Genomic DNA, 72,089 nt, shown 5'->3' with positions numbered 1-72,089 from the left:
ATCTTTAACTAGCGAAAAAAAACATTACCCGCATTCAAAATCCATTTCTGCAGCTGGATGCAATTTAAACTCCCATGATTTACGGCACCATATAAAGTATCTTAGTGTTGGTTCAGGGAATGTATAGTTGTATGCAAGTTCTGTGAAGTACCATTCGCTTTTTTAATTGCCTTCCTGTCACCTGAAGACGTTCCCTAAATCCCATTATGATAGGAAGTCGTGTACAAGCAGTGGTGAAGTCCTAACCATAAATATTTGGCATCTGGGTCATAGAATTTTAACGCATCTGCAATAGATAACAATTTAAACACAAAGTTTATTTTAAGCATGATTATGACACATTTGAAACAATTTTGTAAGCTTTTATTAATTTATGAGACTACTGTTCAGACCATATAATGCAGGTTCATGTTTGACATGTTTCACTGATGCCTGGATAATACGGTATTGTATACATTCATTGATTGTTGTTTGCATAATACAGTGGCAAATATTTCATGCATTTTCAGGACGACATTTTAGAAACAAATGCAAAAAAATTGTGCAAAGTCTTCAGATAAATTGAATGCTAGTTAGTACCTTTTCATTCTTCTTTGACCACTTTTTTTATGATTCATCATCTGAATTAAGATTGATTGTTGTTCCTGGATGATCTGCTTCTAAAAATAGATGCATAGTTCACTGTGTGTTCTAGCTCACAAATCTGATTTTTATTGTTTGTCTTTTGTTTGCCCATAATTTACGATGAATAAGGAAGTACCCAACATTATTTCTTATTGGATAAATCCATGTATAAATGCAAAAATATGTTAATTTGTATTTGCATACATATATAACACTCATGACGTCACATCTTAATATCTTTAACTTTGCAAAGTTTGTCTGTATTAATGTTTGTATTTAATCTATACACACTTTTGTAGTCTAGACTTGGGACCATTTAAGCTTTACATATTAAATGAATACCTTGTTCAAGACTGTTTCTTGCCCACTACGTGTCTTTTGGTTGTTTTTGTAGGTGGGTTACTGTCTGATTGAAGTATACCATCCTATATTCATTTAAAAATAATTTTAGTCCTGTTTTAGGGTTGTTTAAGAGAGAAAATGGTTGAGGATTCATATTTTTTTGTTATTAAAGGGGAGGTAATTTATTCAACGTCTCGATTAAAAATGCACAGCTTAAAAGTAAATAGTGAGTTACCTGTACTCGGAGGTTTCTCTTGGTGTCATAGATATGTCTGAAGTGTTTGACTCTGGTGTCAAAAATGTGCCTGAAATGCTTCCCTAGTGCTTGACGTGTATGACTCTGGTGTCAAAGATGTGCCTGAAGTTTTAGATTGTTGTGTCCGTGGTGTACCTGAAATAATTGGTTCTGCTGTCCACGATGGGACTGTAGAAATTGACACTGGTACCAAAGATGTGCCTGAAGTGCTGGAGGATAGACATTTTGGTAGTGGCTTTGAAAATTGACTACTAGTGTCTTATTGTTCCTTCCATTTACCATGTTTAACCTGGTGAATGATCTTGTTTAACAAGGTTGTGTCTGTTGAGAGAAAAAAAACTTGTATACATACCAAAGGTTGTAAGTGTTTAAATAAAATGTAAAATCACCCTTTTTAAAGTTTATTGTAGCACTTTTATGACCTAGCATATAAAAATATTAACGAAAGTTTATACTGCAAGTTGAAGAACTAATATTTCGTTTGACTGCAATAGTAGGTGAACATATAAATAATATATATATAAAAAAAAAACCAACAACAAATGATATTAGAATTTCTTTGGATGCAGTGGTTTTGTTTTATATTTGTGATTATGATATACATATTATACTGTGTAGCAAATTCTTTTAATTTTTTGGCGTTGTCAATTATATATCTTCATAAATGCTTAAAAACCTTTGGCATGGATCTTTTTGGCTATTTCATTGTCTGCAAAGACAGTGATTGTTTCTATATATATATATATCTTTATTTCTCAACAAACCAAATTACAATTGGTATAGAGATACACAACAATAAATATTACATAATGTATATGTACATATATACAAATGTTATATGGAAGCAAAGACGGTGATTGTTTCTCCATCAACAATTAATTCAACTTCTTCTTTTCCTTCTCAAAAAATAAAGAATCTTGTACTGTAAATTTATTTCTCTTTAATTTGAGCTATGAAAAAGCACCCTAATTAATCAATCAATTAATATTAATTGACTTGTACTGATGCTCAATGTCGTCAATCATGCGGAAGGAGATACCGGGAGTATTTTTAGCGTATTATGAGTAGAGAAAAGATGAAGAACTATTTGCTTTTACACCTTATCCCCATTTGTCCGCTATAACTAGACATCACAGACGTTCCCGTAAAAATTGTGACGTCACTAGATAAAACTTCTGTCGCCAAATAGGAAAATTGTTTTGGAACGACGTAACTACTTCGAGTATTGCACACAAATAACTATAAGAGATCTATCACAGCTTATTAAAAAATCCGGCATCACAGGCACACCGACGAAGGAAAATCAAGTACTAGCATACATAATTTGCTATTAATAATCCATGCTTGCTTAACTCTTTAAATTATTGATCGCTTCAAATTCATTTGATTTGGAGTCAAAATTTTAAATCATTACATTTCTTTTCGGTCCTATGTTTAACATAACGGTTTTCAATATTTAAATTAGATAAGGTAATACTCATTGAATCCCTTTCTGCACGGACGATCTCGGCGGTCAGTATATAAAGAAAATTTAAGGCGCGCTTGACTAATGGCAATGCAACGTTCGTTACAAGATAGTTACGACACAGAAGTTAGTTTTGGTACACTATTTCCCACCCATCAACCCCAAATAACCTTTAATATATTACCTTCTCAGTTCGTATCGAATTGTTATGGTGAATTTTGATGCATTTATGTATGTCTGATTGTAGATATGTTAAATATGTTATATTAAATGCGATCATGTAGCGAACGCACAACCCTATATACTGTGTTTGGTTTTTTCTACGATATTTAGTTAAGAAAAATTTTATTTTCGGTGGAGTGAAACGATTGAGAAAAATAACTATATTTGTTTAAAACTTTCAAATTGAAAATAACTTTTAACAATATTTTAATCAGAGTCGAAATAAAACTTTTAATTTATGTTAGAAATATTGAACTTGTAAAACTTTTTTTGCAAATGTCTATTGTCTGCCACACACATCAGAAGAACTAATAAAAAAAAGTATATCAGTAATGAGGAGAGTAATAGTTAAAGCGACATTGTGTTAATGTTAAACTTTTAAGAGATGCTACCCAAGGGGATACACAATGAGGATACCCAATGACGTCATCATTAAGTATTTATGAGACTAATCAATTAATTTCTTGGAGGATAACCTCATCATAAAGTGTTTTATTGATTACGGCTTATCAATTGGCGTTATTGATTAATGATGTACAGATGTTTATCATATTATTTTTTTTTTATGGGTTAAAGGTGTAGGTGAACGAATATAAAAGGAAAGAAAAGATATGGGGTATCCAAAAAATTAGTGCATGCACAGCTAAAACACAAAAGGCAAAGGAACAGCGCTTTTATTTCTATTCTTCATCTCAAAGTTACAGTGAGGCCTTCAACACGGATCAAAAACTCTCCCCTCATTGCAAGTTTCAGACGGCGCCTTGCACCGGTTTGAGCGAAAATCTTTGCAAACTGACGACCACACCACAACTACATAGTGTATCATTATGCAAATGTGACCACGGAGTTATCTAGTGTGATTTATTGATCACCATTCCAGTGGAGGAGACAACTTCAAATTTTCGAGAACATTAAATTGAAATATGTTACCCCCTCTTTTTGTATGCAATAACGTTCAAGTCACTTTCACTGAAGTACCCAGATTACAAGATTAGGCAGTTCTGCTTGTAACAATTGTGTAGAGTTGCGAGCATCCAGGACCACCGCCCTAATCTTCCACAACGGAGCTGATCTTACGGTGTCGGTGACTGAAACGTCTCAGGGAAGCTCTGGTTGACCTCCATATGAGAAATATTCCCCCTTTTAATCTCATATAGTCGAGCATGCGCACGCCGTCGATCCCAGAGCCGAAGCAAATAATTACCAAACATAACACTTATTATTTGATTATAACTCATATAATTAAGAAACATAATACTGTAAATTTTTCATGTCACATCTTATTATTGTAATGCGGCGTTCCATACATTTAAATCGCATACAATCTGGCGCGATTCACCTTAGGACTGACGAATCCCTATTACTACTAGTGCGTGTTTAACGACCTTGACTACATGTACCTTTAATTTTCGTCGCTTCTATATTTTCATAAAATATGGAAAATCCCTAATCAAATATCTGATTTTGGTAGTTTCGAATCCGGCAATTTTAACACTATCTTTTAATCACCCCCTGTTTTGGTGGGGTTCGTGTTGTTAAGTCTTTGGTTTTCTATGTTGTGTTTTGTATACTGTTGTTTGTATTTTCGTCGTTTTTCGTTTTTCTGCCATGCCATTGTCACTTTGTTTTCGACTTATGAGTTTGAATATCCCTTTGGTATTTTTAGCCTCTCTTTTACGATGAGTTTATCCTCCAAAGCAATTAGTTGATTGATTAAAATTAAGATTAATTAGTCACATAATATCTAATGATGACGTCACATGGTTGACGCGACCTAACGCAAGAAAAATTATGGTCAGGAATTTTGACAGGTTTATTATCTCCCGTTATGTCCCCCTAGCAGTAGTTGGCGTCTCTAGATCATTGTGAGAATTTGCTATACTATAAAAATAAAGAGATGTGGTATGATTGCCAATCAGACAACTATCCACCCAAGTTCAAATAAAGTGGATGTAAGCAAGGCAACCTTACAGCCTTCAACAATGAGCGGAAAAACCCATAACGTATAGTCGGCTATAAAAGGCCCCGGCATGATAAATATGAAACAATTCAATTGAGAAAACTAACGGCCTAATTTATAACAAAACAATCTAAGAAAAACAAATATGACAGACATGAACCAACGACAACCTCTGAACTACAGGCTCCTGACGTTGCCAGTCACATCAAAAAATGTGAGCGCTCAACCATCCCCTAACCTTGGACAGCGGTGTTATAGGACAACATAAGAACAAACTATAAAAATCAGTTGAAAAAGGCTTAACTCATCAGATCGATACAAAGCAGAAAAACATCAAACAAAAACACAGACCGGACGTGGCAGGGTATTTATCCCTCCCTCATCCCTAACATAGTATGGCATGAGACATTTTACTTGTACGACCATTTAACACTTCTTAAAATCCAATCATTTACGATGTGGTATATCGTATTACATAAAGCATGAAATGTTATAGACTTCTACAATGAAATATATTTTGTCTGTGCACAATAACAGTTATATAAAATTGATCGAGTGGGGGCACGCACAGTGGCAAATTAGATGCATGATGCCTAAGAGATACCTTCTTCTCTACTACACGGTACATTGAGTCGGCTTTTTATCGAGGCTAGTACGCTACCAAGCTTCATATACAATATGCATGCGTCTTATTTATATGTGCATGCATTCCTAGGCATTTGTCAGTACTCGCCAAGAAATTCGGTGGTTACCTGGTAAATCCAATATAGCTGGTTGCAATTGAATTGTCAAATATATTGAAATATCAACGTAGGTGACATTTATATTTTATGATTAGTAAATGTTTGTGTAAATTGAATTGTAATCAAGGTATTATGTTCGGAGCCATTAGTGCCACAGGCTATTTTGGACAAATTTTAGTGTCTGAAATTTAATGAGTAAGTAAAGTGTGTTAATTATTTAAAAATCATTATGTTGGACAAAATTCTACTAAAAATAATAATTTTACTATTTAAGTCTTGACATTAAGAAATATGTTTCCAAAAGGTGTACAGTGGTCACTGCCATTAAACTACTTATGCCTGTAATGTTCCATTTAAATTGGCCCTATAAAAATGTAAAGGACTAGCACTCAGTATTATTGATATATATATACCATATCTACACCATAAGGTGTCATCTTGTTTGATCTGGTATCAATCCAGCCTTTTTAAAACACAATTTTGTTTTATGTTTAAATGACATTTAAATTACTGAGTCCCCTTCCCGCATCGGCTGCATATTAATATATTTAAGACTTTTATGTAGTATAGTGACAGTGGTGTTCAGTTCGGAGTAAAATGTGAATGCCAGTGATATAGTACTTTTTTTTGTAATCTAGACAAATCATTTTGGATCCGATTTGACCAATCCGACAGTCAACATGATCTTGTAACAAAATGGCACATTTTTTTCCGAGAGCAATAAGAATGGAATTTGGATAAATGTTCCTTCGACAGTAACGTAACAATACAGTTTTTCATACGATAATGCATTTTCTAAGTTTTTATTCATTTTGTTACTTTTTCTCGCAAGAACCTATGGCAGTTATTTTCCTGATATACTTATGGAATTTCTTCTTTTTTGGGTGGGCTAAGTATATCTAAATCCTACTTTTCAGTCAAGGAATAACTATGGCTCACCATTCCACGTTAAATGTAAATCTTTTATAGGTGTTTTATCATCTTAACTATTATTATCAATTTTTTTTCGCAATAAAGCTCTATTGATTGGATGTTAGTCTGTAGACTTTTGCACAAGGAAATTTAACAGATTTAACTTGCGGATTTTATAATTTGTAATAAAATAACAACTCAGAGGAAACCAATTTTTAGATTTCTAAACTCAAACAAACGATCCTTAAATAAAACAATTTAATTTTTTATTACACTGCACATGCTTCATACTGACAAACTTTCGCAATACGGCAAATTATTATACCAGCTGATAAGTTTGATTTAAAATGAACTTCATGAGTTTAACAGCCGAACGGGATAAGTCGAGGTGACCATGTGTCAATACCTAAGCCAACCCTTGAACAAGTGAAAATGAATAAAAAATTCGTAAGGGTTCCGCGGAACCCAGTGTCTCGCCTTCTTTTGCTGTTAGTCGCAGGCTCAACAAAAATGGGGAAACAATTATTAAAAATTTTCCTCTAGATACTTTTTTTTTATTGTAAGAAGCTTCTATCCAAGTTTGGTAAAAATCCAGGATGGTTTATGAATCTAATAAATGTTTTAAAAACTTTAACTGCAGACTGTATATAATGTTAACTGGAAGAAAAACTAAGTCCATTTATAAGTAATATACGGAAAAACAGGAAATTTCCTTCTAGATACTAGCTTTTGATCATAAACAAGCTTCTGTCCAAGTTTGGTACAAATCCAGGATAGTTTAAGAAAGTTATAAAATTTTAAAAACTTTAACCACAGAGTGAATGTAATGTTAACTGGCAGAAAAACTAAGTTCATCATAAGTAAAATACGGATAAACAGGATTTATTTTTTACAAAATTTACTTCTGGATACTATCTTATGATCATAAACAAGCTTTTGTCCAAGTTTGGTAGAAATCCAGGATAGTTTAAGAAAGTTATCAAAATTTCAAAAACTTTAACCACAGAGTGAATATTTGTGGACGCCGCCGCCGCCGACGACGACGACGCCGACGATGGAATGTAGGATCGCTATATCTCGCTTTTGCGACAAAAGTCGCAGGCTCGACACAAATGAACCTGCCCTAGCAACTAAACTCTTTGCTGATTATTGACAGTAATTTAAAGGCACTTCTTTGCCTACTTTTATATTTGCCTCCATGTCTATTTTATCGACACATTGATCCATTGAAATTTTGTTAATTTTCCGTACTAATTTTCATTGTACATGTACTATAGGGCTCTCGGGTTGATACGGGTGTGATAATAAAAAGCCAGGGTAATAATTAAAGTTTAATTTTTTACATGCCTGAATTTTGTATATTTTTTTGGTGTTTTATGTGTTTCGGCCGTACAGTGTTTTTCAGTACAGCATGACAGGAAATGGCAGGGGATCAAAAGAGTTTCGCAGGGAAGTGGAGGAATAACAACAGAATTACATGGAAGGAAGTACTTACAGAATGAATCAAAAATGGAGGGAAACTTAGTTTGTCAGGACATGGGAGGGGGATACACCGAATGCAGGAAAGGAGAGGGATACTTACAGTATCACAAGGAAGGGATAGTAACAATATGACAAAAAAGGGGATACTAAACATATGATAGAAAGGGGGATACTTACAATATGACAGGAAAGGGGAGAGGTTCTTTCAGAATGACAGAAAAGGAATACTTACAATATGACTGGAAAGGGGGTTCATACAGTATGACAGGAAACGGTAAACATAAATCATGAAGGACAGGAAAGGAGAGGGGTACTTACAACATTAACTTCGAATGTGGTATAAACAGTATGACAGCAATGGAGTGCTTACAGTATCACAGGGAAGGAATTTCAGTACATTTTAAAACAGGAAAAAGGGTAATTATAGTATGAAAAGAAAGACGGTATTAACAGATTAACAGGAAAGGGGATACACGCAGCATACCAGGAAAGGGGGTACACGCAGGATGATAGGAAAGGAGGTACACGCAGGATGATAGGAAAGGAGAGGGGTACTTAAAGAAAAACAGTATGACAGAAAAGGGGATATTTACAGAATGAATAGAGGTACTTGCAGTAGGACAGGGAATGAAAGAGTTACAATATGTGAAGAAAGGTGATACCTACAGGTGGATCGGAGTAGGGAGGGAAACTTGCAGTATCACAGGGAAGGGAATACTTACAGTATCACAGAGAAAAAGAGGGATTCTGAAAGTATCACAGGGAAGGGCAGGAATAACAGAAAGACTGGAACAGGGATTCTTACAGTATGTCAGGTACGGGGAGGGGTACTTACAGTATCAAAGGGAAGGATACTGACAGTATCACATGGAATGGACAGGAATAACAATCTGTCAAGAACGGGGATTCTGACAGTATGAAAGGAAAATGGATACTTACAGTATGACAGGAAAGGGGATACTTACAGTATGACAGGAAAGGGGATACTTACAGTATGACAGGAAAGGGGATACTTACAGTATGACAGGGAAGGGGAGGGCTATTTACAATAGCAAAGAGAAGGCGATGGATACTACAGTATCACAGGGAAGGCGATGGATACTGACAGTATCTCAGGGAATTGGGAGTTAACAGATTGACATGAAAGGGGTTACGTACTGCATGACAAAAAAGGGAACATATTTACAGTATGATAGGAAAGGGGATACTTACAGTAGAACAGGGAAGGGGAAGGATACACAGTATCACAGGAAAGTGGAGGGATACTTACAACTATCACAGGGAATGGGGTATTAACGTTACAGTTTAACAGAAAAGGGGATACTAACAGCATGAAAGGAAAGGGGATACTTACAGTATGACAGGAACGGAGAGGGGTACTTACAGTATGAAAAGGAAGGGGAGAGATACTGACTTACAGTTTCACAGGGACGGGGAGGGATACTGACTTGCAGTATCACAGGGAAGGGGATGGATACTGACAGTATCACAGGGAATGGGGGTATTAACAGTTTGACAGGATTGATAAATTGATTGGTGTTTAACGCCACTTTCAGCACTATTGCGCTAGTTCGTGGCGGTCACTTTTTTTTCTTGACGGAGGAAAGTGGAGTACCCGGAGATAACCACCGACCTTCGGTAAGAAAACTGACAATCAGTCAATTAAGATTGGTGTCGGATTCGAACTGACAACCTCGATGTGGACAAGCTAGTCATTCAGTAGTTTGACTACTAAGATCACTCGTCCACCGAGGCCCCGTCAGTTTGACAGGAAAGGGGATACTTACAGTTTGACAGGAAAGGGGTTACTCACAGTATGAAAGGGGAGGGGAGGGATACTTACGGTATCACAGGGAAGGGCAGGGATACTTACAGTATTACAGGGAATTGGAGGAATAACAGAAAGACTGGAAAAGGATACTTACAGCATGTCAGGAAATGAAAGGGGATACTTACAGGTTGTCAGGAAAAGGGAGGGGTGATAAAACAATGACGGGAAATAGGATACTTGTAATATCACAGGGAAGGGGTATCAACACTATCACAGGATAAGAGATACTAGCAGTATGAAAGAAAAGGGGATGGATACTTACAGTATCACAAAGAAGGGGATGGATACTTACAGTATCACAGGGAAGGGAAGGGATACTTACAGTATCACAGGGAATAGGGTATTAACAGTTTGACAGGAAAGGAGATACTTTCAGCATGACAGAAAAGGGAATACTTACAGTATGTCAGCAACTGGAAAGGATACTTACAGTATGTCAAAAACGGGAGTGGATACTTACAGTATCACAAGGAAGGAATCACAAAAATACTAGAGAGGGATACTTACAATATGTCAGGAAAGGGGAGGTGGTAATTACAGAATAACAGCAAAGGGGAAGGGTAATTAAAGAATGATAGGAAATTGGATATTTACAATATCACAGGAAGAAGGTATTAACAATATGACAAGAAAGGAGATACTATTTAAACAGTATGACAGGAAAGGGGATGGATACTTACAGTATCACAGGGAAGGGGAGGGATACTTACAGTATCACAGGGAGGGGAAGGGATACACACAGAATGACAGGAAAGAGGATACTTACAGTATGTCAGGAAAGGGGAGGGATAGCAACACAATGACAGGAAATGTGATACTTGCATTATCACAGGGAAGGGAGTATTAACACTATGACAGGAAAGGAGATAATAACAGTATGACAGAAAAGGTGATGGATACCTACTGTATCACAGGGAAGGGGAGGGATACTTACAGTATCATATGGAATAGGGTGTTAACAGTTTGACAGGAAAAGGGATACTTACAGTATGACAGGAAAGGGAATACTTACAGTATGAATGGAAAGGGACACTGACTTACAGTATCACAGGGAAGGGGAGGGATACTGACAATATCACAGGGAATGGAGTATTAACAGTTTGACAGGATTGTTGTATTGATTGATTGGTGTTGAACGCCACTTTCAGCACTATTGCGCTATTTCGTTGAGGTCTGTAATTTTTTGTTGGAGGAAGACGGAGTGCCCGGAGAAAACCATCGACTTTCGGTAGGAAAACTGACAATGCTAGTCGATTCAGATTGGAGACGAATGCACCTGTCACGTGCCGGATTCGAACTCACAAACTCAGTGTTGACAGGCTAGTGATTCAGTAGTTCGACTCCTAAGACAACTCGGTCACCGAGGCGCCGTCAGTTTGACAGGAAAGGGGATACTTACAGTATGACAGGAAAGGGGATACTTACAGTAAGAGAGGAAAGGGAATTCTTACAGAAACAAAAGGGAGGTGAGTGATACTTACAGTTTCACAAGGAAGGGCAGGGATACTGACAGAATGACAAGGGATAGGACAGAATGATATGAAACGGATACTAACAGTATGTCAGGAAAGGTGAGGGGTTATAAAACAATGATAGGAAATGTGATACTTGCAATATCACAGGGAAGGGTATATTAACAATATGACATGAAAGGAGATACTAACAGTTTGACAAAAAAGGGAATGGATACTTACAGTATCGCAGGGAAGGGAAGGGATACTTACAGTATCACAGGGAATAGGGAACTAACAGTTTGACGGGAAAGGGGATACTTACAGCATGACAGGAAAGGGGATATTTACACTATGGCAGGAACAAGGAGGGGTACTTACCGTATGAAAGGGAAGGGGAGGGATACTGACTTACAGTATTACAAGGAAGGGGAAGGACACTGACTTACAGTATCACAGGGAAGGGGAGGGATACTGACTTACAGTATCACGGGGAAGGGGAGGGATACTGACTGGCTTACAGTATCACGGTGAAGGGGAGGGATACTGACTTACAGTATCACGGGGAAGGGGAGGGATACTGAATTACAGTATCACGGCAAAGGGGAGGGATACTGAATTACAGTATCACAGGGAGGGGAGGGATACTGACTTACAGAATCACGGGGAAGGGGATACTGACTTACAGTATCACGGGAAAGGGGAGGGATACTGACTTACAGTATCACGGGGAAGGGAAGGGATACTGACTTACAGTATCACGGGGAAGTGGAGGGATACTGAATTACAGTATCACGGCGAAGGGGAGGGATACTGAATTACAGTATACAGGGAGGGGAGGGATACTGACTTACAGTATCACGGGGAAGGGGATACTGACTTACAGTATCACGGGGAAGGGGATACTGACTTACAGTATCACGGGGAAGGAGAGGGATACTGACTTACAGTATCACGGGTAAGGGAAGGGATACTGACTTACAGTATCACGGGGAAGTGGAGGGATACTGAATTACAGTATCACGGCGAAGGAGAGGGATACTGAATTACAGTATCACAGGGAGGGGAGGGATACTGACTTACGGTATCACAGGGAAGGGGAGGGATACTGACTTACAGTATCACGGGGAAGGGGAAGGGGATACTGACTTACAGTATCACGGGGAAAGGGAGGGATACTGACTTACAGTATCACGGGGAAGGGGAGGGAAACTGACTTACAGTATCACAGGGAAGGGGAGGGATACTGACTTACAGTATCACGGGGAAGGGGAAGGGAATACTGACTTACAGTATCACGAGGAAAGGGAGGGATACTGACTTACAGTATCACAGGGAAGGGGAGGGATACTGACTTACATTATCACGGGGAAGGGGAGGAAAACTGACAGTATAATAGGGAATGGGGTATTAACGGTTTGACAGAATTGATTGATTGGTTTTTAATGCTTCTTTCAGCACTATTGCGCTATTTCGTGGTGGTCAGTTTTCAATCACAAGGAAGGGTATATTAACAATATGACATGAAAGGAGATACTAACAGTTTGACAAAAAAGGGAATAGATACTTACAGTAACGCAGGGAAGGGAAGGGATACTTACAGTATCACAGGGAATAGGGAACTAACAGTTTGACGGGAAAGGGGATACTTACAGCATGACAGGAAAGGGGATACTTACACTATGTCAGGAACAGGGAGGGGTATGAAAAGGAAGTGGAGGGATACTGACTTACAGTATCACAAGGAAGGGGAAGGACACTGACTCTCAGTATCACAGGGAAGGGGAGGGATACTGACTTACAGTATCACGGGGAAGGGGAGGGATACTGACTTACAGTATCACGGGTAAGGGGAGGGAAACTGAATTACAGTATCACGGCGAATGGGAGGGATACTGAATTACAGTATCACAGGGAGGGGAGGGATACCGACTTACAGTATCACGGGGAAGGGGAAAGGGATACTGACTTACAGTATCACGGGGAAGGGGAGGGATACTGACTTCCAGTATCACGGGGAAGGGGAGGGATACCGACTTACAGTATCACGGGGAAGGGGAGGGAAACTGACTTACAGTATCACAGGGAAGGGGAGGGATACTGACTTACAGTATCACGGGGAAGGGGAAGAGGATACTGACTTACAGTATCACGAGGAAAGGGAGGGATACTGACTTACAGTATCACAGGGAAGGGGAGTGATACTGACTTACATTATCACGGGGAAGGGGAGGGATACTGACAGTATCACAGGGAATGGGGTATTAACGGTTTGACAGAATTGATTGATTGGTTTTTAATGCTAATTTCAGCACTATTGCGCTATTTCGTGGTGGTCAGTTTTCTGTAGAAAAAGCCGTAGTGCCCGGAGATAACCACTTACCGTCGGCAGGAAAACTGACAATCCTAGTCAATCAAGATTGGAGTCGAACGCACTTGCAACGTTCCGGATTCGAACTCATCACCTTAGTGTTGACAGACTTATGATACAGTAGTTTGACTACTTAGACCACTCGGTCACCAAGGCCCCGTCAGTTTGATGGAAAGGGGATACTATTAGTGTGACAGGAAAGGGGATACTTACAGTATGAAAGGGGAGGGGAGGGATACTTACAGTATCACAGGGGAAGGCAGTGATACTTACCGTATCACAGGGGATTGGAGGAATAACAGAATGACAGGAAACGGATACAAACAGTATATCAGGAAAGGGGAGGGGTAATAAAACAATGACAGGAAATGGAATACTTGCAATATCTCAGGAAAGAGGGTATTAACACTATGACAGGAAAGGAGATACTTACAGTTTGACAGGAAAAGGGATGGATACTTACAGTATCACGGGGAAGGGGAGGGATACTTACAGTCCCACATGAAATAGGGTATTAATAGTTTGATAGGAAAGGGGATACTTACATTATGTCAAGAACGGAGAGGGGTAGTTACCGTATGAAAGGGAAAGGGGGATACTGAATTACAGTATCACATGGAATGGGGTAGTAACGGTTTGACAGAATTGATTGGTTGGTTTTTAACGCCACTTTTAGACGGCCAGTTTTTTCTGTGGAAGAAGCCGTAGTGCCCGGAGATAACCACTGACCTTTGGCCGGATTCGAACTCATCACCTCAGTGTTGACAGACTAGTGTTCCAGTAGTTCGACTACTTAGACCACTCGGCCACCGAGACCCCGTCAGTTTGATGGAAAGGGGATACTTTTATTATGACAGGAACGGGGATACTTAAAGTATGAAAGGGGAGAGGAGGGATACTTACAGTATCACAGGTAATTGGAGAAATAAGAGAATGACTGGAGAGGGGTAATAACAGTGTCAGGAAAGGGGAGGAGGGGTAATTATAGAATGACAGGAAAGGAAAGGTGTAATTACAGAATGACAGGAAATGGGATATTTACAATATCACAGGGAAGAGTGTATTACCACTATGAAAGGAAAGGAGATACTAACAGTATGACAGGAGAGGGGATGGATACTTACAGTATGATAAGAAAGGGGATACTTATTAAAATAACTGGAAAGGGGATACTTGCAGTATGACCGGAAAGAGGATACTTACAGTATGAGTTGAGAGCGGGTACTTACAGTATCACAGGGAAGTGGAGGGATACTAACAGTAAGATAGGATAGGGGAGGGATACTTACAGTATCAGAGAATAGGAGGGATACTTACAGTATGATAGGAAAGGGGATACTTATTAAAATGACTGGAAAGGGGATACTTACAATATGACCGGAAAGAGGTTACTTACAGTATGATTTGAAAGCGGGTACTTGCACAGGGAAGTGGAGGGATACTAACAGTAAGATAGGATAAGGAAGGGATACTTACAGTATCAGAGAATAGGAGGGATACTTACAGTATGATAGAAAAGTGGATACTTACAGTATGAGCGGAAAGGGGATAATTGCAGTATGACTGGAAATTGGGTACTTACAGTATGACAGTAAATGGTGTACCTACAGTATGACAGTAAATGGTGTACCTACAGTATGACAGGAAATGGTGTACCTACAGTATGACAGGACATGGTGTACCTACAGTATGACAGGAAATGGTGTACCTACAGTATGACAGGAAATGGTGTACCTACAGTATGACAGTAAATGGTGTACCAACAGTATGACAGTAAATGGTGTACCTACAGTATGACAGGAAATTGTGTACCTACAGTGAGACAGGAAATGGTGTACCTACGGTATGACAGTAAAAGGTGTACCTACAGTATGACAATAAATGGTGTACCTATGGTATGACAGGAAATTGTATACCCACAGTATGACAGGAAATGGTGTACCTACGGTATGTGTTATTAAGTAATTCAGTATAAGTCAACCAAACTCAAACATTAAAATCTAGTTAAGTTCTCAATTTTGTAAAGCATACAATGCATTTGAATCTTATTCAATTAGGGTTCAGCCATGCCTTAAACTTTTACAAGTGCATCAGTTCTCGTTTGTAATGTAACAAAACCATATTTTTCAATACCTTATGATGAACCTTAAGAAGCTTTATTCCTTTCATCACGAATTAACGCAAAAGAAATGTGCCACCTATATGATCCTATATCTTCATTTCGATAAATTATAGCTTCCGTTTTTAAATACTACGAAATTGAAAAAAAAAATGTTTCCAAACATCACTGTAACCTTATAATTGATCTATTGGTTGTTCATTTTAATGCCTATGCCACTAGACTATCAAGGGGCAACATAAATCAATATTTCACTTAATAAATTAGCTTTAGCATGCTTAGTTTTACTGTAAAATTAGAAAAGATGTTTTCAAAGCATGTAAAACGCCTATCTATGGGTTAAATTATTCTGTCCTACAAACGTGAGAGAAGTATACACATAGTGATCTCAATATACTTTACTTACATAAAACAGCAGCTACCATACTTTTCATTCTGAAGTCAAGCGCCTTTTAGAATAACATTTTTTAAGTTTAACTGGCATATAAACGGTCAAGTTCCCTGTCCGTGTTACCTATATTTATAAACTCAAGATTTGGTTAATGTCAGGCACAAATTGCACAAATATTACAGCTATAATATAAGTGAGTAGATTTTACAAAACACCAAACTTATTTTATTTAGCACATGTTTACAACTCCTCGTACGTCCAATCAAATTGCTGGAGTTAACCCACTAAGTTTCACAGTACATACGTTTACCGTGTAATTAGTAACTATGCATGAATGACCACAAGGTTAAGATTTCATTGTATTGTAATCATGATTTTTAAAACAAAAAAAAGCCACTGGCTATTTTAGAATAAAATAGTGTGTCCCAAATTAAAGAAATAACGTACTGATAGTTTTCTCAATTACTTTATATCCCTTTCTATTAAAATCCTAGCTTGGTTTTAAAAAGTATTTTTGAAGAGACAAGTTACTATCATTCAAATAGAGAATAAAAGTGTGGTTTTTAATACCTTGATCAGGTCCTGATCAGAACAAAAATAACTGACAGAATTGTGATCTCCTCTAAAATGCTTTTGTACAGATTCGGTGTTATTGAATTTTAATTTTCATTATGTCACGTTTATAGGAACTATGAAGTCTGGCTTATATGAATCTAGGTATTTGTCGGTGGGAAAAGAAGCACAGTTGGTTCCGATAGTTCTGTTGAAAACCACGTCTACCAAACGTAACAAATATGTTGTAAAATAAAAGAATCAAGCATCATATCAGGTAAACCGTTTACAGTTCAGACCTCTTGCTTGATTCAGTTTTTTTTATAAATTATAATTTGTCTCTTCCTAAACAACAGTAGTTGTTTCTCCGTTGATCTTTGAAACGATAAGTTTTTAGGTTAATAATGAGGAAAGAGTGAAGAATGGAGAAGTACGTTTGGAAACATCTTCACTGTATACCAGTACGTATTGGTATGAAATAAACGTTATATGTTTTATCCCTCTATATCTTCTCTATCTGTTTATTTGGTAAAAAACATTTGGAGAGGAAGTTGCCTTATTGCCTCAATGGAAGCTACATCACTGAGTTTAAAACAAGATGATATGAAAACAACAAGTACTTAATTATATCATGGATTTTTGAAAATAAAATCCGTAGTCAAATAAGGCATTTATCAAGTAACCGCCTCGGTGGATCTCGTGGTAGCCTGTTAGCCTCGAGTGCGAGAGGTCGTGGGTTCGGATCCCCTCCGGGTCAAACCAAAAAATCAAAAATTGGTATTTGCTGTTTCTGCGCTAAGCACGCGGCATTAAGGAGTGAGAGCAAAGACTGGTCGGCTCGGAGTCCGAATAATATGTCCGGGTAAGGTGACATGTCTTTCTGCGGACTGTTACCGTGTGAACTAGCACGTTGAAAATCCGGCTCAGCGTGTCGGTCTAGTACAAAGCAGGGTTGATATTCATATTACATTAACATGTTCTCGTCCTGAATATGCATATTAAGTTGCCGTCGGACTTTTAGCAGCCATCCACCATCGTCATCATTTATCATTCAAGTCACTCATAAATTCGGTATTCTGCAAGTATATTATAAAATCATAATTTGATAAATCCAATGTAATCTATATCACGGCTGTCATTCGGTATATCGATTGAATCGTGAAAGATCTGGTATAGGATCGTGAAGGAAATCTTATCGAGAAAACACATGCAACGTCAGTAAATAATCTAATGTAATCAATTATAATGACAAATATTGGAAAAAGAAAACTGTCTGTCAAAATGGTTCAACATTATGATCAGTATCCGAAAAATCAAGCTTAAAAGTAAACAGTTTTTACAAAACTACAAAAAGCAGATTGCTCTTCGAAATGTCAGAGAAATAAAAATGTAAACAAACATGTTTTTTTTCAAATTTGAAATGCATAAACTACTTTTCTCTTAAAAAGATATCGTTGAATATTACTGTTTAAAATAGTTTAAAGTTATTTTGATTTAGTTTAATCAAAAACTTTGCAAAAACGGTAATATTTGTAAAAATTTGATATTTCGGATCGTGAAAGATCGGGAACCGCATTTTGATGATCGTGAAAAGGATCGTAAAAGATCTGTTGTCGCTTATTCGTTATTGCAAAAAATCAACGAAAACGATCAAATCTTTCTTTAAACAAATGATAATTTATATTTGTAATTGGTATATCAAAAGATTGGAATTGCATGACTTATTCCGCTTCACTTTTGTTTGTGAATAGGGCTATGATGGTTCAATGCCATTGGATTATTTGATAATATCACACCGACTAGTTTTCTTCTTACAATATAAGTCCAACTGTCCGTCCTGCATAATTTTTATATCGTTGGAAAAGTTAAGATTGTCTCATCTGAATTCCATTAATTTTTATGCACAGTCATATCTGTAAAACGAAGATCCTTGTTGATTTTTGTAAAAATTGGGAAAAAGTTTGTTTAAAAAAAACAGCAGGAAAACAACTCCCATCTTCCTGACTTGGGACAGGCATTTTCCTAAGAAAATGGTAGTTTAAATCTGGTTTTCTAGCTAGCTAATACGCCCACTTGTATGACAGTTGTTAAATGTTCCGTAATATTGTCAAATTGGGTAAGGAACCCACACAGACATAATTGTTTAACGTGGCTATATCTGGGATCCAGCAGCCAAAATGAGAATACAGTCAGTATAGTAAAGCATAATTACGGAGCCCTTAAGTGTCATGTAGATATAAATATTTTCGTTTGCCGCGGAGATTTAATCTGGTGCGCACCAGTTTGAAAAATCGTGCGCACGACTTTCAAACTTGTGCGCCTGACTTTCAAACTGGTGCGCATGACTTTCAAACTTGCGCGGAAGACTTTCAAAATAGTGCGCACGACTATCAAACTCGTGCTCATGGCTTTCAAAAGTGGTGTGCACGACTTTCAAGAACTGGTGCGCACGAGCGACTTTCAAACTTGTCCGTATGACTTTCAAACTGGCGCGCACGACTTTCAAAAAATAGATCCGTGGTTGGTATGGTCAATATTGGCGTCTGGCAAATTGAGGTTAGGGGTCGATTTAATACGTTTTTGGCTTACGTTTGGATATTTTAGTATAAGTAAGGATTCATGCATGTAGCAGCGACCTTGAGCATTTGTTTGAGTTATAATATACACCAATGACATGCCTGGGCGGTGCTGGGGGAAGATTTTTGAATCTTTTGAGTAATTGCCTTTATGTTGGTTTTCTAGGCTTTGATGTTGGTTCATCGTGTTTTCTGCTTAATGAAGCACATATTTATTTAGAAAAACACATCTTAAAGTTAGCCAAGGCCTTTACAATGAAAATGACACCTTGTATAGACCTATAATATGCTCGGTTTGGTCCCTAGGGTAAAAAGATCCGGGTTTGGTATGGTCTGGCTATCCAAATTTGGGGTAGGGGTCGATTAAATATTTTTTTGGCTTACGTTCACATATTTTAGTATAAGTAAAGATTCATGCATGTAGCAGAGACCTTGAGCAGTCGTTTGAGCTATAATATACCCCTATGCCATGTCCGGGCGGTGCTGAGGGAAGATTTTTACTCTTTTGAGTAATTGCCTTTATGTTGGTTTTCTAGGCTTTGATGTTGGTTTATCGTGTTTTCTGCTTAATGAAGCACATATTTATGTAGGAAAACACATCTTAAAGTTAGCCAAGGCATTTACAATGAAAATGACACCTTGTATAGATCTATAATAGGCTCAGTTTGGTCCCTACGGTAAAAAGATCCGGGTTTGGTATGGTCAATATTGGCGTCTCGCTATCCAAATTTGGGGTAGGGGTCGGTTAAATATTTTTTTGGCTTACGTTCACATATTTTAGGATAAGTAAGGATTCATGCATGTAGCAGAGACCTTGGGCATTCGTTTGAGCTATAATATTCCCTAATGGCATGCCTGGGCGGTGATGGGGGAAGATTTTTGAATCTTTTGAGTAATTGCCTTTATGTTGGTTTTCTAGGCTTTTATGTTGGTTTATCGTGTTTTCTGCTTAATGAAGCACCTATTTATGTAGGAAAACACATCTTAAAGTTAGCCAAGGCCTTTACAATGAAAGTGACACATTGTATAGACCTATAATATATATGCTCAGTTTAATCCCTAGGGAAAAAAGATCCGGGGTTGGTATGGTCAATATTGGCGTCTGGCTATCCAAACTGAGGGTAGGGGTCGATTAAATATGTTTTTGGCTTACGTTCGCATATTTTAGTATAAGTAAGGATTCAGGCATGTAGCAGAGATCTTGAGCATTCGTTTGAGCTATAATATACCCCAATGCTTTGCCTGGACGGTGATGGGGGAAACTGTTTATGTGTTCGGTTTTTTTAATTTCTTATTCAGTCCGGAATATTCCGGAGTGGTATTTTTTGAAAAATTTTGACCTTGTGTTTAAGTGATTGAATTAGAATAAATGTGGGAAATAGTTATAAATTCGAACAGAAATACATCAACACTATTGCAAACGTGTAAACAAAATATGTTTTGATTGTTTGAAATAATAAAATATCAGTAAAATAAGTGAGCCTTCGAAATGAATTATCATATGCTATACTCTAAAATTATAGTATAAACATATCCGAGCTTTAAAATCTAATTGGTTGTAACAACTGATCGATGGGTTTTTAATTTTATGGTAGTATATTGATTATCCTTTATGTAAAACATCATTATTCCGATATATATCACATGGTTACAAAAATAAGAAGCTTTTTATGTGTCCTTTTTTTTCTAATTTCTCATTCAGTCCGGAATTTCCCGGAGTGTATATTTTTGTAAATTTTAGATATTGGATTTCTGCAATTTGTATTCATTTATTGAGGGAAAACTAATTGATTCTCAACAAACAATACATAATCTATCATGAACACTTGAAGAAATAAAGTTATAACAGCTAAATAGACAAACTTTTGTATTTGTATATGACCATGGGTAAAAAATATCAAAATCCCAAAATATCAAAATATGACACTAATTTGTTTTACCTTAAAAATCGAGTGGGTTGTTGAAATAAATCACTGGGTTCTATTTCGGTTATTCATATATGTCCATATGTAAATGTTGAGCCTTGAATGGCACGGTTATTTTGCGCAGTAAAAACAATAAAGCATTTTTTTAAACAAGGTGTATATCCGGCGAGCGGGAATCCAATTTTGAATAGGGTTCATAAAATATTATCCTTTTTTCCTCCAATACCAAAGAATGAACAGTTATCGGCGAATGATCAATGGAAAGCAACATATTCAGAGTTTATAAAAAAGTAAGAATGGTTAGTCTAAGTGATAAATTATTGAAATAATGACGATTTTTATTTTTGGGTCCGGACCCGGTCGGAGGGAATCCGGATTTACTCGGTCAGCGGGAGGATATAGGGGGATCATGCTAACAAAATTGTAAAATACATTGTTTTTTATTAATCAGAAAAATTTGCCTTGATGTGATAATGATTACTTTTTTCCTCAATTTTGCGTTGTTTTTTTATATTTTTATACTCCTAAATATGTTGTCTTTCTTAGACAGTTCGGTATTTTTGTTATTTTACTTTTTAGTTCAGTTTGAATATTGAAAGTCAACATTTATTGTGATTGTCTCATTGAACTTTGACATATTTTAAAATGAATCAGTTTTATTTACATTTATATTCTGAATGTTTGTAGAAGTACATTAATTTGAACACATGACATAGTACATGTAGCATGAAGATCATAATATGATTAGTGTTGGGGATTCCAATAAAGCTCTTGTTGCATCTGGCTCAATATGTACTGCCAATGCGAACTTGGTTAGATTGAAAGCAAACTATACAGTTCTTCTGTTTCACTCTTGACAGTTTCTTCAATCTTTGACGGTAATAGAAAAACAAAGGATATTTGGTATATATCCATGACACAAAATCATTAAAAAACACACAAAAAGCAAAAGAACAGTGCTTTTATTGCTGTTCTTCATCTTAAAGTCACAGTGAGAACTTCCAAAAGTCTTCCAAAAGCAAAGGCAATCCAAGATGTTCAAACCTTAAAAATCATAATGCAAATGAAAATATTTTGAAAACTTTCTTACACGGCTTTAATGTTTTAACACTTTAAATTTGTAACTTGAAATAAAATGGTAACAACAATATGGATACACATAGGTGATATCTTAAATGGATGTAAATGTGGGATCTCTTAAACGTTCTGTAGAATTTCAACAGTTAGACTTTGCATACAGTATTAACTTTTTTTGCAAGTGAGATTGACTCGAAAGAAATTGAATTTATAATTACGGAAACACGATATGTTACATAATTTTAACCCATGGGAGAATAATTCTTTAATTGTACTTATATAATACAGTGTACAAGAACCTTCCTACCAAAACAGTTCAACTGACCGCGATAATGTAATTTCATAATTTCTCTTTTCTGGCAACAAATAACTCTCCAGGTATGTGAAGGGCCATTTTGGAAACAGTTAAATGAAAAAAACGGCTTTTTGAACTTGCTGTCAGTAACTGCTAGTACTCTTAGATCTGTGCTAAGATTATTTTTTGTTTAAAGAATGTATTTGAACTCAGTCTAGCTGTCAGTAACTGCAAGTACTCTCAGATCTGTACTTTGGGTCTTTTTTGTTTTAGGGATGTAATAGAACTATAGCTGTTAGTAACTGCGAGTACTTTCAGATCTGTACTTTGTTTCATTTTTGTTTTTATGGATGTATAAATACCCTGCCATATAAAAATAAGGAGATGTGGTATGATTGCCAATGAAACAACTATCCACATGTCGGTCTGTGTTTTTGTCCCCCGCGCAACGCGTTGCAGGTGACATAGAAATACTGGGTGTACGTCCGGTCTTGTTAGCGCTCTCACGTGTACAATTCTTGCTAGATTTTAACGAAACTTATATTATAGGTTTATATTAGCAATGTTTTGGAAAAGTTCGAAAATCAGTGTCGATTGATTATTTTTTAAAGAGTTATGCTCCTTGGAAACATTAATTTTAAGGGGACATTGAAACTCTGTTCTTTTATTTTTATAAGTTTTTCTGCTCTGATGTGTAAAGTCCGTTCAACTGATTTTTATGGTTTGTTCTTATGATGTACTGCCCCAGGTTTAGTGGTAGAATTGGCGCCTTCAAAAATGTTTAACCCCGCCACATTCTATATGTGCCTGTCCCAAGTCAAGAGCGTTTAGTTCAGTGGTTGTAGTTGTTTCATGTCTGTCATATGTGTTCATCGTAAATTGATTTTTTTATAGATTTATGCCGTTAGTTTTCTCAATTGAATTGTATAATATTTTTCATGTCGGAGCCTTTCAAAGCCGACTATACGGTATGGATTTTTCTCATTGTTGAAGGCCGTACGGCTACCTTTAATTGCTAACATCCACTTCATTTGAACTATGGTGGACCGAAAACTGTTGTCTTATTGGCATTCATACCACATCTCCTTATTTCTATAATCAGTGTGTTGGGAGGGTATTAATCGTTTAAGTCCCTCCAATAATACTAACGTTGTTAATGATTGTATTATAAATGAAGCGATCATACATATGTGAGATGTTGTCAAATACTCTGTTACGATAGTTTTGAAAATCTAACCCATTGTAAAATATCAACTCTTTCATTTGATAACGTAAAACATGAGGGTCTAGATGGGGGGACCTCCATGTCTGTATTCTTTAATTTTGTATGCCATTTTTTCTCTATTATTTATACTTTTTGCCCATTATTATCTATTCTTTATTTTTTTGGTCTATTTTTCTCTATTCTTTATATTTTTTGCTCATTATTCTCCACTCTGTAAACACCCTCAAACATGAGAAAAAAAAAAGAAATGGCTTAAAAAATTCAGGGTCTGTGGATTGGGTTAAAACAATGAAGTTTCATGGGCAAACAGTAGAGAATAATGGATAAAAAACGATAAGTATTGAGAAAAATTGTTAAAAAAAGAGAGAAAATTGAGGTTCGTAAATATAATGAATAGAGAATAATTGCCCCCCCCCCCCGGCCCCCTAAAAGAAAGAATAGCGTAACATGGTGCCTGATGGAGTAAGTTCATCTAGTACGTTTATATCATTGCTTAAAAACAGTTCTAAGACTTGCTACATGGAAAATCTATTTCTCAGAAATCTCTTCAAATACGAAAATTCCTTCAAAGATTAGTTCAGTAAAATTGTCAACAATATGTGTAATATACGCTAGCTATTCTTGCATCATATATCAAATGCCCTCCCGAAAAGTTATAGTACTCCTGACCATATCAATGTTTTAAAGGATGTTTTAAAGGATATATACAATAATAAATGGGGATCATGATGACCGAATAGTTACGATTTATCTTATTGCAACGAACAAGGAACCAGCACATATTGATTTTGTACGTCTTTGTATTTAATTGACCGGGATCGAACAGCGCCCCTTTCATTCAATGCGAGCACATGACGAACGATCCACCGCTCTGTATCTTACTTGACCCTTTGCGTTTGTCATCCTCGTTGTCGTATGTCGTTCGTAAACGTTTACGAAAAAAAAATCTTCTCTACTGACACTACAAGGCCAATTGGAGGCAAACTTGGCCATAATCATCATTGGGGTATCTAGTTAATGCAAATGTGTCCGATGACCCGTAATAGAAAGTACAAGTTGTATCTATTATCTTTCAAACCGCTATATATAGAAAAAATCTGACGGAGCAAAAATATTTAAAATATTGAGATCTTCCTACTGCCTTACATCAAAACTTTCAGACGACTTCTTATGGAAGTCATTGCTCTTCAATAACGAATTTTACAAATTGTTATCTATTATCTAGAAAACAAGATAGAAATTTTTTAACATCAAAGAAAAAGCTCTTCAAATATGTCGAACATGGCAACAATCGTCAGACAACTCCTTTTACATGTTATAGGAGTTATGGCCTTATAACGATTTTACCAAATTTTGCCTTTTCCCTATTACCTTCAAACAATAATAGGTAGAAAAATAACCTTAAATAGCAAAAATGATCATCAAGACAAGATCTTCAAATAAGCAGAATGGCTGCAATTGTCAAACGACTCCTCACAGGAGTTATTGCCGTTAAATGATGAGTTTAATGTACTTGCATTTTGTTTGCTTTTTATCTTGAACACTGTAATACACAGAAAGAAACATTAATTTGAAAAAAAGGCAAATGCAGCTGAAATTGTCAGTTGACTCCGTTTAGGAGTTTTTGCCCTGAAATGACGATGTTTTGCGCTTTTTGGGTTTGAGCAAAACTATAGAAGATAGAGAAAAATGTAAGCTGGAAAAATTATCAGAAAGACCAACCAACTAATAGAAAAAAAAGCCGAAATTTTCAGTCCACTTCTTATAGTAGTTATTACTCTAAAATAATGATTAGTACTCCTTTTTGTGTTTTTGACAAAAATTATATTAGATAGAGTAAAACTTAACATACAAAATGATCAGCAATACAAGATCAACAGAATAGGAGAAATTTTAGTCATGAATTATAATCTAGTCTACAATATTGGAGAGATGCCATTGAAGATACACATAGATCCAGATAAACAATTGTCCTGCAAGTGATAGAATTAGCTAGATATAAAACCAGGTGTAACCCACCATTTTCTTCGAAAAATGCCTGTACCAAGTCAGGAATATAGCTGTTGTTTTTCGCTTGTTTCGTGATTTAAAGCGTTTGATTTTGTCAGTGTTTATGGAACCTCTTTTTTGATTTAGGTTTGGATTTATGTATTTTTGTTATACTTTTTTTCGAACACAGACGTTTTTTTTTATATATCATTGTTTTTGAATTGATTGATGTCAGTTTGATATTATTTTGTCTATGATGCAAATGATTTAACATTTTCTGACACTTATTTTAATCTGTTCACATCTTTGCATTTAGACAAATCATTCCGCAATGAGACTCAGTGCTTTAGCTACAAAATGCCAACAACATTAAAAATATCAAGGGTAAATTTTCCATCTAAATTATCATTAGCATGTATATGTTAGCTGCAATAAGTGAAATTAGACATTAAGCTTAATTCCTAGGCAATAAGCCATCGCCTAGGCAGTAACTCTATTGCCTAAATAATGTTAGGCATTACTCTTAAATCCTAGGATTTAGACTTAAATCCTGAAAATTATATCCAGACATTAATGCTAATGCTAATGCCTAAAATGAAAACGAGAGTAAATAAATATATTCAAAGTTAAAATACATTTTGTACATAATAAAATAATAAGAACTGAAGTTTGAATGTCAATTACATGAAATAAAATCATAAGTAATTATTGATGTTAAATCTCATTGAATAAAACTCTTAAAATATATGTAAACTTGTTTGATAGTTGTCTCATTAGCAATCGTACTACATCTCCTTATTTTTATATTTTTTGATAGAGTATTGTATTGCATTTCATTTGTTACCAATTGGTGCGGAGCTATGGCACAGACTATTTCTGTTTTTAATTATTTCTAGCATTTGTACCTGGTGATCGTCCAATATCTTTATGTAGAGCAGAATTCTTTTGTATATGAACAAATTTGATTCCAATTGACCACATGAATATTTCCGTTAGACACTTGTTTGACCACTCAATACTACCCTGTGATTGGAGATGTATTGGCTTCCGGTGAACAATAACTAGTTTTGGCCACATAAGAATTAATTCAGATATAACCTTAGCTGTAAATTCACGACCTTTGTCCCTTTGCTGTTTATGTGACACACCAAATATTGTGAAAAAATAAACTAAATTAGAAGCCTCCTTTGAAGCACTTTTTGACGTAAGAGCTCTAGTAATATATTTTGTTAGGTGATCTTGGTACACCATAATGAAAATATAGTTTCTTACTTTGATCGGAACCTGTCCTCTTCTGTAAAACTCTTTGGATACAACGGGTTTTAATGCTACTCCCTTCTCTATGCACATTTTATCATGTTACAATTTATACAAAATTGAAGAAACAGTACAATTGAATCATGGAAAATGTTTGCAAAGCCATTATTAGGTTGTTTAATTCTACTTTCTATAATAATAATAGACCGCTTTGACATTTCTTCATGTGTTTTTCCCAAAATACCATACAGTTCTTCTAAAAAGCATAAACTTAGAAATTTCACTCAACATTCTCTATTACCTAAGTTACCAGTCTTTCAAACCTTCAATGGTTAAAAATTTGCATACCATTTTAAATTGTAATAGTCTATAGTTGCCTTGTTTTCTGATTTTGAAAGTTTAATCATTGCCAAATGATCATTGTACTTTTGACTTGGGTATATGATCTTTGTTGTCCCTGATATTCCGCAAAGAATCAAGAAATTTGTTGTTGCTTAAATGCTTGTAATTCAGATTAGGAAGTGAAAAGACAAGATGGGTGTTAAAAAAAATTACATATCCAATAAAACAGATGTAAAGATGATGTGACTGGCAGATTTAAAAAACAAATTTTGACCAGCTCAAAGAGGTTCGACCATTGAAGAGCAATAATACAAAGAAATACGAGTAAGTTCTGTTTTGAATACGAAAAAATAATAAAAATTAAAATGTCAATTGTTCTTGAACAATTGAGAGGTCTTTCCTTTTGTAATGTAAAATACATGTTCCAATAGACGTAGAATGTATTGAAAAGTTCTAAAACGCAGAAAAAACTGTTAAAATATAATAAAAATCAACAAATTCACTTTTTAGGAGATGACCTTGACTTTTGACCTTGTGACCTTTGTGAAGGTCATTGGTCCACAATGTCATTGTAAAAGACCCCATGGGTCTAGGATATTTGGTTCAAGAGTTAAAACTAATTTTACCTTTTCAGAAACCGTTAATGGGGGTTATGCCCCTTAAAAATATGTCAAATCTCTTCGGTCAAAATATAAAAAAGTTGTGCCTCAGTCACCTAAACATTTTTCACTGTTTACTATTTCTGTAAGAATAAACGTTTTTGAGATATCGACTAAAAAGTTGAAAGGTCAAAGGTCAAGGTCAACCTTAAAAACCTTTAAAACACACTAAAAATCCTTTAAATAAGGTCAGAAACACATAATTCGCTATCTGGGACATGACCTTGACCTTTGACCTTGTGACCTTTGTCAAGGTCATTAGTCACCAATGTCATTGCTGAAGACCCCATGGGTCTAGGACCTTTGGTTATATAGTAAAAGCTGATTTAGTCTTTTCAGAAACCTAAAACAGGGGTTATGCCCCTTACAGAAAGGTCAAATCTCTTCGGTCAAAATGTAAAAAAGTTGCGGCTTTATGACCCAAACATTTTTCACTATTTACTATTTCTGTAAGATTAACCGTTTTTGAGATATCCAGTAAAAAGTTGTAAGGTCAAAGGTCAAGGTCAACCTTAAAAACCTTTAAAACACACTACAAATCCTTTAAATAAGGTCAAAAACACATAATTCGTTATCTGGGACATGACCTTGACATTTGACCTTGTGACCTTTGTCAAGGTCATTGGTCCCAAATGTCATTGCTGAAGACCCCTTGGGTCTAGGACCTTTGTTTATATAGTAAAAGCTGATTTTGTCATTTCAGAAACCTAAAACAGGGGTTATGCCCCTTACAGAAAGGTCAAATCTCTTCGGTCAAATTGTAAAAAGTTGCCCCTTTATGTCCCAAACATTTTTCACTATTTACTATTTCTGTAAGTATAGTCGTTTTTGAGATATCCAATTAATAAGTTTTCAGGTCAAAGGTCAAGGTCAACCTTAAAAACCTTCAAAACACACTAAAAATCCTTTAAATAAGGTCAAAAACACATAATTCGCTATCTGGGACGTGACCTTGACCTTTGACCTTTTGACCTTTGTCAAGGTCATTAGTCTAAAATGTCATTGCTGAAGACCCCATGGGTCTTGGACCTTTGGTTATATAGTAAAAGCTGATTTTGTCTTTTCAGAAACCTAAAATAGGGGTTATGCCCCTTACAGAAAGGTCAAATCTCTTCGGTCAAAATGTAACAAAGTTGCGCCTTATTGACCCAAACATTTTCCACTATTCAAAACTTCTGTAAGTGTAATGGTTTCTGAGATCATCTCATAACAAGGTGTAAGGTCAAAGGTCAAGGTCAACATACAAATTTGACCTTGAGGCATTTTCAAAGTCACATAATTTGATGATCATTGGTGAAGATCCTAGGTGGCTGCGACTTACGGTTTCTGAGTTTTAGTGGCCAACCGACATCGGTTAATTTTCATAGGGGCATAACCCTACCAATGAGTCGTTGAATCTTTTCATTCCAAATGTAACGAAGAACCGGGGTCTGGTCCTGAACAAATTTCACCCTTCGGTTTTTTTGTACCTATTACGGTTACGGTGTTTGAATGATAACAAGGTTTTTAGGTTTCGGAGGGATTACTCCGAACCGACAAAATTTTTCGACTCACAGGGTGAGTTCCGGATAGGTATTCATGACACCGATACAAAGTGTGAACATGAAAGCGACACGTCTTACGGTTAAGGCTGCTAACTTCGTTAAAGTTTGGCGGAAAAAGAATAATAATAATAATAATAATAATAATAATAATAATAAAAATAAACAGAAGAAATACAGTAAGGTCTTTCCCTTTTGAAAAAGGAAAGACCTTAATTAAAGATCTTTTAAATCAGTTTATATTAGTTTCTGAAATATAATTTTTAAAAATTTAATAATGAAGAATATTTCACCAAATTGACATGTATTTGGACGATAAACAAAAATCCCCAAATAATCTTATTGTCTGAAATGATGTTTGGCAATAGGTTGAATAATCATCATCAAATTTCAGGAAATAAGCTTAATGCCTGGAAATTTCAGGCAATAACTTAATGCCTAGGCTTTAGCTTATTGCCTAGGATTTAAGCCTAATGCATAATGTCACTTATTGCCGCTAACATATATACATATATAGTAATAATCACTTTGTTACATAGTATTTGTAAACATGTTGTTCATACTATACTCACGGACTCCGTTTCGGATGAATATTGTTGCAGGCCCAACACTATCATACCTTTCCATTGTGATGAACATTATTATCTTAGTGGCTTTTTTTCATAAAAAGATACGGACGCCCACAACTGTACTTATGCAAGGATTTTCTCTTGCTGATGGACTCACTGCGTGGTTGTACCTATGAATTTGAACCTTTCTTTAGCTTGCATTATGACGAGATTGGAAATTATACGGTAAGCTCGTGGTGAGTAACAGAAGAAATACAAAGTTTTGTTGGATTGAGGTTTTCATACTGCTTGATGCATTACTGTCCAACAAACGTACCAGACGCATTCCACCTTGTTTCCATACTGTTTACAGCGTCCCTTGGGTTACAGAAACTTCTAGCTGTATACATATGTCCAATATGGAAGAAAATCGTTCATCTTTTGCAGTACTTTTATTTTGGTCACACTAGTCGTTAATATACCAAGATTATTTATGATAAGTTTCAGCAGTGGAAAGAAGGTAGATACATGTTTAGTCTCCGAACCAAACAAGGCAGTTTAAAAGTATATTCTAGCATACTACCCAATCCTTTACGCCATTATTTTGGTATGGGCAGTTGTAACAATGCTAATATCAACATGTTATATCATTTTTACACTATGTCGACGGAAACGTATCCGCGGACATGCCACGGTTTCAAGAGCTGAGAGGAAATATTGCATATTGTTTGTGTGCGTGATGATAGTATTTCTTTTAGCAGAACTACCAAGAATTTATGACAGCTCCATGTTATTCATTACTTATAGATCCAATCTGGACACGCAGAACGTTGCTTTACATAAGACAAAGACCGAGCTGTCCCAGCAATTTGCAGCCTGTTTGGATGGTATTCCGAAACATAATATCTCAAATGAGTCGTTCACTTCTTAATTGGATGAACTACCACCCCATTATAAAATGGTGTGACAAGAAAAGTGGAAGATATTACTCCCAAACTTGAAAGTCGTGTAAATTGGATTATGAATTGGGGGTATAGTTAGCAATTTAAACAAAAGTATTTTGATTATCTAGTTGACGTCCTTGCTGCTAAACATATTCTTTATGCAAGGGAATTAAAAGATTACGCCAAACAAACCCTTTTTGATATCGTAGAAAAAACAGATTGCCATGCAACAGAAACATACTTACAAAATATTATGACAGGTGTTTACTTTGGCATAATATACCCCTGTCTATATACCATTGATAATATATACTCGGATCGTCACCGTTCAGCGAACCAATGAACTATATAATGAATATCGTCTTGGGACATATTGACATTACATTGGAATATTTAAAACTTCTTACTGAAATCTTGAAGCTTTCAATGATCATAGGATGAGCTTCTAACTTTCTTATCTACATAGTCATGAGCGAAAAAATGAGAGAGGCTTTGAAAAAGACTTTCAAATGCAGAGAACATCAGGAAGAACGAGTAGACGCAATTCAGATGCAAACAAGGGAAAAACATATACACAGATTGATTTAAAGTACATAGTTTGATTAAAAAAACACACAATGTTTTTCAAAATTACGCAGTTCAATTTTAAATTGTCCAGATAGAAAACACTCCTAAATTTTAACAAATGTAAATAAATTGGAGCAAATATGAGCTGAACTATGACGTTAACGTAACTCTTATCTTAGATTTCTGCGCAACAATTTCATGTGTTCTCATGAATGATGATACGTATCAATACGTGTTGCAATGAAGCGTTGATTTTATTAATTATCTTGGGAAAACCAGACTTGCTTCCTGTTCCACTGAACTTTACCTTTTACCGGGTTTAATTGATCGCATTACTTGCAAAAACATTATTTTGAAAAATGAAAAGGTTTAAGAAGTAATCACATTTTTGACCATGTTTGTGGTCATTTTTGAAAAATAAACTACTTTTTGGTTGGTAGTAGTTTGAGTTCTATATTTTTTTATCCACTTAATAAAAAAAAATCAGTTTTTTTAATTTTTTGATCCTGTATAACACGTAAGTCTTTCAATCTGATAGTAAGTTATTTTTGCACCTTTTTCACTTTTGCGATTTAGACACCCCTGCACCTTTTCACTAAGAGAGTTTGATCAGTCGTAAATGCCAGATGAATGCGGTGGTAAGACGCGGTCATCATAATATGCCTACTAAGCAAAACGTGAATATTCAAGAAATGCGGAAAATCAAATCAAGCTGTTTATTTTTTTATCAAATCAAATTGTGGAATACATAAATTGTATTTAGCTGTGTATTTTTGAACTCTTGATATATCTTTTCATATATAGGTTTGAATTTTAAACCCAACTACATCCTTTACGTGTAGGTGTTTATTTTTGTTCAATGCTTTAAGCATAATTTTGATGGAAAGTGTGCCAAAGATAACAACAATATAGAAAATATGAAAAAGAACTGAAAACAGAATTTAGACATCAAATCCAAATAAAATCAATATCATATGTCAGTGAAATGCTGAAAAATGTGCTTGCATTAAGATACAGGCGTGGTTTCAAAATGTTTCGAAGAGTGAGTGGGGTTCGAGGGGTACTAGTTATAAAAGGGAGAAGCAAGCCGAGGTTTGAAGATATATTATCCAACATATTTGTATTTGTTATATGCGTCCTATTTATCAAATTTTTAGCTAAATGTATTATGTTTTCATGAATTAGAAATTAAGATTATTCAATATGTCACCTTTTTTACTTTTGCGAATACAGCCTATCAGCAAATCTCGCCAGATCCCGCTATTCGGTGGCAAACTGTGGTGGGATATGTCATTAAGCCGAGATGAATAGATCTGCAAATGTGTGCCGAATGCGAATAGAGCGTTAGCTGAAAATTAATCACAAAGTCAATTCCGGTTTTTACCGGTCTTTGGCATAAACCTAAATACAGTTTGAGCAAAGGAAAATCACAATTTACACATTAGTATATTTCAGAACTGCAATGCATTTATAAACATTATTTAATTTCGGTTTTTAAATTTCTTTTTCAATATAATTCGTAGTTGCAATGTTAAAATTAGCATTCCCATGACATAAACTTACAATGCGATTTAAAAATTCTTAACTTCCTTTTGCTCTGCATTGAGTCATGACTATTTAGTTCCTTTACGAAACAGTGGAAAGTTCGAAAACTGTAATTGCCGCAATAAAACGCGGTATCCATCAAACGCCCTGTAGTCGCAGTGACTTGCGGGGCACATATGATCTTTAAGTACAGAATAAATACAATATACAGTTGTCAGTAAAGTAGAAAAATGTAGATGAAACTGTTATAACAGGAAACCATTGGACAATACGTGACTTGTTAGAGATGCTTGTACATATGTACAGGTGAAAAAGGCAAAACAAACTAGAATGACAATGACAAAAATTGATTTTTAATAGGTATTGCAGAATGATAAGCATGCAGTATTGATCGAATAATATTTAAGATTCAGTGATGAACAAAAAAGACATAGTTTAAAAAAATATTATATCACTTTAGGAGAGATATTATTATAAACTTGAGTGATACACTTCCAAAATTTTGGTCCATGACCGTACGGAACACAATGTATTCCAGAAACACGTGGCAAGTGCATTTTTATTGATATCGTGCATTTTTATATTTTTATTCCATTCAGGAAGATGTTGTCGGTGGCCTGTATGCTCAAAGGGTTTATAAATCAGTGTTTTGGTTCGTTAGGGAGTTGGACATTATCGCGAATCTTTCAGTTTTTATATTACAAATAGCATTACAATATGCTTGAAACTTTCTCCAACAAAACTATCATAAGGCAACTTTTGGTACACTGTTTAATCCCATTTGTTATCTTATTTGATGTATCTTTTAGGCTTCCTAGAATTTGGGTATCTGATACAATTTGCTTGCGAATGTCGGGTTCAGTGAAACTGATATGTGTAATGAATGTATCTTATAGTGAAATTTTTAATCATGCTTAATGAGATTTACAAGCATGAGTGAATTAAAACAACAAACTTATAAGATTCGCAGAAGCGTTATTCTGGTTGAACCCTCAAAACGCTCAGACCAAATTATTTGTCATGTCAATATTCTTAATTGACTAGGATTACCAGTTTTCCTGTCGAAGGAAGTTGGTTCACTCCGGGTACTCTGGTTTCTTTCACCAATAAAAACTGGTCGACACGGTATAGCCAATAGTACTGAAAGTGGCGTTTAAGGCCCGTTGTCGCTATCAAAGTTTTCTTGTACCAGTTTTTCTAAATCAAAGTTATGATTGATTTTGTTTTTTATATTGACAATCGTCAAAGAAAACTTTGATCGCAAACTTTATCGGACTTGGATGGAATAGCATCTAATCCTATATTTCAAATTACAATGCAGTTTTGTCTTTGACTAAGTTTTTAATGAAACACTGTAATAGTGACAACCGATTGATTGATTGATTGTTGGTGTTTTAACGTGTTTTAACGCCACTTTTAAGCACAACTTTTGGGCTATTTCGTGGCGGCCAGTTTTTATTGATGGAGGAAGCCGGAGTGCCCGGAAAAAACCACCGACCTTCGATAGGAAAACTGACAATCCTAGTCAATTAAGATTGGAATAGAGTGCACCCGCACGAGCGGGGTTCGAACTCACAACCTCAGTGTTGACTGGCTAGTGATTACAGTAGTACAACTACTTAGACCACTTGACCACCGAGACCCCCAGTGACAACCGATGATTTGGACCAATTCTTTGCCTAAGTTAACTTTGATAGTGAAAACCGGGCTTAAAATACTAATCAATCCATCAATCAAGTATGTCAGTCTCGATGCACTGACTACTAAGCTAATAAAGTGATAAATCAATAATTATTTTAATCCTGCTCTGTACATCTGCCAATAAGTAGTATGTCTTATGTTGTCTGCACAAACAAACAAATATATATGCATTTCACACCATTCACAAAGAAACTAACAAGTGCAATTATCTGTTCAGTTGCTTTTTGACCGCAGATGCTCACCGGAAGTTAACATCACTGAACAACGTGAACGCAGGTCGGCAGTACTCCTATATACTATTTTCCTTTATTAAAAACACATTTATTTTATACAGACAATAAGAACAATATGAACAGAAGCTATTATTACAAAAAATAAAATAAAAACAGATTTAGAAGCCTTTTGTTCAGTGGTTGTCGTTTGTTGGTGTAGTTCATAGGTGTTTCTCGTTTATCGTTTTTTTTATAGATTAGACCGTTGGTTTTTCTGTTTGAATTGTTTTACACAAGTCATTCTGTGGCCCTTTATAGCTTGCTGTTCGCTGTGAGCCAAGACTCCGTGATGCAGGCCGTACTCTGACCTATAATTGTTATTGTTTTATACATTGTGACGGATGGAGAGTTGTCTCATTGACCCTCATACCACATAATTTTATTTATAATTAATGAATTCTTAACTCTCAATAAATAAAATGTAAACATACAATACACTATCTTATTTCTTTACGTATCACCGTATGCCATAATACACAATACGATCATAAAAAGGATGTTTTTTGTTTCAAAAATGAATTATAAGATATACAGCAGATTTGCGATATTATTTCCAATACTAGTTTAAAACTTCTCAGCGTCTTGTCAGAATAAAGTTACAGGTTTTGGCATGTAATCTTGATTAGCGAATGAGGTATTATTTCCTGACAGTCTGTAAAATTATTTAAACTAAATCATCAATGGAAAAAAAAAATCGATTTCAGGCGGTTGGCCACTGACAGTTCATTTTGTTAATTAAATGCTGATTGAAAATATTTCATCAGAAGCTTCTACGAATACATTTGATTGAGTTAAATTAATACCAAATCAAATTGTTATTGTCATGTACTAGATAACAATCATCATGATATTTGATAAATATGATACTTTTATTGCGTCTCTCAGTCTTGAAACTCATGTGCATAGGATTGTAGATTATTTAAAAAGGGGACAGTTGAAACAAGACTATTTTGATTACTGTAAATTCAGAAATTACTGCGATCTTTGAAGAATGGACAAAAATGCGAGATTAATTATTGCGATGTCAGGAAAATCTGCATACAGATATATGTATAAGATATCAAAATGCAAGTTCTTATTATTGCGATACTCACCAAGTCGCATTATTTGCATTAATAAAATCCTCCCAATAATTGCTGAATTAACAGTATCTAGTTGACGTCCTTGCTGATGGACACTTTCGTTATGGAAGGGAATTAAAAGAATATGTCAAACAAACCTTTTTTGATTTCTAGGTAAAAACATTTTGCAATGAAACTGAAAGTTACTTACATAAAATTGGAAAAAGTTTTTACCATGACATTATTTTCCGCTGTCTTATTACCATGAATGAGATAGATGCATCTTTTGAGATACTTAAATCGTCACCGTACAGCGAACCAATGAACTATATAATGAACATTGTTTGGGAACACATTGACATTACACTGGAACATTTAAAAGTTTTAAAACCGTCAATGATCATTGATTGTGCTTCAAACTTTCTTATCTACATAGTTATGAGTGAAAAACAAAGAGAGGCTTTGAAAAAGACTTTCAAATGCAGAGATCATCAGGAAGATCGAGTAGATGTAATTTAAATGCAAGCAAGATGATAAATATTTTGGAACCCAGTTGTTGTAGAAGAACTTTGTTTAAAACGGGAAAAAACATATTCACAGATTGATTAAAAAAGTGCATAGCTTGATTAAAAAATAAACACACAATGTTGTTCAAAAATACGCAGTTCAGTTTGAAATTGTCTAAATAGAAAACACTTATAGATTTAACAAAGGTAAATAAATTAAAAACAAAAATGAGATGAACGATTGGCGTTAACTTAACTCAACTTTTTGCGCGACAATTTTGTGTTTCCTCATGAATGGTAATACGTAACAAAAAAATATGTGTTCAAATGAAGCGTTCATTTTATTAATAAACTTTAAGAAAACCAAACGTGGTTACTGTTCCTTCACTGAACCTTAACTGGGATAAATTGATCGCCATCAGTACAAACATTACTTGCCAATACATTATTTTGAATAATGATAAGGTTTAAGAATTAATCACATTTTTGAGCAGGTTCGTGGTTATTTCTGAAAAGTACTCTCCTTTGCGGTTGGTAGTACATGTAGTCAAAATTCCATATTTTTTTATCCATTTAATTAAAAAAAAAGTTTTTATATTTTGATCCTGTGTTACATGTATGTCTTTCAAGCGAATTGACTGTTAGTAAGTAATTTGTACACCTTTCTCTCATTTTTGCGTTTTAGACCGCCCTGGACTTTTCATCTAGAAAGTCTCATTGGTCGTAAATGCCAGACAAAATACGGGGGTAAGAAGGGGTCTTCATAAGAGGCCCACTAGGCAAGACATGAATATTCAAGAAATGCTAAAAGTTAAATTAATCTGTTTATTTTTTTTATCAAATCAAATTGTGTTGTACATAAATTGTATCTAGTTGTGTATTTTTGAACTATCACTTAATCTTTTCATATATAGGTTTGAATTTTGAACTCAACTACATCCTTTAACATCTATGCGTTGATTTTTGTTCAATGCTTTAAGCATGCTTTTGACGCTTAGTGAGCCAAAGATAACAACCAATGAAAAATGTGAAAAAGATCCGAAAAAGCACATTTTAGACATCAAATCAAAATAAAATTATTTGCATATGTCAGTGAAATGCTGAACAATGTGCTTGCCTTAAGATACAGACAGAATTCCAAAATGTTTTCAGGAGTGAGTGGAGTTCAAGGGGTCATGGTTGTAAAAGAGAGAACCAAGCTTTAATTTTGAAGATATATTATCCAACATTTGTTAATATGTTATAGCATTTCATTTACCAAGTCTTTAGCTAATTGTTTTGTCTTTTCATTAAACAAAATTTTGAATTATTCAATATGTCACCTTTTTTTCACTTCTGCGAATACAGCTTATCATCAAATCTCGCCAGATTTCGCCTCCCTACGTCAAAATATGATGGGATACGTTATCAGGACGAGTACAGATCGATAGATCTGCCGATGTTTGCCGAATGCGAATAGAGTGTTTGCTGAAAAGTAACCACAGAGTCAATTCCGGTTTTTACTAATCCCTTGGCATAAACCTAAATACAGTTTGGGTAACGTAACGAAAAATCATAATTTACACATAAGCATGTTTAAGAACTGCAATGATTTTAAAAACAATATTTAAATTGGGCATTCACGTGTAACAAACTTACAATACAATTCAAAACTTTGCTCTGCATTGAGGCATAACAATTTAGTCTCTTTACGAAATAGTAGAAAATCCGGAAATTGTTATTGCCGAATTCAAACTCGGTTACAGTATACCTCTCTATAGTCGCACTGACTTCATTCCACATCTTTTCTTTTGTTCTTTTTATATCAGACATTAAAGTACAATTGAAAGTTTTAAGTAAAGTAGAAAAATGTAGATGAAACTATCTAAAGAGGAAAACCATAGGGCAGTACGTGACTAGTTTAACCAGTTTACTATTAATCACAAAAAAACATGTTTGCACTGGTGAAAAAGACAGAGAAAACTTTGGAAATAATTAAATTAAATATTAGTATCAGGTGTTTCGGAATAATAGCATAGGGCATTGATCAAATAAATGACAGATTCAGTGATGAACAAAAGAGATCTTAGTTATAAAAAAATCTAACATCACTATAGATAGATAATATTAAGAACTGGAGTGATACACTATCAAACTTTTGGTGTCGACCACATGAGACAGAATGTATTAAAAAAACACGTGTCATGTGCACCTAAATTGACATCATGCATTTTGATAACTAGCATAATGAAGGAGTCGTGGCTGGTGGACTTCATGGGCCAAAGAGTTCAGAGGTCAGTGCTTTCATTCATTTATGGAGTTTGACCTAACATTTAACTAGGTTTGAAAAATTTCAAAACAAATATGACCTTAGACAATTTCAAATATGCTGTTTAATCTAATTTTGTTTTTGTAAAATGATTTATGCAACTGGCACTGCAGCATCTGGATATCTAAATTTTGACCTTGAGCGTTTCAGTATTGCTTAAGAATCACGTGACGTGCACAATGAAGATGGTATATATGTAATGAATGTATCTACTAGTGTCATTCTTAATCATGCATAATGAGATTTTAAAAGAATAGATAAATGAAAAATAAAACTTCATATTTTTCGCGTCCGAAGCACTTTTATGGATTTACATCAGACACGCAATCGTTTGAAAGCCAGGGGTGAAAAAATACGTAGAAACATAAGAAGCTCTATTACGAAAAATGGCCCCCTTACAGAACTGAAATGTTTTCTTCAGATCTTTGCAAAGTTTGCATGAAACCTGAAAATAATGTTTGCAGATGTTTGCAGCTTGCGGTAAGTTGGCAGAACCAACTATGTTTGCAGTAAGATTGCAGGAAAATGAAGAATATATATAATGTTCGCACCTGGATTGCAGAAATCTTTGACCATATTAAATGTTTGCAAGAACAATGCAAGAATTTCATAAAATAACTGAGCATGCCTACAGGTAACTTCTTTGAAGTTACAATTTGAATTTTGGTGCTTGATCATGCTAATTGTGTTTGATTATTTTATATATGAGTTTTCAAGGAGGCATTGTCGGTTCCGAAAGTTATTGGATATATAATGTGTAGTTTTATTATTTGTAAATACAAATTATTCATAGAACAGTAAACTTATGAAAGTGTCCATTCATGATTGACCTTAACATACACCTTAAGGTTTAAAAAACAGTTAAAATATGTTTGATGCACAGTGCGTACTCACTAATCTGTTTGGATTTGTTAACTTATGTATAATGTTCCAATAAGTCAATTTTGCAATTAAACTAAGCTAGCTGTATGCTTAAAATGCAATTTAAAAGATTACTTCATTTTTGTTCTTAAATATCACCAATAACATTTGAGCACTTCAATAAATAAAACTACATTATTTCTTAAAAGGTATTTACTAATACTAAGATAATTTTGCTAACGATGATTAAAAGTATTTGAATTGTTGTATGATGTATGTAACCTAACTTGTTTTAAGAATTTGTTGTGTAATTTGAATTATGTGATGTGTATACAACAGGACATTGGTAAATTGTAATTTGTGTGGTTCCTTACAGTTTGCGGCAAAAACGCAGGAGAAAGATTAACTTGTATATAAATGTTGCCGCATGTCTGAGCAAACACTCATTTGCATATAAACGTTTGCTGCAGGTCTGACTTGCCACACATATGCAACAAGCTTGCTGCAAATCACTATAAAATGTTTGCTGAAAGTCTGCAGCTAGTTTGCAGCAGACTTGCATCAAATATTTGCAGAAGGCTGATTTTTTCAGTAAGAGGGGACTATAAAAATGGCATAAAAACTTTATCTGAAGGAGCTGCAACCTATGTTTCTAGTAATTTTGCATATTAATCAACGAAGAATTTTAGGAAAATATCTTACAAATCATGTCACTACCTTAAATGACTAGGATTGCCAGTTTACCCGCAGAAGGTCGGTGGTCCTCTCTGGACACTTTGGCTTTCTTAAACAATTAAAACTAGCCGCCACGTTATAACCAAGGTTGACGAAAGTGGCTTAAAACACAAATCATCATGCAATTATGTCTGTACCGAAGCATTGTTATCTCAGCTAATAGCTTTTAAATCAATAATCATTTTAATCCTGCTTGTGCTTGCAAATAAGCCATGTAAATTGTATTTCTCATGGTGTCTTTCTAAGCAATCACATCTATATGCTTTATGCAATATTCATCAATACCAGAAGGAAACTGACAGAATTAACGATCGATATTTTCTGTTTCTTTTCGAACGCAGATGCTCATCGGAAGTTGACATCCTTTATTTAATGAACTCAGGTCAGCAGTACTATATTATTTTCTTTTCTTTTATTGACAATACATTTATTTGTATAATCAACTACACATTCTGAACAAAAAGGAAATGGAGGCAGATTTAATAAATTCATTACTTTCAATTTGTATATTACTAGTATTTCTATTTAAATTAAATTTTGTGCAATTCTTATTGCAAATGGATGTGTTATAATATTTTGATCTGTGATAAAAATCAGGGTGATGCGATACTTTTTTTCTAGGAGATTTCGGAAGGGGTTACTGATTTTCAGCAAAATATATACATGTTCTATATTAATTATCGATCGTAATTACACACCGACGATAACAATTTAAATGCACACTCTGCAAAAAAAGAAATGCATAATGTTTTTTTTCAAAACTCGTTCTTTGTACTAGAAATCGACTTTTTACAGCATTGCTTTTGTATATTGAGCTAAACATTTACACAAGAACGTCAAACAAAATATTTAGCGAAATTTGAAATAACTAGTCGCATACGATAAATTGGGTCAATTTTCGTTGACATTAAAGTCAATATCTATTGTGACCACCATGTGTGGCTAACAACACATTTCTGCATAATTTGCCATGGATCGAATCAAATTTTGTATTCGTACATTTAGTTGAACGCTTGATCTAGTTGGTTCAATGATATGTGTGGGATTAGTGTTAGCGGACATCTGTCTATCAAAGTTCGTCCACAGGATTTTATATGGGTTCAAATCCGGCGACTTGAAGGTCATAACAATCAAACAATGTTCATCTAAGTTATGAAATCCATTGTTACTCCTGGTGAAACATCTCCCTCTATCGGTAAAAAAATAGTGCAAATGTGGCTGCCAAAAATCGTCTTCATAACCCTGAGACGTTAAATTTTCCAGGTCATGCACATGGTTTATTATTATTATATAATCTTTCAATCAGTTTAATTGATATCTGGAGCTGGCATATCAGTAACTGCTTGTAGCCCTTTGTTAATTTATGTACCATTGTCATTTTGCTTAGTTTCTTCAGTAACATATTCTAACATCGGACTCGGACTTCTTCTAAACTGAGTTTTACTGTGCGTATTGCTGTGTGTTTGTTTATTCCACACTTGCTAGAGGTATAGGGGAGGGTTATGATCTCACAAAACATGTTTAACCCCGCCGCATTTTTGCGCCTGTCCATAGTCAGGAGCCTCTGGCTTTATTAGTCTTGTATGTTTTTTGGTTCATTTACTTTTTAGTATATGTTTTCGATTCTAGTGTGAAGACCATTTTCGCTGAACTAGTGCACATTTTTGTTTAGGGGCCAGCTGAAGTCCACCTCCGGGTGTGGGATTTTCTCGTTGTGTTGAGGACCCATTGGTGGTCTTCAGCTGTTTGCTGATCTTTGGTCGGGTTGGTTGTTGTCTCTTTGACACAGTTTCATCTCTCAATTTTATTATTCTAGGGTTGTAGAATATTGTTGTTCACAGCATTAAGCCAAATATCTAAACTTCATGAAATAAAGCAGGTTCTAAATGCTCATATACGCCTGTCTACGCGGTTTCATCAATCACTTCTTTTGAATAGAAAAATAGTTCATCACATAAGCAAAGCCTGTTATGATATATCTGGGCAAGAAGTTCTCCGTAAATCTGTGATATCAGCAGTAGTTTTTGTAGCATTGACTGTTCAATTACGAAGATTGATCATTCGTATATACCAAACTTGGTATAGAGTATTGATGTGTTGCCTTCCACTTCTAGGACTATTTCGAGCTGATGTAATCTCCGTCGTTGATTTGTCGGTTGACTTCAGTTTGAGATTATCAAGCCGAAAAACAGACAACGACTTTGTTACGTGTAGCAGGGTCCAATCTTAGCATAGCGGCATTTTACATTAACAATGACGATTGCCTGTGTAAAATATGGAATCATTGTAGGGCGATATAAATTCTCAGCAGCAAGTTTAGTACTTTGAGCCTACTGCCATTAACTAAAAGCATTCAGCATAATTAGATAATTATTTTGATTTTTGTTTTGATTTGGTTCTTGTTTTGGAGATAATAATTTCTCCTGCACTTATTGTTTTACAAATAGTGTTCTTCTTTTTACGTTTTGTTAATTTGATGATCGAGACACCAATAGGCATGATAGGGGATGGTTGAGATAAACAAACATTAAAACCCGCCAAAGCTTCATCTGCCTGTCCAAGTTGTAAGTAATTGTCGTATGTAATATATTTTTGGTTTTGATACACGGCAATTTAATGTGTAATTTAACCACCAGTTTCCAGTGGAATACCTGAACAGTATTTTTACCTGCACGGTAGCTGCAACCTTCATTTTCAGGTCTCAAACAATACTCCTGAACAGTTTCCAAGTTCTCTATACTAACAGTTTGTATTTCAAATTACTGTAGATTCATTTATTTTCGTGGGTATCAATTTTCGTGGTTTGAGGAAAACTTACATATTCGTGGATATTTGATTTCGTGGTTTTGGCAAAGTCTGCACTCATTTCTATAGAAAATTCGTAATTCGTTGAACATTTAAATTCGTGGTTCTCCGGTACCCACGAAATCCACGAAAATTGGTATCCAACGAATATTAATGAATCCACAGTATGCTCATTTATTAATTGTCATCGTTATTTAAAAATGAATTGGATCTATGTTTTCTTTTAGTTTTGCTTTTTATCATGTTTAATATCTATTTTTTTCCTAGAAATGTGTTTGTTTTTCTCAGTATAATTTGTCTAATGTGTTCAAGTATATTGATTTCAGCATAATAACTATTAAAACTAATGATATAATCTTCAACTGAAACTCGATATCGTGACAAAAGTTTTAAAAAATCACCTAAAAATTGGTATATTGAACACAAATATTAGTATACAGCCCATGGATGGTGTAAACTTCCCCCAAAACGTGTATTGTGTAATGGTGTATGGCATATGGTGCAATGGTAGAAGGTGAATGGTGCTATGGTGTATGGTGTAAGGGGAATGGTGTAATGGTGTAACGTGCGATCGGAAATGGTATGAAAGAATGGTGTACGACATTTAAAATCATGCAAAATATTGATAAGAACTGATTTTTAATTTTATATATTGTAATCAAAATTCGTTTTTTAAAATAAATAAAAAAAATTGTAGTCGCACGCTTTCTTTGAAATTAAATTGCATTATGGTGTAATGTGTAAGGTGTATGGTGCAAAGGTGTAACGTGTATGGTGTAATGGCACAGGGTGTATGGTGTGATGGTGTATGGTGAATGGTGTAATGGTGTATGATGTTAGTGGGAAGTTTACACCATTCAAGGACTGTAGTATGTTAAACATCGACCAGACAATCTTTGAACTTTGAATTCATTGTTAGAAGCTGCAGTGTTTAGTCAATAGCACAGCAACTGAACAACAAACAATAACATACGCCGTCCCAAATTCGTTAAGAAAAGACAAGTTGATCTTGCAAGTACTCTTAGTCATCCCAAGTATGCGCAAAATATGAACAAATTAAAAAAAAAAGTCTTGGTTTTTGTGTTTAACAGTAGATATGCATGATATGTGAACAACAACGCCATTAAAATAACTATTCATAATGTGGCAAATGAATACAAACGTTCAATAATAAACTTCTTCAAAAAGCTTGCCGGACACCATCAAAGTTTATATACCTATATGGAGTTATGTTCTTTCAGAACGATAGGTCATTCTTTTGAAGAATCAACCCGGACGATATCAAGTTTCAATGAAAAGTGCGCCAAGGCATAAAATAATGACCTGTGTCAGGTCATTATTTACCCCGATTAAAATGCAAACAACAGTTTTTTTTAAACATAATTTGATAGTAACCATGTGTTGTTGTGAATCGTGAGTTTTCTATACATTTTTCTATCTTAGATATTCTTTTAAAATTTTATACAGAAACAATCATTTACTCCATTCATTAGATTGAAATACTAAAACAACGGAACACGGATTTTAAGCACAATTATGCGACATAAAATTATATAATACTCTTTCCTGATTGTAATATTTTAAGAAAAAAAAATAAGTTAATTTAAAATTTTTGAAAAAAAATTTGTTTTTCGCGGACAAAATGTCAAAAACCATAGAATTAAAAACATAACACCTATTCTAAAGTCGATATAATAAATTATTGACGAAATGCATGACTTTACAATTGATTTTATTTCTTGCTTAATGCAATTACAATACAATTGTTATTTAACTGGACAGTGATAACTAACGTTTATAGCTAGTTAAGTGAGTTTTAGTTCACCTTATAATTAAGCCGTGGGGCGTGGTCATACATAATCGCACGAGAAGAGAATATCCTACTTTAATCTGATCAGTAAAATGGGATACAATTTCTCGCAAATCTATCCAGAAAATAATGACTGTTGACGGTATATAAGTCAGATACTGCATATGTTAAGGTCTTTCTTGTCGTATGACACACCTTCGGGTGTCAGGATTGCCCTACGGTCGGTCTTTCATTTGGATTCTGACACCTCTCGGTGTGTTATACAAGAAAGACCTTAAAATATGCATTATCTATAACTTTATTAAAGAAAAAAAAAATTTATCCGTTATATAGAAAGCATGAACTAATGTTTGTTTATGATTATTTTATCTTGAATCTTTACCATATATAAAAAAGGAGTATTTCGTATCCAGCTTTTAAGGTTCTGTTGTTAATAAAACTTATAAATGTAGTAATCGTCCTTCATATCATTCCAATTGGTTTTATGGACTTTTTGATAAAGGTTGTTATATCTCGTTGTTGAAGATATAACAGTTTTCTGTTGTACTGAATTGTTTTGTACATGTTGTATATTGTATGTTTTTCTTTTTTTTTTAATCTGCCGATACAGATTTGAATATTGGAGGATTAAGATAACGCAATGGCCGTGATAGGACTGGGGACTGGATGGTTCAAGAGAGAAACCGGCGTCGCAAAGGATTGAAACAAATTGTCAACTGTATACAGGTTACAATGATCGATTATTTGTTGCTTAATGCTCAGTAATACATATTTTATACACATTTAAGATGGGAACAAGACAACAATAATCCAACATATTGATTGTTGCATTTTGGGTAAAACGGGAATTTCGACAGCAACTGAAAGAAGAAGGAATGAAAGATAGGTTTGATCAGGAACTTTGCCTTGCAGCAGGCCACCTTATGTCCCCGGAAATAGATGTCGCAAGCCAGGGTTCGTTGACGTTGTAGTAAGGCTTCAGATCGAACATCTTGCATCCTTGTGTGCGGTCTTGTAAGTGCTCTTACGTGTTTTATTCGTGCTTGAATTTTATGAAACACTTATCAATCAGAATATAATTCAGTTTCCCTCAGTAACTAGAGGCTTTGTCATTGTTTTATGTAGGGTTTTAGATTTTTTACCCTCCCTCCAACCATAATCACTACCCACACGAAAGATAGATGGTCGGTGCCTAAATACCATGTTATTACATTTAGTTATAACATTATTGATATAATATCTACAAAAGTATTGAAAACTGACAATTTTCTGACAATAATGTTTTTCTCTTAACATCACTCAAATTTTATTATTAATTATTCCCAGATGAATGCTTAAAAATATACGCATGTCAAAAACATTCAAAATATCAAAGATAAACTTCCAATACCATTATCAATAGCATTTATAGATGTATTATATAAGTCAGTAAAAATTCCTTTGTTACATAGCATTTGGAAACATGTTGTTCATACTGTACGCACGGGCTCCATTTTTGGTGAATATTGTGGCAGGGCCAACCATATCATACATTTCCATTTTGATGAACATTATTATCTTTGTGGCTTTATTTCATAGAAAGATACGGACACCTACAACTGTACTAATGCAAGGGTTGGCCCTTGCTGATGGACTCACTGCGTTGAGTACTTATGGATTTGAACCTTTTTTTAGCCTGCATTATGACAAGATTGGGATTGATAATGTAACCTCTGGTTTCCATCAAAGAGAAGAAATGAAAAGGCTGGTTACACTAAAATTTCCATACTGCTTAATGCATTTTTGTCTGACAAACCTAGGAGACACATTCCACCTTGTTTCCATACTGATTACAGCGTTCCTTGGATTACAGAAACTCCTGGCAGTGGCATGTCCAATATGGAGCAAAATTAAGATGAATGAAAGAAAATCGTTTATGGTTTGTGGTACGTGTTTTTTTATCTCTCTTGTCGTAAATTTACCCAGATTATTTGTTATAAGTTTCAGCAGTGTGAAGAAAGGAGATACTTGTTTAGTCACCGAACCACACAAGACAATTCAAAAGTATATTCTAGCATACTACCCAATCTTTTACGCCATTATTTTAATTGGTGCAGTAGTAACAATGCTGATATCAACATGTTATATCATAGTTACACTTTGCCGACGGAAACGTGTTCGCGGACATGCCATGGTATCAAGAGCTGAGAAGAAATCTTGCATATTGATTGTATGCGTGATGATAGTATTTCTTCTAGCAGAACTCCCAAGAATTTATGTCAGCTCAACTTTATTCAGCACTTTTAGATCCAATCTGGACATGGAGAATGCCGCCTTACATAAGACAAAGACAGAGCTCTCCCAACGATTTGCAGTATGTTTGCATGATATTCAGAACCTTGATATCGCATACGAGTCCTGTATTTCTGACTTTGATGAACTACCATCCCATCATAAGGAGGTTTTGACAAATGAATTTGAAGAATTTCATCAAATGCTTGAATATACTATGCTGTATATTATAGATTTGGATTATAAACAACTATTGAAACAACACTATTTTGAATATCTAGTTGACGTTTTTGTTGATAAAAACTATCTGTATGCAAGGGAAATTAAAAAACACGCAAAACAAACATATTTTGATATCGCAGTTAAATCATATTGCAATGGAACAAGAAAAAACATAAGAGAAACGAAGTTTGTGTTAGGAAAGATTCACAATTGTACCCTTGCCATTGATGACATAAACATATCTTTTGTTATACTTGGATCGTCTCCGTACAGCGAACCAATGAACTATATAATGAACATTATCTGGGGACATATTGACATAACATTGGAACATTTAAAACTTTTAACTGAAGTTTTAAAACTTTTAATGATCATTGGCTGTGCTTCAAACTTTCTTATATATATAGTCATGAGTGAAAAACTAAGAGAGGCTTTGAAAAAGACTTTCAAATGAAAAGACAACAGGAAGATCGCGTAAATGCAATACAGATGCTAACAAGAGGATAAACATTTTGGAACCCTGTTGTTGTTATTGTTGTAGAAAAAGAAACTATGTTTAAGGGAAAAAAACATATTCACAGATTGAGTTAAAAATTACGTAACTTGATAAAAAAAGACACAATGTTTTTTTTTCAAAATTACGCAGTTCAATTTTTAATTGTCCAAATAATAAACACTCCTAAATTTAACAAATACAGATAAAGTAAAAACAATATGAGCCAAACTATGACGTTTACTTAACTCAAATTTCACGTGTCCTCGTGAATGGTCATTTGGAACAAAAACTATGTGTTGCAATGAAGCGTCCATTTTTATTTATACATTTTGGAAAAACCACAATTGCTCCCTGTTACTCCACTGAACCTTAACTCTGTTAAATTGATCGACATAAAGACAAAAACTACTTTCCTAAACATTATTTTCAATAATAAAAAGGTTTAAGAATTAATCACATTTTTTACCAGGTTCGTGGATTTTTTGATAACCTACTTTGTGGTTGGTAGTAGTTTGAGTTCTAAATTTGTTTTATCCAAATCAATAAAAAAAAAATATTTTTTGATTCTGCGTTTTTTGTAGGTCTTTCAAGCGATTTGACTGATAGTAAGTTATTTTTGCACCTTTTTCTCATTTTAACGTTTTTGACCACCCTGCACTTTTTCATCTAGAAAGTCCGATTAGTTTTAAATGCCAGAAGAAATGTAGGGGTACGACAGGGTTATCATTAGAGGCACACTAAGCAAGACAAGAATATTCAATAAATGCGCAAAGTTGAATCAATCTGTTCATTTTTTTATCATATCACATTGTGTTGTACATAAATTGTATCTAGTTGAACTCTCACTGTATCTTTTTTGATATGCACGTTTGAATTTTGAACCCAACTACATCCTTTAACATCTAGATGTATATATTTGTTCTATGCTTTAAGCATATTGTGTCATAGAAAACAACAAAAAGGAAAATCTGAAAAAAAAAAACTGAAAAAGCGATATGTAGACATCAAATCTTAATAACATCAATATACTCTGTCAGGGAAATGCCAAACAATGGGCTCACCTAAAGATACAAGCGGAGTTCCAAAATGTTTATAAGATTGAGTGTGGTTCGAGGGGTCCTAGTTGTAAAAAGGCATCCAATCCTTAGTTTGAAGATATATTAGACATCATTTTATAATTTGTTGTATTCGTTTTATTTACCAATTCCTTAGCCATGTTAGCTATGATTGTATTTTTTCTATATTAATTAAATTATAGTTTATTCAATATGTCATATTTTTGTCTTCTGCGAATACAGCCAATTAGCAAATCTCGCCAGATTCCGCTACCCTGTGCCAAACTGTCGTGGGATACGTCATCAAGCCGAGGTTCAATTGTTAGATAAATCTGCTGAGATGTGTTGAATGCGAGAACAGCGTTTGCTGAAAAATAATCATAGAGTAAATTCCGGTTTCTACTGGTACCTTGACATAACTTAAATACAGTTTGATAAAGGAAAAATGATAGGTAACATATTAGTTTATTTAAGAACTGCAATGCATTGATAAGCAGGTCTTTTTCAATATAATTCGTAGTTGCAATGTTAAAATAGGCATTCCCTTGGCATAAACTTACAACACACTATGAAAATTCAAAGTTTCCCTTTGCTCTACATTCAGTAATGTCAATGGAAATCCCTTTACGAAACAGTAGAAATTCCGAAAAATTGTAAAAGCCGGATTTAAACTCGGTATCTAGAAAACGCTTTGTACTCGGTCCGTGTATATTTGTGTCCATTCGTTTTTCGTTTTGAAATATCAAAAACAAAAAACGAAAAACGAAAGTGTTTTCATTTTTCGTTTTTGATTTCTCAAAAACCAAAATGAAAGTCAAAAGTGTTTTTGTTTTTCGTTTTTTATTTCACTAAACAAGAAAAACATCAACATTTGGATTCAATATCTGTATTTTGTTCTATCTAATTCTCGTTTTACGTTGTACAATGTTTTCCTTTCTTTTTACATAGTCATCGGAACCCCGGTGTATTATCTAATTAATGTAGACAGAATAGATCGCCTGATTTATAATTTGAACTAAGGTGATTAATGAATCAAAGACTTTCAAATTTTCTTGTTTTTATCTATAATAAAATATAAATATACTATATTTAAATATTAAATGAATTACAAATTAAAATAATACAATGAAATATTGTATAAAGTTGGAAAAAATAAAACGATTGATTACAACATCACATTAACAAGGGAGGTTACTACTTATCTGATAAGAAAACTAGCCCTGTCGTTAAATAGATATAGGAAGATGTGGTATGAGTGCCAATGAGACAACTCTCCATCCAAGTTACAATTTATAATAGTAAACCATTATAGGTCAAGGTACGGCCTTCAACAAGGAGCATTGGCTCACACCAAACAGCAAGCTATAAATGGTCCCAAAAAATTAGTATGCACAGCGGTTATCAGATCAATAGTATTTAAATCGGAGATAATGTCGACGAATGGAAAAGACTTGATCAATCTGAACAATAAGGATGCATGATCTTTACTTTTAAGATTATCAAAATTGCATGATGACCGAGGCCAATCAGCCAATATTAAACGAACATTCAAGCTCAGCATTCAAGACGGTAATATGTATACGCTATTTAGATCATTTTAAAAAAAAATCACACTCGAAGTCGAGGTTTAGGAGGCCATCTTAAGAGTCACCAGGAAGCAGTCAAAAAGAAGATGTCTATCACGATGCTCGGCACATTAATGTACTTCCCGCCTTACTTGATTTATATCAAAATATAAAATATGTGATAAAATTGCTACGACTTTTTTTATCAAGTCTCAAATCACAAAACATAAGGTTGTAAGAATAATTGAATTTGATCAGTTTCTTATTATTTTGCCTCAATAATTGGTGGTTCATTTTGTTCGTTTTGACTTTGCGTGATGGCAATAAAGATATTTTGATAATCATTCATAACCGTGATCTTGTTGGATTGATTGATTGATTGTTGGTTGCTTAACGTCCGGTGGCAAATATTTCATGCATATTTAGGACGAGAACAAATTAACAATAAATACAATAGGTAGGTTCTGTAATAGGGGCGTCCGGGATTAAGGTCGGAGAAATTTAGACTGCCACGGGAAATAAGGGTATATTGGGTATGGACAGAAATTTTGCCTTGCAGCAGGTCACCTACGGACCCCTCAAAGAGTTGTTGCAAGGGTTCTTGACGTACAAAGAGCGTGGCACTCTCTTTACATGAGGCATCGGATATAACGTCCCCATTCTGATCGGACGTGGCTGCAAATTGTCACATCCAGCACAGCCAAACGGACGCCCCACTTTAGCAAGGGTTTTACTGCCGGTCGGAGGAAGACCAATAGTCACCATACTTCTATTCCCCAGTCACCCTTGGGGATTGAACTTGTTGGACCATTTTTTTTCAAGCAGTAAAGCATCGAAACTTAATTGTTGGCAGCATGTTGGGTCAACCACAGACATAGCCAAAAGCACAGGCACTTGAGAAACATGTGGCATTCCTCCAATTTTTAGGAAAAAAAAGGGGGGGGGGGGGGGTCTTTGAAAGTAACGAGGCCAATTTTCCCTGGCCTTATTTCACTCATAGGGTCAAAATCTAAAATTGGTCTGCACATTGTAAATTGAAGATGACGTTATATATTGTAACACTGTTTTAAATATTCCCTTGAAATCAAAATACTATTCAATGCTATTTGTTTCTGTTGAAGGCATTGTAATACAAAATTGCAAAGGGTTAGAGCCTAATTGTCAATAACTTTTTTTTCACTCATAGGGTCCAAAATGTGTTTTTCATATCTTTATCATACTTAAAATGTAATATAAAAAAGTTTAAATTATATATTTAAAATATCTTTTTGTAATTTTAGTTCATTTATATGTTTAGGAGTTTAGTGTGACGTCCTTTTTCGCTGAACTAGTACACATTTTTGTTCATGTGCCAGCTGAATCCCGTCCGGGTGCGGGATTTTCTCGTTGTATTGGAAATTCATCGGTGGCCTTGGTCTTCTTTTTTGTTTTTGCTCTTTGGTCGGGTTGTTGTCTCTTTGACTATTCCCAATTTCAATTCTCAATTTTTTTTAACAATTTTACACATAAATTACCATAAACTCAAAATGTTATTTAGCGTTACATCTTGCATGCTGTTGAAGATACAAATTTGCTTTTACATGTTTTTGTCAAATTTGGCATCGAAGGCCGTCGATAGCCAAAATGAATTAGTGTCCGAAAGACAATTAATAACTTTACTTCTAACACAATTTTGGATTTGGTTAACGATGACCTTCTTATACGTTTTAGGAATAAATACTAAAAAGCAAAAATTTGTAAAAATCGAGATTTTGAGCTATCTTTAGGCGTTTTTAAGTTGATGATACGTTTAAAATTAAGCGATCATATTGTAAAACCCTTAGAGTGTACACTTTGGGATGTGGTACTATGAATTTAAGTAAACTTTAAGACTGAAAGACTTTTTGTAAATTGCCCTGGTTTGAAATAAATAAAGAGTTTTGGTTTGGTTAACTATTTTATTTTTGTTTATTCATTTTGACGATAACTACTTAAACGTTGCAAAAATCTTTTAAAAAATTTCCGGTTTAGACTTTTTGCAGACGGTTACAAGAGCGCAATTATTCGTAATGCATTTTCCATAGGGTACCAGTGGTGTCCCGTATTTTTTTTCTCGAAGACTACACAAACTAGGGAAAAACGGGTAGCAGTTCCTGTTACTAGAAATGCCAATGTTGCATTACAACCAAAAAAATATATATGGTCATGTGGCAAACATTGACTTAAAATGCAGTTGAAAAAGATCGTCTATTTTTTTCGCTTAATGAAAAAGGCATATTTTTAATGGCCCCGACGTGCAGAAATGGAAGATATTTTCTATACTTTGCAAAATGTGAATTTGATGTTCTGGATTTTTTAAACCTAATTGGATAAGCTTTCGATTAAAAGTAATTCCAATTCTGTATCATCCAATCAGAAGCCGTACAGGATTCTATTCTGAGTACCATCTTGCCGGCAAAATGTAAACAAATAATTGCGCTCTTGTAACCAGAAACTTTAGGCGTTTATAGTTTCGTAATCTGTTTAAGAATTACCATTATATTGTTAGAACCATAGAAAACATACATTGGGTTGCGATACGTGTACTAAGAATTTAGTTAAAGATTGATATACTTTTTAACTAGAAGCTCTAACGAGCCTGTGTCTTTCACCTAGGTTTATGTGCATATTCAACAAAGGACACTCTCCAACATAGAAGACGAAAATCTCTGTTTTGTTGGTCTTGTGTTGCTGATCATTTAGTCTGCTTAATTTCTCTCTATCTTCTCTAGTTTTTGCTCAAAACACAAAGAGAATATGAAAGTGACTTGTTAGTAGATCTTGCCTTGCTGATCATTTTTGTGATTTAAAGTGTCTATTTATCTATTATAATTTTTATCATGTAAAGCAAAACTCCCCAAAAATGATTAAAAATCGTCATTAAAGGGCAATGATTCCAAGGAAAAGTCGGACGATTTCCTCAATATTGTTTTAATTGTAGATATTGTCTTGCTGATAATTTTTGCTTATTAAAGTTTCTATTTATCTATTATAATTTTTAAGATATACATTTGGAAGGCTAAAACGCAAACAAGTGGTTAAAATCATCATCCAAGGGCAATAACTCTAATAAGGAGTCGGCTGACGATTTCGACAATTGAACTTATTTGTAAAACTTGTATTGCTGATCATTTTTGCATTTTAATGTTTCTCTGTATCTATTATAGTTTTCAAGATAATAGGCAAAAAAGAAAGAAATGGTAAAATTTGTCATTTAAGGGCAATAACTCCTAAAAGAAGTCGTCTGACAATTTTGACATGTATGGACAACAGAGCTCAACATTCTGAACATATTTGCTCATGTCAGATTTTCTCTATTCATAACGGTTTTCGAAATAATAGACAAAACTTGCATTTTTACCCTACGTTCTATTTTAGTCTTCGGACACTTTAATCAAACTAGATACCCCAAAGATGATTGTGGCCAAGTTAGTTTAAATTTGGCCAAGTAGTTTTAGAGGAGACGATTTTTGTAAAGGTTAACGGACAACGACGGACGACAGACGACGACGACGAAGACGGACGCCAAGTGATAAGAAAAGTTCACTTGGCCCATTGGGCTAGTTGAGCTAAAAATGGTCATGGTGTGAATAAAATACATGGAAAAATTGGCCATTAGTCTTCCTTTTGTAAAATTATTTACAATTATTTAGTGCGTTCTTTTTGTACAGTAGATACGTGTTAAGAACATAGCGACAGCAAATATATACGGAACCTAATACGGACCTCGTCTTAGCTATATACAAGCTCGGACAAGTTTAACAATCAGTGCAGATCAACTAAGATTGAGTTGATGAGAGTAAATGCGATTATATAAGTTAATTTAAAATGGAGGAAAAGAGTTTACGTGTGCTATTAGCATTACAGATGCAATATAGTTTAAATTCTTTTTATTTAACGTAAAATTATTCCTATTCAGCTACATGACAGTGGATATTCTGCACGTATTAGCTTTTTTAAAGCACTTTTTTCTTCAGTGTTCTTTTCACAAGTAAATTGTGCATGGCATGTTCCCTTGGTGCCGCCTGGAGTCAAACCACAATGTAGTGTAACTCCTCTTCATCAGATACGAGGTATTTTAATCAAATTATAAATACTAGTATGTATACAATGTGCGTCTAACTCCCACTTTGCCATGCACCACCATCCCTTGGAGGCTTTTGCAGTTAAATTACATATCCAATGAATTGAAAATATAAACAAAATGCTCAGCGGGGCGCAGAATGATACGACCGCAGATTTCGAACCATGAACAGTTGGGACAAGTATGGATACTCAATTTAAGCTTGATACAGCTCTGAATTTGAATTTTGATTAAATATTTGACACAGCATAGGTTTCTGACACAGAATAAAGGTGGTGTAAGAAAAATTTGAAATTGGACTTTTATAAAATAAGGAGATGAAGTATAATTGCCAATGAGACAACTACCCACCAAGGTTCAAATAAAGTTGATGTAAGCAATGAAAGGTAACCGTAAGGCCTTCAACAATGAGAAAAACACCATACCGTATAGTAGGCTACAAAAGGCCCCAACATGAAAAATATGAAACAATTCGGTTGAGAAAACTAACGGCCTAATTTTTAACAAAACAATTAACGAAAAACAAATATGACAGACAAGAACCAACGACAACCACTGTACTACAGGCTCCTGACTTGAGACAGGCACGTACAGAATGTGGTCCAATATCCAATATCCAATATCTAAATAAATTTGTATAAGGTTAGATTCAGTATCAAGTATTTAATCTACTAGTAGTTATCAATTGACAATTACAGCTAAGTTTGTCAAGGGGTTAGCTTCATAGAAAAAAATTATATACATGTATATATATATAGCATTATGAAAATTAATTTATATAGAATAAAAACAAACCTACCACCAAGTTCTTAAAAATATTTACAAATGAAATGAAAAAAAAAAAAAAAACCATTCACAAAATATCATTCATCATTAATACAATATCTTTAAACAAACCCATAAAACTTACCTTTAATTAAAAAGATCTATTATTGAATAGAAAATTTCAAACTATATTTATACATAACTTCTTCTATAAAATTAAAATTTAATGCGGTATCTATTTATAACTGTGAATCTACTTATACTTTCTATTAATTGTGCAATACAACTCTGAATTTTGATTGTGATTAAATAATTGACATATCATAGGTTTCTGACACAGAATGAATGTGGCATAAGAACTTAAATCAAAGTACTGAAGTACTGACATCGGATGACCGCAAGTTCTGGAGGATGGTCACAAGCGCTTGTCTCAGAAAAAAAATTACATCTCTATACATGAAAGTTAGATTAAGGTACATAGATATATTTTTTTCTGAGACAAGTTCGTGTGTGGATGATGAATAAATGACAGGCAATTCACCCTCACCGTAATAACTATTATATTGTAGTGATACAATCATTTGTTATCAGTATACTCTGGATTGGTGTTATATATTATATTAAAATTTGTATAACAGTTTTATATTATTTTCATCCATTTGTATGTCATTCTATTCTACTATTCTAATGATAGTGCAGTGCAAGTGCATGGTGGACACTCTTCTGTAATAATTTGTTTTTCTAATAGATTGGATTTGAGTAGGCATTCATATTTTCCCGCGTTTTTTGTTGCAAAACGTTCTTGAGATATTATTCCACATGCGTTAACACAAATTTTCGTTATTGAGATATATATTTCTCCCGACAAAACATTTTCATATCATTTATCTATGTTCTTAAAATTATTTTTATGAATATTTATTGATGAAATTAATATATAACAAGCGATAAGGAGTGTTATTTTGCACTCCATGATATCCGCGTAATTATACGAAATACGTTCGGTTATCAGTCAAAAATCACAAGTCACGTGGGTAGAAATGTCTGTGGTAACATAACACCGGAATGCCCCACGGTCATCCGCTGTAAAAAATGAAATTGGATATTTATCTATCATGATCCAATATTCAACATACAAATACATGCGTAGATTAAGCAATTAAAAGACCCCTTAGATTCAATTTTAGTTAAAATCAAATTAAAATTGAGTATGAACGCTTTGGACCTTAATGTAGACCAATTTGAAAACCGGGCCCAAAATCAAAAATCTAAATACACGGTTAGATTCATCAAAGTAAAGAATCCTAACAATCTATTTTATTTGTTAAAATCAAGCAAAGTTTAATTTTTGACCCTTTGGATCTTCATGTGGACCAAATTGAAAACGGACCCCAAAATAAGAATCTATGAATACACGGTGAGATTCTGCATATAAAAAAAAACCCAAGAATTCAAGACTTTGAATGAAACCCCATTGAAATTGGTCAAGAAATGAAAAACGTATGAAAAGTATAAGAAAAGTATTGTTTTTAAGTCCTTTTTCCTAAAACGATTCATTTTTGGACTTATACTTAAGTTATTGTCTGGAAACCAGAAAATCCTAGTTTTTTTTTTACCGATTTTTTGGTTCGTTCTTTAACGTTTTGGACCATAACCCCCAAAATCAGTCACAACATTCCTTATGAAGTATGGAACCTTTTGGCACAAATTCATTGAGATCCATACACTTATAATTAAGTTATTGTCCTGAAACAAGAAAAATGCTTGTTTTTGGTCCTTAATTCCTACAAAGTTGGGACAATAACCCACAAATCCATTCCAACCTTCCTTATGTGGTATGAAACTTTGTGGTACAATTTCATAAAGATCCATACACTTACATGTATACTCAAGTTATTGTTTGGAAACCAAATGTCTTGGGACGACGACGACAAACGTCATACCATTATACGACCGCAAAATCGCTCTTTTATGCAAGGTTGTGCCTGAGATGGTAATGATGGATGGCTTTTTAATGTCCAGTGACAAATTAAATGCATATTCAAGACGAGAACATGTTATTGTAAAATGAATTATTAACTCTGCTTTGAATTAGACCAACATGCTGAGCCGGACGTGCTAGTTCGTGATGTTATATTTCGCAGAAAGACATTTTATCCTACGCGGATTCAATATTTTGACTCCGAGCCGACCAGTCTCTGCGTTTACTTATTGATGCCGCGTGCTTGTAGAGAAGCAGCAAAAACAATTTTAAAATCTTTGGTTTGACCAGACCGAAGTTCCTATAACCTCCGCAACTTCATGCACATCTTCACATTACAGGTTGCAAAATTATGCAATGTCATTCGATTCCAAAAAAACGTTTAGAAAACTATGTCAATGTGCTTTCCCATAGGGTTTTATGCAGAAAAATTGTCGGAAATATATGGTGATTTGCAAAATTATTGTCAAAATCAAACTCTTAGACTAACCGAACAAAGTGACTGTATCCAAGTTGTAGTTATTGCATGAATGCTGTGTTAATTTCAATATTTGTTTTGTTTTTACCTTCTAAATTTCTCGATCATTTATACCGAAGTAACTATTTACCAATGTTTTACGTGGTTTCATGTGAAAGACAACTCTGTTCTTATGAACCCATTTTTACACCACCCAGGTATGAGTTGGGGAGTATCACTCGAATATATTGGCCTGTTTGAAGTCAGGAGCCTTTAATTCTGTTGTTGTCGTATCGGTAGCTGTATGCCATCTATGTTTTTTTTCAATTATTGTTAATCATAAAAGGGTCACCATTAATAAATTTATATTATTTTGTACGGGGGAGTAGTGGGGGATAGACAGGTTTTGAAAATGAAAAGTCTAACCTGGTGTAAATAAAAAAAAAAACAGGCACAAGAAAATGAAAGAAGATTGACGCTACAGTACCAACAGGTGAAATATACTGTTGTTTTCCCCCGCCTAACCCTCCTGATAAAGATAAAACCAGAAAAGTGCTTTGGACGTATTAATTAATAATATTTTCCCATTTTGTCACCAGAAGTAACTATATATATATATATATATGATGGCGAATTATTGAAGCTCACGTCTTAACTGATAGTCATAAAAATAAAGAGAAAACGTATGATTACCAATAACAATCTACTGGAGACAGAAAACGTTGGTATAGGCAACTAGTATAATGGTCTGGATTGGGGTCCTTCATTTCTGTATTCTTTAATGTTTTAGGCCATTTTTCTCTAATCATTATACTTTTTGCCAATTATTCTCTATTCTTTATATTCTAACACCGTATTATTCTCTTTTCTTTATTTTTTGGTCCATTTTCTCTATTCTTTATATTTTTTGTCCATTATTCTCTATTCCGTAACCTCTAGTATAGGTCACCATATAGCCTTCACAAAAGAGTAAAAGTCATCACGAATAGGCCCCGAATGGCAAAATGATTTAATGCTAATCCCATTTTGAATTGTGAACTTTCGGAAATTTGTTTTTCAATCAAACGATCTTAATAAAAAAAAAAAAAACAGATTATCGTCGTGAATGTTCGTGTAAAAGTATTAATACTGACAGATGGATCTAGGTCATCAGTTCTAATCATCTTAGATTACTAACCTTTCAAAACTGAAAAGTAAAGATCATGCATCCTTATTGTTCAGATTGATAAAGTCTTTTCCTTTCGTCGACATTATCTCCGATTTCAAATACTATTGGTCTGATAACCGCTGTGCAGGGCTAGTTTTCTTATCAGATGACCTCCCTGGTTAATGTGATGTTGTAATCAATCGTTTTATTTTTACCATCTTTATATAATATTTCATTGTATTATCTAAATTTGTGATTCATTTAATATTTAAATATAATAATTTCATATTTTATTATAGATAAAAACAGGGAAATTTGAAAGACTTTGATTCATTAATTACCTTAGTTCAAATCATAAATTAGGCGGTCTATTCTGTCTACGTTATGTGGTAAATACACCGGGGTATCAATGTATAACAGAAAACGAGAATTAAATAGAGCAAAATGCAGAAATTGAATGCAAATGTGAATTCTTTTCTTGTTTAGAGAAATCGAAAAACGAAAAACAAAAACACTTTTGATATTCATTTAGGTTTTTGAAAAATCAAAAACGAAAAATGAAAACACTTCCGTTTTTCATTTTGGTTTTTAAGAAATCAAAAACGAAAAATGAAAACACTTTCGTTTTTTTGTTTTTTGTTTTTGATATTTCAAAACGAAAAACGAATGGACGCAAATATACACGCACCGTACTCGCACTGACGTTCGATCCACTTCTTCACGTTTAAATCAGCTTAAAATACAGAAAAATATGATTGACTCGCTATCAATATTTTCTTGTACAAGTTTCTTGGTCAAAGTTTTTGATGGATTTTTTTTATAGCGACAACCTTCAAAGAATTTGTTTATGAAAAACTTAAACGAACTTGGATGGAATAGAATCTCATCCTTTTTTCCCTTGAAACTTGGATTGAATGGGACGGGAATTATCCAATCACTTTGTAGTTTTTTCTTTGATTAAGTTTTTGATGAAAAAATTCGATAGTTACAACTAGTAACTTGGACCAAGTTTACCTGACTAAGTTAACTTTGATTCTGACAACCGGGCTTCAAACCCAATCAATCAATCATGTCTATACCAATGCACTGATAAATGACCTGATAAAGTGATAAATCAATAGGCATTTTAATCCTGCTCTGTACGTCTGAAAATAAGTGGTATATGTAGTATTTCTTTTGTTGTCTTCATTAAGTTAAACAAACAAATCTATATGCATTTCACCACATTCATCAGCTGTTCCACAAGGACACTGACAAGGACATGCTCTTTTCTGTTTCTTTTTGACAACAGATACTCACCGGAAGTTAAAATCATTAAATAAAATGAACTCAGGACGGCTGTACTTTCTAGCATCATTAACTTACATGACCTCATATCGGCAGAACATCTTTTAATCTTTTTTAAATATTATCATAAAAAATACATTTATGCACTTAGAATAATCTGAACAGAAGCTATTATCGCTAAAGACCATTCGGTCACCTAGACTGAACTATCAAAATAATTATTTCTGTGACTGCATCTAACGATCCTCTACGATAGATAATTTAGCTAATCTGCAATCAATTCCATCTTCATGCCTAATATATCATGTACAGTGTTACAACTCTAGATTCTGCTGACGAGGAAAGGTAACACTAGGCCACTTCAGAAAGCTGAATTTTTAGTTCAGTCTAGGTAGCCGAGTGGTCTAGAGCGCTGGACACAGTGCAGGTGGTGTTGTCTCTATATCTCAATAGCATGAGCTTGAATCCCGGCGAGGGAAGAACAAAAAATCTGCTCCCTAAAATTTGCAGATTAAGGTGGCTCACCCCAATAAGGACCCCCAGTAGAATTTTTTTATTTTCACAATTTTTTGTAGATCTTTTTATGCTGAATCCAAAAATGCAAAGAAAAAAGGGGGTCACCAGGCTCGTTTTCCCCTCAAATGGAAGCGAAATGTACGATTTTGACCCGATTTCCAAACATTTACACCCTTTTAACAATAACGGCTACATCAAATTCAAAGACTTTTAGAACCATGTCAATATGATTATTATGTGAAAAAACATTAAAATTTGAAATGTAAACGTTTCCCTCGGTTGTTTTAGACCTAAAAGTCCAATTTAAAAAAAAAAACGGATATGTTAAAGCTATGAACTTTTCAAGCATTTTAAGGTAAAATAAAATGGGGGTCACCAGGCTTTTAAACAAGTTACGGACTTTTGTTTAACCCCTCTACCCCATGAGGTCTGATTTCAATGCACTCCAATAATTACTTTGTTGTGAATTCTTTATTGATGGCTTTAATAAAATAATGTTTGCAATTATATCAATGTACGATAGCTGAATATAAATGTGATTAACATATAACTGTTTGTTATAAAAAAGGGAAATTTTGATTTGGGGAAATACGGTAATTTTGTCTGGAGCGAGTTGTTTCCCTCTAAATTGGCGCGTTAATCGGACAACAGAAATTTCAGGTTCGCCATTGTTGATCAGCATACACCACTGATGAATACGACCATGTACATGAATAACAGACAAAGTGGCGAGTAGACAACGATGCAGGTAGAGTTATTACATAAGAAAACATAGATTCTAATATTGTAGGCAGCCAAATGTTATCAGTATCACGAAAAATACAAAGTGGGGGGTTGTCTCAAAATACTCGTTACGGTAGAAAATCTCTGCGCCTGAAACCTTGCATGGCTAAATTTCTGTTCTATGTATACTCGTTATGGCTAGTATGCTATTTATGTGTTTATTTGATCCTTAACTGGCAAGTTGTGAACATATATAGCCTGTTGTGAAAAATATCGAGGGGATGGACAGGGTAGGAATGCCCTTTACTGCCAAGCATCACAAATGTCCTTTTCGCAACCGTAAGGCTAAAATGATTCTTGATTTTTAATCGTCATTTGTAAAATCTAATTTCGTAGCTATGTTTGGATCAAATCGGGTAAAATATTTATCGTTAACGTCTAATGTGGGGTACCCCATAACTGCCCTTCACGTTTCAAAAAAGCGAGGGGAAACTGATCATAACTGAAAGTTGCGTAATAACAGAACAATCAATCGATTCAAATAAACCTTTCTTCCCTTTGGTGTTGGTTTCAATTTCTGCTGCTTTAGGTAATCAATTATATATTATTTAATAATCAATCTTTAAATGTCACCAAAATGTGCTAATATTAAAATTTCAAGTGTTATTCGGTCATTAAAAGTGTTATTTGGATAATAACGGTGTTATTCGGTCATTGGAGGTACCGCTCCGACAGGGGTTCATGAATCCCACTCCCTATCCCCTATCCCTATCCCTATCCCCAAACCCCATTTCCATTCCCTTTTACTCTAAAATATTTCTAGCCTACTTCCACTTCCTTCCCTCTTGCTCCCAGACAAAAAATTGGACAAATATATTTCCCAGAATATTGATCCCCCCTTTTTTCGAATTCTGGTCCTTTCATCCAAAATCATGTAAGCTCACATTCACGTTCACTCCCTTTTACATTCGCACCCCACACGTTCGCACCCTTGGTCTGTTTGCATCCTTCCTCTTTTTTAATGGTGCTTTAGTTAGTATAGTTCTATAACATGATAAAATAAAGATATTAAGTTTATTTTATTGTTTAAAAATAAAGTGACACACACAAGATGAAAGGGCACAGGCTGTTAACAGTCAAGGGTCTTACTTAAGTAAGTTAGAGAAAAATAATATACCTGTCGTTATTGTGGGCTAAAATATAAAAAAAACTGTGATAACATATGTATGTTACATGTTCCAAAGAGGCAATATACATCGTTTATTTGTTATATTGTATACAAGTTCTACTGGTATTATTATTGTCTTTATGTATACTAAACTTTAGAAAGATATAACAGTTTATTACATTGGTTGCAATGAATTACATTGATTTCCCAGTGAAATAAAAACCGATAATTTCACATGTGAAATAAACGTGGTTATTTCACTCCTCTGACGTCATACAACAATAGGCGTTGTCAAGACGTCGATAACGTCAGATCAAAACAAATTGTGAATGCTTAGAAAAAGATATAATTCCTTACGTTTTCTACTTTAATTTCATAAAAAAGCCATTTGCCAATGTAATAAAAAGAATAACAAATCAAAGAATTCAAATATCGAAAAATATTCAACTCGTGACCAAACAATACTGATAATTAACTCATGCGCTACGCGCATTCGTGAATTACTGTGTTGTTCGGTCACTGGTTGAATATTTTTCTCTATTTGAATTCTTCGATTAGTTATTCTATCATTATAATTTGCCAATCATGTATAGTACACCTATGTTATTACAGAAAATATATGCCTGTAATAACTAAAGGGTGTTATTACAGCTTTTTTACATCTCTTCAAAGCCATTTCTCAGACATATATCACAATGTATTTTAATTCATTGTAAGAAATAATGATCAGAGCATGTAATGAGGTTCTGAGCAAGCTTCCCAGTAATTCCTAAGTATCTCATTTTATAAGTTACATGCCTGTAATAACTAAGCCTTGTTATTACAGCTTAGTGTATTTTTTAAAAGCCTTGTCTCATTGGTTTACTATGGTTGATCAAAAATGTATTAATTGAATTGGAAAATTAATTATCAAGGTTATGCATTAAGTTTCTGCGCAAAGTTCAAGAAATCCCAAGAGCCCACTAAGAATAAAAATATATTTTGATATATTAACTAATAACAAACATATGTTACTACAGATTAAGAAATAAAGAGCAGACAACTCATGAAAGTATCTGTAATAACACATGTTATTTTTCTCTAGTAACTTATTTAAGTTAGACCCTTGACTGGTTAAAAACAATTATCTGGTCTTTTCTATTTATAATCTTCATAACATTACTTCTACCCTCAGCTTCTACCAAACTAGCTACTTTTATTTTCACTTGAGACCAAGCTAACAGACCCAATACCCCTTTTCCCACCCCCTGACTCCCTATTCCTGACCCCTCATTCCAATGTTCCCTTACCCCTGTTCGACCCCCTCTCTCTTTGGTATAAAAAAAATTCTTAAGGTCAAGTAACAGGTTTAAATTTGGTGACTATGTTGAACGAATCTATCCCATCGAACTAGAGATAGAAGATACTACAGATACAGTTAAGTCTGCCTCATATCTTGACTTACATCTAGAAATTGACAACGAGGGTCGGTTGAAAACAAAACTTTACGATAAAAGAGATGATTTCAGCTTCCCAATTGTGAACTTTCAATTTCTATGTAGCAACATTCCAGCAGCGCCTGCATACGGAGTATATATCTCCCAATTGATACTATATTCCCGGGCTTGTGTTTCCTATTATGATTTCCTTGATAGAGGATTGCTGCTTACAAGGAAGCTATTAAACCAAGAGTTCCAAATGGTGAAGTTGAAATCACCCCTTCGTAAATTTTACGGACGCCATCACGAGTTGGTCGACCGTTATGGAATAATCGTTTCACAGATGATATCGGATATGTTCCTTATGTCGTAACTACAATACTCTTCCCTTTTTACGAATGTGACTTACCGAATTAGACTATTTACCGGATTTGTAATAACATAAGCAACACGACGGGTGCCACATGTGGTGCAGGATCTGCTTACCCTTCCGGAGGACCTGAGATCACCCCCAGTTTTTGGTGGGGTTCGTGTTGCTTAGTTTTTAGTTTTCTATGTCGTGTCATCTGTACTATTATTTTTCTGTTTGTCTTTTTATTTTTGGCCATGGCGTTGTCAGTTTGTTTTCGATCTATGAGTTTGACTGTCCCTCTTGTATCTTTCGTCCCTCTTTTTTAAACATACATTGTAGGGTTTATCTAGTTTACCAAATAACACATACATTTGAGTTGAAAAGTTTATAATTGTTTTGTGCTTAGGTTTTTTAAATACAAAATTTGTGTATCCCTTATTCCAAAGAGGGTACAAGTAACCTCAACATAATTTAGTTGACTAGAGAATTCTGTATTCAACATATAAAAATAAAATCATTATTTATGCTTGCTGTGCATGTAATTTTATTTTGTTTGCTCATTATTGATCGCCACAAATTCTCCATTTTTTAGCTCACCTGGCCCAATGAATTCTAACCAAACTTGGCCACAATCATCATAAGGGTATCTAGTTTAAAAAAATGTGTCTGATGACCCTGCCTGCCTTTCAACATTACAGACATGACTAGAAATAGAACATAGGGGTAAAATACATTTTCTGGCTTACATGTATATCAATGAAACTAAACATTTAGAGCAAATCTAGCATGGGATAAAAATGTTCATTAGGTTAAGATCTATCTGCCCCCAAATGTTTAGATGAATCAGACAACGCGCTGTTGGGTTGCTACCCCTGATTTGGTAATTTTAAGGAAATTATGCAGTTTTTATACGACCGCAAAAAATTTTGCGGTCGTATATTGGTATCACGTCGTCGTCCGAAGACATTTGGTTTCCGGACAATAACTTTAGTATTAGTAAATAGAAATCTATGAAATTTAAGCATAAGATTTATAATCACAAAAGGAATGTTGGGATTGATTTTGGGGGTTATGGTCCCAACAGTTTAGGAATTAGGGGCCAAAAAGGGGCCCAAATAAGCATTTTTCTAGTTTCATGACAATAACTTGTGGAACAGTGTATGGATCTCTCTGAAATTATACCACAAGTTTCCATACCACAAAGTGGTGGTTAGGATTGGCTTAGGGGGGTTATGGCTCAAACCGTTTAGGAATTAGGGGCAAAAAAGGGAGAAAAACAAGGGTGTCCTGGTTAATGGACAATTACTTAAGTACAAATTACATTGGAAGGGAGGTAATTCAAACACAACTTTGAAATTACTCCCTTACACTGCTTTTAAATTATGTATAAAGAAATGTTGAATTGACTTGAGGTAATTAGCTGTCAATTCATTTTTATACGCCCGTTTACGTGAGCTCCCTTTCGTTTTTTATAAATTTTATATTTTACGTTTCCGAGTTAAGGGGTTTTATTCATTAAAAAAGGGGGATTTTCCAGTTTTCGGACAATAACTCAAGAATGCTTTCACCAACTTGCAAGAAATTGTGGTGAATTGTTGATATCTATTGACATGAGCTCCCTTTTGATTTTTATATATTTTATATTTTATGTTTCCGAGTTACAGGGTTTTATTCATAAAAAATGGGGGATTTTCCAGTTTTCGGACAAAAAATCAAAAATGCTTTCAGCAGTTCTTATGAAACTTTGGTGAATTGTTTATATCTATTGATGTAAGTTCCGTTTAGAATTTTATAAATTTTACATTTAACATTTCTGAGTTATGGGGTTTTATTCATTAAAAAAGGGGGATTTTCCAGTTTTCGGACAATAAGTCAAGAATGCTTTCACCAACTTGCAAGAAATTGTGGTAAATTGTTGATATCTATTGACATGAGCTCTCTTTCGATTTTTATATATTTTAGATTTTACGTTTCCGAGTTACAGGGTTTTATTAATAAAAAATGGGGGATTTTCCAGTTTTCGGACAATAACTCAAAAATGCTGTCAGCAATTCTCATGAAACTTTGGGAGGGGGGTAAAAAAAAATTGGTGGGAGGGGGGGGGGGGGGGCAATTTTTCTCCTCAAGATTTTAGAAATCAAAATATTCTTCAAATTTATTTAAAAAAAAAAGGGAAGGGAGGGGGGGGGGGGGGGGGGAGGGGGGGGGGTAAAAAAACAGCATAGTGTATTGCACAAAAGCAAAAAATTGAATGTAAATTCAAATCATATAACCAATTCTAAGTTCTTTGACTACAGTTATTCTGTGTCAGAAACCTATTATGTGTCAAATATTGAATTACAATCCAAATTCAGACCTGTATCAAGCACGAATATTGTGTCCATTTTTACCACAACTGTTCATGATTGGACCTCTGCGGTCGTATCCAGCTGCGCTCGGAGAAGCAATTTATTGGTTATTATCTTGAATATTATTATAGATAGCGATAAACTGTAAACAGCAATAATGTTCAGCAAAGTAAGATCTACAAATAAGTCAACATGACCAAAATTGTCAATTGACCCCGTAAGGAGTTATTGCCCTTTAAAGTCAATATTAAACAATTTTTCGAAAATTTTTATCTTTTACAAAAATCTTCTCTGAAACTACTGAGACAAATTTAACTTAACTTGGTCATAATCATCATTAGGGTATCTAGTTAAAAAAATGTGTTCGATGACCCTGTCTGCCAACCAACATGGCTGACATGGCTGAAAATGGAACATTGGGGTAAAATGCAGCTTTTGTTTTATATCTCTGAAACTAAAGCATAAGTATAAAGGTTGCATTATTTCATGCATCAATTGTGAACAAAAATATCAGGTGAGCGACATAGGCTCCTTGGAGCCTCTAGTTTTAAAATATGAATTACATTATGCATTAAAATGTCATGGTTGATTTTCTGACAGAATTACTCTCACATTTAATTTCAGTCTTCAAGTACATGTAAGATGAAGTAGTGATTTGTTGTAAAAGATCCTGGAATGTTCAACTTTACTTGGAAACTATTGGCAAAGTACCGACATAATTAACATGAGAAGTCAGGCTCATCTTGTCTTGCAATTTGGAACTATATATTTAAAGTTCTCGAACTTAAGAACAACTTTAGAAGCCAATATAAACAATACTCGGAACTACATGTATAATCAAAGTACTGTCAGAATCTATATGAGAACCCAAGATCATCTACACTTGGTGTCTATATGCAACGTGTTCAGAATCCACTTAAGAAGCCAAGATAAACTATAATTTGGAACTATATGCTAAGTGCTGTCAAAATCCATAAAAAAAATCCAAGATCAAAAGGACCTACTGTATCTACATGTATATGTCCCAATGATGAATAGATTATTGAGTCGTATAAAAAAACAATAAGAGAAGAATATTGATATTAAAATCATGAAAATATGGAGCTGATCAATTAATGATTGTACATGTACATATATGTACATTATGTATAATGTCAACAATTACTAGTGTATTAAAAATAACATTGTTAATAAATGTTTTATAAATTTGATCTCATAGACGTTTGAGGAAAAAAAAAGTTTCAAAAAATGAATTTTAATAGAGCTGTTTAAATTTATTTTTGCTGCTTGAGTGAATTCTGCTGCAAACATGATTCATGATATGCAAACTGCAATATATGCAGTTATCTCTAATACAGAATGTAGCTAATGAGATTTGTAGATTTTGGATATCGTAATACCAAGTGACAGTTTTGGTAAATGCACATCTTTTACCTCACCAACCCCTGACCCTAATGGTCACTTGAATTATTTTACATCATTTGGCATTTGTTGTCCATCCATATGCTTTTCATTATCTATTTCAAAAGTTATATCTTCTGGATAAAAGGAGAAATATAATATATAGTTTTGTTCAATGAGACAGCAACCAAACAAAACAATCAAATTATATATTGTCTGGAAAAACTTGTGTCTCACTAACTGATAACCTCATTACCTATCATAATGATCAAGATTACTGAAATTAGATAATTTTATTGTTTTGTAAAATTAGATATCCACTCAAATTGATACAGATTGCAACAAAGATCCCAACCTCATTTCATGGATCAGTGATCAAGGTTAAAGTTACCTGATTAGGGTTGTTTATCAGATACTGTTAGCAATAGGTCATTTGTCAAAGTCAAGTTTAGGTGTTTTTGTCTGTTTTTCTTACACTAAAAGTAGTAGATAAACTATATTTGATGTATGCAGTGATTCACAAATATAAGGAGTACATGTACATGTCTGTCTGGCAGTTGTCATTGACCACATTTTCATGGTTCATTGGTCAATGGTAAGTCCTCTTTTAATATGCTACATTGTCTAATCAATAAGTTAACTATATTTGGTGTATGAAATGATTATTAAATGAATGTATTGAAATATTAAATAAGAAGATGTGGTATGATTGTAAATGAGACAACTTTCCACAAGAGACCAAATGACAAACAACTACAATGTGTAGGTCACCATATGGCATTCAACAATGAATAAAACCTATACTGCATAGTTGGATATATGTTCTGAAATTCTATAATTATACACGTTTATATCGAAGGATGCTATTCATTTGGGATGTATAAATACGCAGCCACGGTCAATTACTTAACCTTTGACAAGATTAAAAATTTTAAAAATTATCAAACTGCTTTTTATTTGGGATGTGTAAATACGCAGCCTCTGTTGTAATTACTATTTCTTCGTCAAATTTGAAATTTGAGTATTACACCAGCTCAAATCGGTCAATGCTATTCATTGGGAATGTATTTCTACGCAGCCTTTGTTGTAATAACTAAACTTTCGTCACCTGTGACATTTTAGAAATGTACCAGTTCATATCGCACATTACTATTTTTGTGAGAAGCATATCCATGCAGTCTCTGTTGTAAATACCTAACCTACGTCATTTATGAAATTTTAGAATTGCACAAGCGTTTTTCGATTTAATTGTATAAATTTAAAGATTGTTATAGTTAAATCAGAATAGATTTATATGATTCATTTTACATCATAACCATACTGATGAAGGATATCTGTTATCCGAAATATTTATAGATACTTATATGTAATGTTTCCTTTTGTTAATATTGGTGTTGTTTTGTACACTTTTTAGGCGTCTATATATATATATACAAGTCTAAATTGAAAACAACGTTCAAACATATGATTGCGTTGGATAAAAACCGCAATTTTTATTCGTGTGCATGCAAAACAAATTTCTTGGTAGAGGGGTCTTAATACAGCACAAACAACATTTTCCAAAAGACCAAAAAAGTGAAAAAGTATTTTTTAAGAAAAAAACATTTGACAAGCAGGTCGAACAACGGATGTTCTTAAACCCTGCTGACTGCCATGGCGATTGCCAAATAAACGGATCACCAGATGTAACAAACTGGATCTTTATGATTAATTTAATACAATATATATCGATTATTAATTGGAATGAGTATTGTAACATCATCCACGACTCACTCCGTACTTACTGCTCGAAATGGATAAAACAAGAAAAAGCTGACAAGAAATCCTTAGATTCTTTTTTTAATTCAGTAATGAACATAGTTGATATACGTATACAACATTTTAAAGAACATTTTACTCCTAACAACAACCATAATAACACTATTTCTCGTATCAAACATAAAGTAAAAGAACTCGGAAATGAATTTGTTTTTGTCCCGACTGATAAGGCTGCCAATGATATCATTATTGTTTGACGTAAATTTTACATTGAGGTTCTGCGAAAGGAAATCACGAATTCATTAACATTCAAATTGACTCCATTTTCAGAAAATGACATCTGTAACAAACATAAACTAATAGCTACTTCTTTACAAGCAGGACCAAATACAATGAGAGTTCCAACTATGTACTGGCTTCCGAAGCTACACAAAAAACCTTACAAATATAGATTTATTTCATCTTCAAGCCATTGTTCCACTACTAAACTATGTCTCGTATCAAACATAAAGTAAAAGAACTCGGAAAGGAATTTGTTTTTGTCCCGGCTGATAAGGCTGCCAATGATATCATTATTGTTTGACGTAAATTTTACATTGAGGTTCTGCAAAAGGAAATCACGAATTCATTAACATTCCAATTGACTCCATTTTCAGAAAATGACATCTGTAACAAACATAAACTAATAGCTACTTATTTACAAGCAGGACCAAATACAACGAGAGTTCCAACCATGTACTGGCTTCCGAAGCTTCACAAAAAACCTTACAAAGATAGATTTATTTAATCTTCAAGCCGTTGTTCCACTACTAAACTGTCTATTGTACTTACTATGCACTTGGTACAATCAAAAACCTGGTAATAAATTGTTTCAATAAGGCCTTTTAAAATAGTGGAATTAATTACTTTTGAAGTGTCAAAAATTTGTTTGAAGTACTTGATAAATTGCATGCTGATATTGGTGATTTCGAATCTGTTCAAAGTTTTGATTTTTCTACCCTATATACCACTTTGCATCATAATCATATTAAGAAAAAAATTCACACACCTAATAAAATTGGTATTTAAAAAGTCAGAATGCGAATATATATGTTCAAACTCTTTTAGGTCATTTCTTAGTAATAACAAACAACAGAACTTTGTCAATTGGACCTGCTTTGATACTATAACTGCCCTTGAATTTTTACTAGATAACATTTTTGTTCGCTATGGAGATTCCGTATATCGTCAAGTTATCGGAATTTCAAAGGGGACTAACTGTGCACCACTTATTGCGGACCTGTTTCTATATTGTTATGAGTTACAATTTGTGATTAAAATCAGCAAAGACGCATCGAAACAACATCTGATACAAAAATTTAACACTTTTAGATATTTGGATGATATATTGGCTCTCAATAATGACGACTTTAGTATGTACACTAAAGAGATTTTTCCGGCTGAACTGACTTTAAATAAAGCTAACAATGAACACTGCCCTTTCCTGGATCTTGATATATATATATCTGTAACGAGAAGCTTAATACCAAAATTTATGATTAAAGAGATGATTTGTCATTTCCTATTGTTCATTATCCATTTTTAGATGGTGACGTTCCCTTATCACCATCTTATGGTGTTTATATTTCTCAACTTGTTCGATTCGCTCGTGTATGTATCAACTTATTACTTTTATTTACGAAAGAAATCTCTGTATTACTGAAAAATTATTACACCAGGGTTTTCGATATCACAAACTAGTCAAAACATTTACTAAATTTTATTATCGGTACAAGGCCATCATTCGT

The sequence above is a fragment of the Mytilus californianus genome, unplaced genomic scaffold (assembly GCF_021869535.1).
Source record: "Mytilus californianus isolate M0D057914Y unplaced genomic scaffold, xbMytCali1.0.p SCAF_6, whole genome shotgun sequence".
NCBI classification, from domain to species: domain Eukaryota; kingdom Metazoa; phylum Mollusca; class Bivalvia; order Mytilida; family Mytilidae; genus Mytilus; species Mytilus californianus.
The sequence above is the reverse complement of the archived record's forward strand: the minus strand, read 5'-3'. Positions refer to the sequence as shown.